At 39.4% G+C, this 71,533-nt stretch overlaps 5 protein-coding genes and 1 long non-coding RNA gene across 9 annotated transcripts in view; 5 read left to right on the forward strand and 1 right to left on the reverse strand.

Annotated features, from left to right (window-relative positions):
- The first annotated feature begins 3,974 nt into the window (after positions 1-3,974).
- Positions 3,975-33,961, forward strand: LOC134813609 (guanine nucleotide-binding protein subunit beta-1-like). Of its 2 annotated transcripts, none has more exons than XM_063821472.1 (7): positions 3,975-4,186; positions 29,549-29,740; positions 29,866-30,019; positions 30,382-30,464; positions 30,721-30,802; positions 31,677-31,796; positions 32,383-33,961. In XM_063821472.1, exons 1-7 carry the CDS (start codon positions 4,064-4,066, stop codon positions 32,799-32,801), a joined length of 1,173 nt encoding a protein of 390 aa, XP_063677542.1. In that variant the 5' UTR covers positions 3,975-4,063; the 3' UTR covers positions 32,802-33,961. The 2 variants fall into 2 exon arrangements, with proteins under 2 accessions (XP_063677542.1, XP_063677543.1); XM_063821473.1 differs by lacking the exon at positions 3,975-4,186 and adding an exon at positions 22,725-24,114.
- A 3,619-nt stretch (positions 33,962-37,580) lies between these two features.
- On the forward strand, positions 37,581-39,767 carry LOC134813052 (uncharacterized). The gene is made up of 4 exons (XR_010159991.1): positions 37,581-37,712; positions 37,963-38,061; positions 38,379-38,431; positions 38,705-39,767. It is a non-coding gene; the product is annotated as an uncharacterized LOC134813052 (long non-coding RNA).
- An 11,749-nt stretch (positions 39,768-51,516) lies between these two features.
- LOC134813048 (uncharacterized) overlaps positions 51,517-71,533 on the forward strand; it is a 57,946-nt gene continuing 37,929 nt past the window's right edge. Inside the window, exon 1 of the mRNA XM_063820723.1 lies at positions 51,517-51,520. The gene's annotated coding sequence lies outside the window, so the exon portion shown is untranslated. The remainder of the gene's footprint in view (positions 51,521-71,533) is intronic.
- On the forward strand, positions 52,549-55,340 carry LOC134812832 (uncharacterized). The gene is made up of 5 exons (XM_063820409.1): positions 52,549-52,668; positions 52,804-52,922; positions 53,921-54,053; positions 54,382-54,514; positions 54,750-55,340. The coding sequence occupies exons 1-5, from the start codon at positions 52,559-52,561 to the stop codon at positions 54,816-54,818; spliced, it is 564 nt and encodes a 187-aa protein (XP_063676479.1). The 5' UTR covers positions 52,549-52,558; the 3' UTR covers positions 54,819-55,340.
- On the forward strand, positions 55,548-68,273 carry LOC134813047 (myosin-11-like). Its single transcript, XM_063820722.1, has 22 exons — positions 55,548-55,640; positions 55,828-56,070; positions 56,235-56,498; positions 56,654-56,712; positions 57,088-57,201; positions 57,444-57,564; positions 57,748-57,879; positions 59,063-59,233; positions 59,430-59,590; positions 59,833-60,004; positions 60,265-60,445; positions 62,467-62,611; positions 62,769-62,892; positions 63,077-63,182; positions 63,304-63,443; positions 65,679-65,869; positions 66,103-66,202; positions 66,337-66,461; positions 66,569-66,800; positions 67,141-67,304; positions 67,419-67,497; positions 67,669-68,273. The coding sequence occupies exons 1-22, from the start codon at positions 55,575-55,577 to the stop codon at positions 67,978-67,980; spliced, it is 3,402 nt and encodes a 1,133-aa protein (XP_063676792.1). The 5' UTR covers positions 55,548-55,574; the 3' UTR covers positions 67,981-68,273.
- Positions 68,367-71,533, reverse strand: part of LOC134813051 (cystatin-B-like) — a 73,567-nt gene continuing 70,400 nt past the window's right edge. The window contains exons 1-4 of one of the 3 annotated variants that reach the window (XM_063820727.1): positions 71,238-71,339; positions 70,536-70,603; positions 70,294-70,395; positions 68,367-68,631 (exon numbers count right to left, since the gene is read on the reverse strand). In XM_063820727.1, coding sequence (XP_063676797.1) covers positions 68,461-68,631; positions 70,294-70,395; positions 70,536-70,603; positions 71,238-71,289 — 393 coding nt within the window. In that variant the 5' untranslated portion in view covers positions 71,290-71,339 and the 3' untranslated portion in view covers positions 68,367-68,460. Of the gene's footprint in view, positions 68,632-69,289; positions 69,626-70,293; positions 70,396-70,535; positions 70,604-71,237; positions 71,340-71,533 lie in introns of those variants that run through there. The other 2 variants (XM_063820728.1, XM_063820729.1) reach the window with 2 other exon arrangements.

Raw genomic sequence — 71,533 nt, forward strand, 5'->3', positions numbered from 1 at the left:
TTCTTCATCCTGGTCGAGCAATCTAGATTGAGCCAGCTTCCTCACATGCCAATGTTTTCTTCATCCTGGTCGAGCAATCTAGATTGAGCCAGCTTCCTCACATGCCAATGTTTTCTTCATCCTGCTCGAGCAATTTAGATTGAGCCAGCTTCCCCACATGCCAATGTTTTCTTCATCCTGGTCAAGCAATCTAGATTGAGCCAGCTTCCTCACATGCCAATATTTTCTTCATCCTGGTCAGTGGTCGAGCAATCTAAATTGAGCCAGCTTCCTCACATGCCAATGTTTTCTTCATCCTGGCCGAGCAATCTACTTCTAGATTGAGCCAGCTTCCTCACATGCCAATATTTTCGTCATCCTGGTCGAGCAATCTAGATTGAGCCAGCTTCCTCACATGCCAATGTTTTCTTCATCCTGGTCGAGCAATCTAGATTGAGCCAGCTTCCTCATATGCCAATGTTTTCCTGATCGTCGTCAAATGAACTGCTCTGACGTTTCTACACGACCTGCGTCAGAAAACTTTGAATATGAGATTTGGTATTACTATTGACAAAGACAAGGATGAGGTGAATCGCACTTAACAACAGGGTTGACTAATAAGGCGATGCTAGCCCCTCACTAAAATTCAAACTAATGAATTATTCTTTTGTCCTGTACTATGCTGACGCAGCTCCGAAAATATATAATAGCTAAAGCAAGTTAGCTTGATACCAGAAAGAATATATTTTAAACAATATGATACAATAATTGCGGAAGCAGGAGCGCCTTATTTGTTATTGTCCAAGCTGCACAACCAATGGCAATAGTTGGCAGCTGCCTGCGCAAGCAGCAACTCAAAAATGCTGCAAGCCACGCCAGATCATCTTTTCAATGATACGGTGCCGGAAATGCCCGATTTGCTATATTAACTACTTTGCATACCTGTGCAAATACTACAGCTTACAGTTGCGCGTGTATTTGTTACGCTGCCTTGCCGCTCTCTCCCCAGATGATCAATATACGAAGTTACTCATGCTTGTCGAGTATGCAGACTAAAGGACTAAGCCTGTGAACCACTGTTCTGCCTAAGTGGCTGCTCCGGCTTGTCATGATTTGCTAGTTTTATTTCATGTTTCCAGTCGTCCAGTGGTTGCTGGTTCAAAATCAGTAGTGCCAGTGGACATTTTAATTCAGGAATCTCGAAACACACTTCATAACTTTACCGTCAATATTTTTTGCGAAAGTTTCCAGTTCAATGTACATTACAAATGATCATACACCAAGGGTAATGCAGATTTTCGGTCACATTCCTCCTAGTCCTTACAGTATGCTAGTATGTGACGGTACCAATACCATACAAAACTAACATCTAGGAACGCAGCCACAGAGTAGTAGCTTTCAGATTGTTCTGCCTCGTGTAGAAATATTGGTGAGTGTGTTTAGTAATAGTATTGCCCCCCCCCCCCCCCCCCCCCCCCATTTAGCTCGACAATTTAATGATTGAGCTCGGCAAGAATCAAACTTCATACATTCATAACTGCAATTAACGTAATTTCGTAAAATCAAAACCAAAAACAATACAATTGATTTAGAAAGAACAAGTGAACAAGAAAGTTTTTAGTTTAGTTTTATTTAGACAGAAGAGCTTTTTTGCGTTTTGATGACAGGATTGAGGATGATGATGAAGCATTAGCAGGTGATTTAACTTTAAACGAAACTTATGAACTGTCTGTGTCACAAACACACAGTATTGCAGTAGCCACCTTCGGCACACGTTAACATCAAACAATGACCGAAGTTGGTTGAATTGTTGGTCACAGTAAGTGGTAAGGGATCTTTCAAAACTAACATAACATCTTTCAAAACTTAGCAAGTTAAATCAATATAACTGCAACCTGTGATGTTTAAATATATCTGCTATTTTTAGATTAAGTTTACCTTATCCCTTAATTGAGAGTTATCCCGTTTAATATCCCTTCATCTTATGTCTCTGAACTCCAAGGCTGTTATAGTACCCTTGTAATCATCAATATGTCAAATTCGTGGCCGGTGGCCACGTATAGTGTATCAGTATAGTAAGCCTAATTTTTACTTTTTGGCCGGATACCAACAATTCCGACTACCGACTAAGATGTGTTCACTGTTCAGAAGTCAGTGATGAGTGTACAGTTACTGTGTACCTAACCGGTGGTCAGTGTATAAAAGATATAAATAACAACATCCGTGATTTGAAGTGTGACTAGTAATAACACGTGACGTCACGTCCTAGTGAGGCGCGCACCTTACACGCGCACGTGTAGTATAGCGTTATCATTAATTTTATTAAAGTTCAATTTTTCTGGTTGACGTCCATCAGCAGGGGGAAATGTATACAGAATACATTTGCTAAGTACGCTACAGTTCCAATTATCAGTTTGCTTCGGTGTTTGTTCCTTGTCTTTTGCCAATCGGCGTTGTCCTCTTGAAGTTGAACTTTCAGATTTTCATGCAAATGCCATGATAAATGATTATCTTGTAAACGCTTTTTTGTCGAGTAAGAAAGTAAAATATTGAATAAAACGCGTATCAACTTATAAAACGAGGTCGCACTGCAAAGAGGAACCATCTTTTATTCTAAGCACGTTTATACTGACGTACCCCTTTTTATATAAAATGTAAGTTACATCATGCGGATTTTATCTCCAACTTTGAACTTTCCCATCTCTACTAGAACAAGTTGGTACTATAACTCTCATTACAGGATATAGAATAGGGGGGGGGGGCCAACCATATTAAAGTATATTAAAGTATATCCCCGGGTCAAAATCGGAAAAAATCCTACATTTTAATATACTTTAATATACCTACAATTAGAAGATTTATATTCTTCGTTAAGATTTACATGATGAACTATATTTTTCACTCAGATTCGCAAGATAAGCCTGTTTTAGGACTAGTACATGAATTTCCATCAAGATTGGTCAAAAATTGGCTGAGCTATGAGCTTAAAAAAATATGCCCATATTTGGGCATACGCTTTTGCCCAAATTCGCTTTTGCCCAAATTCGATAAAATTTCAATATTTTTTAATGAGACTAACTCTATGTGAAAGATATAACTCAGTGTTTGTTGAATATAGTGGATACTAAGTAAAAAGACCTCCATGAACAAAATTGGGAAAATTGCACATAATATCTCGGTTCGGAATACTAGCCAAAATGACTTCATTAAAATTGAAATAACTCCATCAGTTTTCAATATTTTTTCAAGAACTTTTTGGAATCGATAAAGAATTGCATTTCAAGCTTATTTTGGGCAACAATTTTTGATGTAGGCCTCCAAGGAGATAGGGATATATTAAAGTATATTAAAGTATATTAAAGTATATTAAAGTATATCCCCGGGTCAAAATCGGGAAAAATCCTACATTTTAATATACTTTAATATGGTTGGCCCCCCCCCCCAGAATATGACTGCGATATATATTATTATATTTCAATACGTACAAGAGATCAGTTCTTGTAGTTATTGATGCATTTCTTCAACCCTCATACAGTGCAATTTATAGCTATATTGCTGCATCGTTAAGCCATATTCATTGATTATATAACTAGTACATAGTAGTAGTGCTACCTTATCGGATATAATTTGCACGGCAATATAATGATTTGCACGGCAATAATTTACACAAACGATCAAAGCGTGCACAATCTTAGCTATGCGTAATTTATTGTGACCGCACTGAATTTTCAAATTTTAAAGATGTATCCGCCAGTTGCATCAATAACGCTCAAAAATTTCCAGACGTAACTCACTAAATTGAATTCTTATCAAAAATTGACATAGCCGGTTTGGTCTACACCATCCGACAGCTCACACTCGAATTATACTCCTGTATTGTGTCCTTATAGTTATATTAGCCTTTTCTTTGTTTTATTAATTTGACCTATTGCTCTTCATCTTTTGTCCGAGTGGGCTACATCAGATACACATTTAGCTAGCAGGTCACATTGTCTTTCTCCTGACCTAGTGTTGTCACGTCGAATGCTATTTCGTTGAGATCCGCGTATATTTCTCATATTTCTCATAATTTTCTGTGCTCATCATGGAAGAGGGGTTGTTGCAGAATGAGAATGATTTGGGTCTGCCTGATGGAGATGAGAATGATTACGGAGCATCTCAATTTGCTAACACACTTCTTGGCAATATGGACCCCGGATGGGATGAGGTTTTTGAGTGTGTAACTGTTTTTGAGTGTGTCACTGAGTGTGTATAAACTGTTTTTTTGAGTGTGCCACTGCCCAGTGCAGATTGGATCTAGTTTTGATTATCATACTTCGAGCCTATTAACTAAATATTTTTATCCTTATTCGAGTGTGCTGTAAGCATCACTGTGTGTTCGAGCCCATTTCTTCACTTCAAATTTATTTTACTAACACTAAAGTAGCGAGTGCCGTATAATTTATATTTTGAACGCATTGAAAATATGTGAAATCATCACTGTTATTTGAAATAACAGGTGCAGACTTAACTCTGTCACAGACTCCGGCAAACTTTAATAGATCCTGCCGCAGACTTGACAGATTTCAGCAGACTTGTCAGTAGCTGCCAGGTAGACTCTGCCACAAAGTACTTCAGAAGGATTTCTCTATCTGTTTATGGTTACTGTGCCAACATTTTTGAAGTTCTGGTGCGGCTTTCAGTATTTTACCCTTTTTATTTCATGAAAATGGGTTATACTGGCTACTTGTGATTGTTAATATTTAAAACAATTAATAAAAGTAATTTAAAGTGATGCGTAGCATTATTTATCATAATTTCTATGAATTCTGATGTTGTCATACCTATAGTAGAAATTAAAAATACAGCTACATACAAATACAATCATAATCTTGCTCCCGACCTCAAACCACCCTTTTACGTGAAATTTATCACGATGCCGCCACCCGATGTTGCTGATTCATGCAGTAGCCAGTGGCTCGCTCGACGCTCACCTTAACATCAAGTGACGCATTAGATACCGTCTAGCTAGCGTCTAGCGATTGCACTCTTTGGGAATTGTGAAATGAGACAAATGATGGCCATTCAATGACGGCGCTAATTAGTTTAAATACGTCACGATTACGTTATGTTTAAATAATCATGTCTTGCTCAACATAACAACCATAACTTTAATAATAGACCATAAACGCATCATAGATGAGCCAGAAAAACATATTAGTAGGATTGACGACGTATTCAATTATTCATTGTTGTGATTTAAATATAGCTAGCTGCTAGATGCAAATCTAAATATTAAGGTATCTTCACACAGTCAGTCGGCAAAGTGGCCAAAACTTGGTCTGTGGTCACTCCGAGTTTTAATCCACCATTCATTATAAACTTTAACTATTATATGATTACGAAGCCCGAATTGTTATTTTTAATACTTGTGTAATATTGGTCGCCCTGGCCCTCTTTATGGACCATTTGTATCCTTACTCTTTAGTAAGAAAATTATTTGCATTGAGTTTAATCAAATTAATGCAGATGGCTTATATCCAATCTCACATCACGACATACTAGAATGACTAACAGTACCGGCCTAATTGTTCTAGAATTGACTCGATTACTCTGGAGTGAGTGCTTAATAATCTGCGAACAATGTTCCCTCGAGTTCCACGGTATATAACATTAATCAGAAATTCAGATTTTTAACTCAATAAGAAACTGCAATCACATCCAATGAAACCCGCTTTCTTAGCAGTATGATTAAATCAATCTGCCCTAAATTGGGTTTAAGAATATCACATATTAATGATGGGATAAATTCGATATTGCAGCTCCATGCATTATTCTCAGGTTCGCTAATTTTGTGGCTAAATTTGGTGTTCCTTTATAAAATCTCCTCTGTTCAGTGTTCATCGATTCTCAGCGTAACATTTTCATTTAAAATTCGTACGCTATTTTCATTGTCAGCAGTTAACTCGCCATGTCATAATACGGGATCCAGAACTCACTTCTATCATTTACAGTAACTTACCAACCGTCAATTTTATAACATTACAACGGTCTGGAAAGTTTCCCTACTGTACATTGTATTCTCAAGAGTTTGACGGATTATTTTAACAGCCTTATTAACATTACATTGTTACAGAACTTAGAGTAGGCTAATATGGAGGCAGCACACCGCACAAGTATTATAATATTATATACTAGCCGGTATTATTATTATGTGCAGAAACATAATATGCAGGCGCACATTTTGTAAATATACGAAAATGTGTGTGTGTGTGTGTGTGTGTGTGTGTGTGTGTGTGTGTGTGTGTGTGTGTGTGTGTGTGTGTGTGTGTGTGTGTGTGTGTGTGTGTGTGTGTGTGTGTGTGTGTGTGTGTGTGTGTGTGTGTGTGTGTGTGTGTGTGTGTGTGTGTGTGTGTGTGTGTGTGTGTGTGTGTGTGTGTGTGTGTGTGTGTGTGTGTGTGTGTGTGTGTGTGTGTGTGTGTGTGTGTGTGTGTGTGTGTGTGTGTGTGTGTGTGTGTGTGTGTGTGTGTGTGTGTGTGTGTGTGTGTGTGTGTGTGTGTGTGTGTGTGTGTGTGTGTGTGTGTGTGTGTGTGTGTGTGTGTGTGTGTGTGTGTGTGTGTGTGTGTGTGTGTGTGTGTGTGTGTGTGTGCGTGTGTGTGTGTGTGTGTGCTTGGTGTGTGTGTGTGTGTGTGTGTGTGTGTGTGTGTGTGTGTGTGTGTGTGTGTGTGTGTGCTTGGTATGACAAGTGTACCTACAATAAAACGTGCAGCAGCAGGAGCAGCAGGAGAAGGAGAGAGAGAGAGAGAGATGCAGAGAGAGAGAGAGAGAGCTGAGAGAGAGAGCGAGAGCGAGAGAGAGAAAGTTAGCGTGTATTATATCGAGGTTTATTTTGTCGTTAACAAGGCCGTGTTGTGGTGGTAATTATCGGACCTGGCGTGGAATGAGAGAGGAGGAGAGAAGAGAATTTGTAGTGTCCTGTTTGTGTGTAGGGTGAGATGTTGTTTGATTGTGTCTGTCGTGTGTGGGATTTGAGATGTTTTTGTTGTTATACTTACTTACTTTTACTTTTGTTATTTTTGTTGGTAAGAGCTTTTGCTTTTGTGGAAGTTGACGTTTTGTTGGGCTGGTTTCTGTTGTGTAAATTACTTTTCAACGCTTCGTTTTAAATAAAGTTCGGCTCTTGTATATGTAATACATCACTGAAGTTATATAGATCATGTTCGTTTCCTCGCTCTGAATGTGTATTATTTGAACAGCACTCAGCAGGGAACAAAAGCTAGTCAATTACCGTAGTCAGTATTTTTAATTCTCGGCTCAACCGCCACTTAAGACTTGGACTGAAAAACCTGCTTAAATAATACAACAACCAGTACCACCATGCCAGTACCACCTTCAAGTAAACGTGATAAGTTGCTCTGAACAAGCGTTCAGAAAACAGCATGCGCGCTTCCCAGTACTGGGTGGTTAGTGGTTGTAAACGATGACGTCACTTTGTAAACGATGACGTCACTTTGTAAACGATGACGTCACTTTGTAAACGATGACGTCACTTTTTAAACAATGACGTCACTTTGTAAACGATGTCGTCACTTTGCTATGACGTCACTTTGCTGCTTTAGTTAAATAGTTTTAATCGTTACAAGACCGAAACACAATGTCTTTACTTAGGATCTCCATCAATCATAAATTCCTCTCAGATTCCCAGGCTGCATATAAAGCGCTTAACAGCACCACTTTTAACTCCATGTTCGTTCTGAACATCTCAGACCAACTCAACTCACTAGGTATTTTCATCGAGTAGAACTTCGTTCCAGGACATGAAGGAGTATGTGGTAAAGAACTAGCGGACGAATTCGCAAGGGACGATCAATCCAACAACATCCCCATAGGACCAGAACCCTTCCTCCCAATTAGGCCACACTCAGTGACAAAGGAACATTCCACTTGAGATGTTCCTCCACCTATTATATAAATACAGGATCTTTAATTTTTTGGAACTCACATTAGATGGCTAACATGGTCGCTTTCAGGATAGGTCACAGCCCACTAGTTTATTTTCAGAACGTGGCAAACAACGTCAACTTCGAGACGCAAGATTGTGAACACTTTTCAGGAGAAGCAGAAACATCCCAGCACCTACTCTGCAAGTGCATCCACATCATGACATTCAGAATGAGGATAATTGGTAAACTCTACCTTAACAACAGTAAACTACAATAATATCTTCAAATTTGTGGAACAGTCGACAAGACTGGATAGGGAAAACCCTTTTGGGTAACCTTCTAGGATTCTTCACCAGGAACTTTCGCTAAATCCCATACTAGGAACTCAACATATCTCCCAGGCTTTGACCTTGCTCGGAAGTCCCTTGTCTGCCTGCAGAAGTACTACAACGGAAGTGGGTTTGCTCTGAGACAGGTAGTGACAGCTTCAAGACTCCAGGGGTCTGTTGCATTGATATTTATTATTTTATGATTTCGTATATACTTTGGGAGTCCTGGCGTGCAGCTAGCAGGAGTTGCATTCTGTGGGCACGGTGATAAGACCTCCCTCTTATAGTAGGAGGCCAGAAACCGTTGACCAGAACAGAAGAGAGAGAGAGAGAGAGAGAGAGAGAGAGAGAGAGAGAGAGAGAGAGAGAGAGAGAGAGAGAGAGAGAGAGAGAGAGAGAGAGAGAGAGAGAGAGAGAGAGAGAGAGAGAGAGAGAGAGAGAGAGAGAGAGAGAGAGAGAGAGAGAGAGAGAGAGAGAGAGAGAGAGAGAGAGAGAGAGAGAGAGAGAGAGAGAGAGAGAGAGAGAGAGAGAGAGAGAGAGAGAGAGAGAGAGAGAGAGAGAGAGAGAGAGAGAGAGAGAGAGAGAGAGAGAGAGAGAGAGAGAGAGAGAGAGAGAGAGAGAGAGAGAGAGAGAGAGAGAGTCTTTATTTGACCGATATTCACCCTGTCTATCAAGTTTTGAGATTAAGCAGATTTCTCAGGTTGCAATTTATGCTGCAGTAATATAAACTGTATTCTCGCGTTGATGACATTTATATTTCGCTATAAATAAGTGTGGTTAGTAATGGATGTATTATACAGGTGAACAAAAGATCGGAGCCATAGGTATAAACTTGTCCTTAACAGCAACTTTCATCGGCAAGAAGTCTATTAAAAATTAACCAAGACTTTTCGATTAAGTGATAAGTCATTAGTTCGTGTTTTTGATCCATTAAAAACTGGGATGTTATAGTACACATCATCTCTATTCTCCAAAATAAAAGGTGCTATCATGTAACACAATTGACAATTGACCCATTACTGGAGTGTTTTAATTATGTATGTTTAATTAACCTGACATATTATGTAATAATTCCTTGGGAGAGACTCATGATGCTTGTTATATAAATTATTAAGTTTCGCGTGTTATAGCCGCTAATTAAACATGATAACGATGAGTTAACTTTCCATCAAATCCTTGTTTTGTCCTTAGTCTCAGTTTTGTCTCGACTTGATGACGGAAATATTATAGTTTGTCCCACTATAAGGATGACACGTTTGCTGGAATCGACCGGGTCACCCTTCTTTCAGCCGGACCGGTTATCAATTTTGGATCCAGAGCTGGTTCTGTTCAACATTTTTTCTTGTTTTAATAAGATTAATCTTCGCCGCATTCTCAAGAAACAAATTTCATTACTGCATGACGAAGATCTATATATAAATTAAAACGAGTGTTTTAGCTCAATATTCTCAAGAATAAATGAGGGAATGGTTCTATCATCTCAGAGGCGGCTATTTAGGGCGTTCAGGCGTCCGTGGACGCCCTAAAATTATTATCTGGTGGCTGGTGCTTGAAAATAGAAATAGTGATTAGTAATGGTATTCGGAAATATCTAACCGCAATATAAAGCTCTCTATTCATTCAAACGTTCGAATGTAAGCGCAGGCATGATCTTTGTGAAATTTTGTGTTGTTGGGTTCCAATCCTCGTTTGGACAACTTAGACGCGCAGTTTTAACGCATAGTTAATTGTAAACGGTACAAAGCACATCAAGCGCATCTCACTACAGGTAATCTATGATTTGGTTGTCCAGGACACCTTGCAATCTGAACTGTTATGATACTGCGCGGCTGAGATCGTACACGTGTGTGTCCTGTTTCACTCATGTTATAAGTTTTTGTTTATTTGCTGTCGCCTGTGACACATTACATATACATGAGGCACTGTGGCCTGTGTGTAACTGTAAAGTGTAATGTACGTTGGATTAATTTAATTAATTAATTAACTCTCTGCTATGGGTATGGTATTGTATGCAGTCATCGTGAATAGACATCGGCAGTTTGTCGGTCGGACACCCAACAAAACTGCCAGCCAGCTCCCACGAGCCGCCTCTGTATCATCTACATTTACATCTGATTTACTTCATGGAAGAACCTTAGAACAAGCAATTCGAGGCTGATTGGTTTGAATCCCCTCCATTTGATACCATTGTTGCTCACTTGCATCGGTCACTGTCCCCGGATGTCAGATTTGTTGGTCACAGACCTTGGGTGGCAAGTTTGCTGGTCACAGCCCCAGGATATTAACCAAATTAAAATTTAACTAGTGACATTCCCCAATTAGTGATACACGTCGAGTCACAATGACCACACTTTCATCTTGTCTACTGAATCTGATCCTTCATCATGCCAAAAGTATGCGGAGAATGCTGGAGCAATATCTCTCTCTCTCTCTCTCTCTCTCTCTCTCTCTCTCTCTCTCTCTCTCTCTCTCTCTCTCTCTCTCTCTCTCTCTCTCTCTCTCTCTCTCTCTCTCTCTCTCTCTCTCTCTCTCTCTCTCTCTCTCTCTCTCTCTCTCTCTCTCTCTCTCTCTCTCTCTCTCTCTCTCTCTCTCTCTCTCTCGCGATCCCCTCATGAACTCTTCAATTAATTACTGTTACATTCCATCCCTACCACAGTGTTAATTTACACGTTAGTACACATCTTTTACAAAGTGTGCTGCTGCCCGGTAAATATACAAGAATACACGTTATTATTATTAAGCTTACATTCACACCGCTCACACACACATACACACACACACACACACACACACACACACAACACTGATGTAATTCTCCCAGACATCCTGTGTGGTCGACTACAAATTTGGTGGCTAAATAGTTCGTTTGTTACACTGGGTAAGAGTCGCCACTTGTTCACAGTAGACCCCAGTGCGCGCGGTGTGTTCTGTGCTTAGAATACTAATAAAATCAAGCATTATACACTTATTTTACTTTGCTGAGTTTCGTTTGGCGTATCTATTACCTGTGCTGCTTTGCTTAGTTAAATGTATTTGCACTTTTCTCTCTCTCTCTCTCTCTCTCTCTCTCTCTCTCTCTCTCTCACTTGCTCTCTCTCTCTCACTTGCTCTCTCTTCTAATGTTGTCTTGTTACAATCCTTGTTACAGAGCACAAAGTGTAGCTCACCACTGTCATTAGTATCATGCTGGCAATCACAAACCTATAATCACATTTTATGCAGAGCTGCTTGGTGTCATATATCATTTCTAAACTGCGTTCTGAGTAGTGCCCGTTATATTGTCGTCCTCCCTCCCCGCATTTTTACTTTTCTCTTACTTTTCATACATATAATTCCCGTTGTATTGCCACAAAACTTATCGAAGTAATTAAAATTTTGATAATTTGGTCATCTTTAGTAGAGCTCGGTGTAATTATCTGATTAGCTGTTTCCAGTTTTTTGTACACACTCACACTCACACGTGTTTGTTGCATGATAAGGTGAGCGAGTCACGGTAGCCCTACTCCCGGTACTCATACCTTCTGTTGTCAGCTGTGCTCTTCTCCTCCACCTTCTTCTTCTCTTCAACCTAGCTTTGTTGTGCGACGTGTTACTAATGTGTAGATTGTAACACTACACTCTTCTAAATATAGTCTTTATTGTGTTGTTCAGTTTTCGTTGGTTCAGGTGCAACTTGAGAGTGCCCATCTGTGAAACTCTGGTGAGAACTTGTGATCAGTACAAATTACAAATTACAATGGTGAGCGCATTTTATACTCACCCAACAAGTTGAGGTTCCCGGAATATACACTAACTTCTACCTTCTAACCTTGTACCCGTTGTAACCCAGTATTCTATTAATCAATGCTGTGTACCTGTACTATGACTCGCCGTTTAAGCACATGGTTCCGCGCTACTGTTCAGTGCACAGACTTCTCTAACTACACACTCTAACAAACTGGACAAATCATTCCTTATTCGATCCCAACCTCTGTAACCACTAATCACTAGAAATAATTCTTGAATTATCTCTGTTTACAACTACCATAATATCACAATTTGAACTCCCGTCCGGCATCTTATTTCCGGACAAAATTCTCGTCAAACCAGCTTATTAAGACAGTCCTGGTGCTGGTCCCTGTATTCAGGAGACGTATTAAGATAGTCCTGGTGCTGGTCCCTGTATTCAGGAGACGTATTAAGATAGTCCTGGTGCTGGTCCCTGTATTCAGGAGACGTATTAAGATAGTCCTGGTGCTGGTCCCTGTATTCAGGAGACGTATTAAGATAGTCCTGGTGCTGGTCCCTGTATTCAGGAGACGTATTAATACAGTCCTGGTGCTGGTCCCTGTATTCAGGAGACGTATTAAGATAGTCCTGGTGCTGGTCCCTGTATTCAGGAGACGTATTAAGATAGTCCTGGTGCTGGTCCCTTTATTCAGGAGACGTATTAAGATAGTCCTGGTGCTGGTCCCTGTATTCAGGAGACGTATTAAGATAGTCCTGGTGCTGGTCCCTGTATTCAGGAGACGTATTAATACAGTCCTGGTGCTGGTCCCTGTATTCAGGAGACGTATTAAGATAGTCCTGGTGCTGGTCCCTGTATTCAGGAGACGTATTAAGATAGTCCTGGTGCTGGTCCCTGTATTCAGGAGACGTATTAAGATAGTCCTGGTGCTGGTCCCTGTATTCAGGAGACGTATTAAGATAGTCCTGGTGCTGGTCCCTGTATTCAGGAGACGTATTAAGATAGTCCTGGTGCTGGTCCCTGTATTCAGGAGATGTATTAAGATAGTCCTGGTGCTGGTCCCTGTATTCAGGAGACGTATTAAGATAGTCCTGGTGCTGGTCCCTGTATTCAGGAGACGTATTAAGATAGTCCTGGTGCTGGTCCCTGTATTCAGGAGACGCATTAAGATAGTTCTGGTGCTGGTCCCTGTATTCAGGAGACGTATTAAGATAGTTCTGGTGCTGGTCCCTGTATTCAGGAGACGTATTAAGATAGTCCTGGTGCTGGTCCCTGTATTCAGGAGATGTATTAAGATAGTCCTGGTGCTGGTCCCTGTATTCAGGAGACGTATTAAGATAGTCCTGGTGCTGGTCCCTGTATTCAGGAGACTTATTAATATAGTCCTGGTGCTAGTCCCTGTATTCAGGAGACGTATTAAGATAGTCCTGGTGCTAGTCCCTGTATTCAGGAGACGTATTAAGATAGTCCTGGTGCTGGTCCCTGTATTCAGGAGACGTATTAAGATAGTCCTGGTGCTGGTCCCTGTATTCAGGAGACGTATTAAGATAGTCCTGGTGCTGGTCCCTGTATTCAGGAGACGTATTAAGATAGTCCTGGTGCTGGTCCCTGTATTCAGGAGACGTATTAAGATAGTTCTGGTGCTGGTCCCTGTATTCAGGAGACGTATTAATATAGTCCTGGTGCTGGTCCCTGTATTCAGGATACGTATTAAGATAGTCCTGGTGCTGGTCCCTGTATTCAGGAGACGTATTAATATAGTCCTGGTGCTGGTCCCTGTATTCAGGAGATGTATTAAGATAGTCCTGGTGCTGGTCCCTGTATTCAGGAGACGTATTAAGATAGTCCTGGTGCTGGTCCCTGTATTCAGGAGACGTATTAAGATAGTTCTGGTGCTGGTCCCTGTATTCAGGAGACGTATTAATATAGTCCTGGTGCTGGTCCCTGTATTCAGGATACGTATTAAGATAGTCCTGGTGCTGGTCCCTGTATTCAGGAGACGTATTAAGATAGTCCTGGTGCTGGTCCCTGTATTCAGGAGATGTATTAAGATAGTCCTGGTGCTGGTCCCTGTATTCAGGAGACGTATTGAGATAGTCCTGATGCTGATCCCTGTATTCAGGAGACGTATTAATATAGTCCTGGTGCTGGTCCCTGTATTCAGGAGACGTATTAAGATAGTCCTGGTGCTGGTCCCTGTATTCAGGAGATGTATTAAGATAGTCCTGGTGCTGGTCCCTGTATTCAGGATACGTATTAAGATAGTCCTGGTGCTGGTCCCTGTATTCAGGAGACGTATTAAGATAGTCCTGGTGCTGGTCCCTGTATTCAGGAGACGTATTAAGATAGTCCTGGTTCTGGTCCCTGTATTCAGGAGACGTATTAAGATAGTCCTGGTTCTGGTCCCTGTATTCAGGAAACGTATTAAGATAGTCCTGGTGCTGGTCCCTGTATTCAGGAGACGTATTAAGATAGTCCTGGTGCTGGTCCCTGTATTCAGGAGACGTATTAAGATAGTTCTGGTGCTGGTCCCTGTATTCAGGAGACGTATTAATATAGTCCTGGTGCTGGTCCCTGTATTCAGGATACGTATTAAGATAGTCCTGGTGCTGGTCCCTGTATTCAGGAGACGTATTAAGATAGTCCTGGTGCTGATCCCTGTATTCAGGATACGTATTAAGATAGTCCTGGTGCTGGTCCCTGTATTCAGGAGACGTATTAATATAGTCCTGGTGCTGGTCCCTGTATTCAGGAGATGTATTAAGATAGTCCTGGTGCTGGTCCCTGTATTCAGGAGACGTATTAAGATAGTCCTGGTGCTGGTCCCTGTATTCAGGAGACGTATTAAGATAGTTCTGGTGCTGGTCCCTGTATTCAGGAGACGTATTAATATAGTCCTGGTGCTGGTCCCTGTATTCAGGATACGTATTAAGATAGTCCTGGTGCTGGTCCCTGTATTCAGGAGACGTATTAAGATAGTCCTGGTGCTGGTCCCTGTATTCAGGAGATGTATTAAGATAGTCCTGGTGCTGGTCCCTGTATTCAGGAGACGTATTGAGATAGTCCTGATGCTGATCCCTGTATTCAGGAGACGTATTAATATAGTCCTGGTGCTGGTCCCTGTATTCAGGAGACGTATTAAGATAGTCCTGGTGCTGGTCCCTGTATTCAGGAGATGTATTAAGATAGTCCTGGTGCTGGTCCCTGTATTCAGGATACGTATTAAGATAGTCCTGGTGCTGGTCCCTGTATTCAGGAGACGTATTAAGATAGTCCTGGTGCTGGTCCCTGTATTCAGGAGACGTATTAAGATAGTCCTGGTTCTGGTCCCTGTATTCAGGAGACGTATTAAGATAGTCCTGGTTCTGGTCCCTGTATTCAGGAAACGTATTAAGATAGTCCTGGTGCTGGTCCCTTTATTCAGGAGACGTATTAATACAGTCCTGGTGCTGGTCCCTGTATTCAGGAGACGTATTAAGATAGTCCTGGTGCTGGTCCCTGTATTCAGGAGACGTATTAAGATAGTCCTGGTGCTGGTCCCTGTATTCAGGAGACGTATTAAGATAGTCCTGGTGCTGGTCCCTGTATTCAGGAGATGTATTAAGATAGTCCTGGTGCTGGTCCCTGTATTCAGGAGACGTATTAAGATAGTCCTGGTGCTGGTCCCTGTATTCAGGAGACGTATTAAGATAGTCCTGGTGCTGGTCCCTGTATTCAGGAGACGTATTAAGATAGTCCTGGTGCTGGTCCCTGTATTCAGGAGACGCATTAAGATAGTTCTGGTGCTGGTCCCTGTATTCAGGAGACGTATTAAGATAGTTCTGGTGCTGGTCCCTGTATTCAGGAGACGTATTAAGATAGTCCTGGTGCTGGTCCCTGTATTCAGGAGATGTATTAAGATAGTCCTGGTGCTGGTCCCTGTATTCAGGAGACGTATTAAGATAGTCCTGGTGCTGGTCCCTGTATTCAGGAGACTTATTAATATAGTCCTGGTGCTAGTCCCTGTATTCAGGAGACGTATTAAGATAGTCCTGGTGCTAGTCCCTGTATTCAGGAGACGTATTAAGATAGTCCTGGTGCTGGTCCCTGTATTCAGGAGACGTATTAAGATAGTCCTGGTGCTGGTCCCTGTATTGATGGGAGTTGGGTGAGACACAATGCCTGCCCTGTCCTTCGTCCCGGGCCGTGCAATGTCAGGGTTTACTACCTCACAAAAAGAGGACTTCTTTCTTGGGCCCGCCAGGTGCTGCACTGTACATACCATGTCCCTATCATGGCGACCGGTCTCGTTCACTCATCAAATCGACCAATTAGCTCATGTCAGATCCAAGTTCAGATCCAGCCCGGCTAATATTTTACACCGATCGTATACGCCAACTTACTACAGTTATATTTGTGAAGGAGCACCTTTTAGCCCACAATTTCTTAGCCGCGCAATTACACGACTAAGTCATATACATACGCAACTCCGGGCTGCGTCTCGCAAAGCAACGCATACTCAAATTATATGCCTGATTTTCTGACAGCTTGCTGTTCTTTGTGTAGCAGGAGGGTATTATACTATGTTATCGACTTTTAATGACCGCCTGTACTGCTACTACAATTTAACCGGTGTCAATGCTGGCTATACTTAGTAATATAAGCAATATAAGTCTTGCTCGCGCTTTTTGGGGGCGCTCACAGGAAGGTTAAATAACGGGGAGAGAAGGTCGCTATAATAGTATAATAGCAATCATTTGTGTTCTAACCTTCTCATTGGACATTGTATTAGATTTCCCAAATGTACGATCTATTTCTACCGTTACGGGTGCATATTATGGTAAGCGCATTCCCAAATCATTTAGACATAAAAGTGGAACTAAATCTCTAAAACATCTGATGGTATTTTGCTCCGGTTTTCTTGACGTAGTGCGTTTAGTATTGTGACAGTTATTGTGTGAAGTATTTTGTGAAGTGAAATGTTGAGTTACTGTGAAGCATTACCTGAAGTACAATGAAATGGGAGCCAGGGAGTGGTTCGGTTATATGGCGTGTGTTTATTTAAAGCAGCTCCAACTTCCCATGTAATGTAAGATTCAGTTGTTGTAGGGTCGTCATAAAGCTGAGCACTTTCTTTTTTTCTCTCTCTCTCTCTCTCTCTCTCTCCACCTGTTCACACAGTGTGTTGTGTTAATTGGTTGATGAGATGTGCTTGTCTTGCGTTTTAATAATCATGCATTCGAATCAATTTAACGATTTATTGAATGTTACGTTTTCTTTTAGTCATCCATCTTCGCTCTGCGGCTCAAAACGTGTAAACTAAGATTTGAGCAAGGTTTAAAATTATGAAATTCCACAGAAATTCGCCGTTGATTTCTCTAACATGTAGTAGATAGTGGTATTTTATCCGCATGGCAGTAATGATGATCTAATTAACAGATGATTAAGTTCAGAGACCGCTACTTTCTAAAAGTGGATCGGTTTATCAGGTACACCAGCTGCTTCCAGCTCCTTTCATTCTTTTAACATGTATTAATATATCCTGCGATAAGTCTCTCTATCTCCCTTTGTATTATTGCACTAAACAGTTACAAAGACCATGATAATGAGAGCTTTTCTCTCTTTCTTACTTTTTTTTCTAGAATCCGAGGGAAAACTGAACATTCAACACTACCTTTACTCCATCGTGTACCGTTTAATTATTAAAGCTTATACGCGAACATGTCAGAAAACAGTCTGCCTTTTTCAAACCCTGCTGACATTACTGCGACACTCCCGTTAAACGAACCAATTTGATTATTACACTGGGGTGATGTGTGTCGGGGCCCCACCATTATTACACTGGGGTGATGTGTGTCGGGTCCCCACCATTATTACACTGGGGTGATGTGTGTCGGGTCCCCACCATTATTACACAGGGGTGATGTGTGTCGGGTCCCCACCATTATTACACTGGGGTGATGTGTGTCGGGTCCCCACCATTATTACACTGGGGTGATGTGTGTCGGGTCCCCACCATTATTACACTGGGGTGATGTGTGTCGGGTCCCCACCATTATTACGACTGGGGTAATGTGTGTCGGGTCCCCACCATTATTACACTGGGGTGATGTGTGTCGGGTCCCCACCATTATTACACTGGGGTGATGTGTGTCGGGTCCCCACCATTATTACACTGGGGTGATGTGTGTCGGGTCCCCACCATTATTACACTGGGGTGATGTGTGTCGGGTCCCCACCATTATTACACTGGGGTGATGTGTGTCGGGTCCCCACCATTATTACACTGGGGTGATGTGTGTCGGGTCCCCACCATTATTACACTGGGGTGATGTGTGTCGGGTCCCCACCATTATTACACTGGGGTGATGTGTGTCGGGTCCCCACCATTATTACACTGGGGTGATGTGTGTCGGGTCCCCACCATTATTACACTGGGGTGATGTGTGTCGGGTCCCCACCATTATTACACTGGGGTGATGTGTGTCGGGTCCCCACCATTATTACACTGGGGTGATGTGTGTCGGGTCCCCACCATTATTACACTGGGGTGATGTGTGTCGGGTCCCCACCATTATTACACTGGGGTGATGTGTGTCGGGTCCCCACCATTATTACACTGGGGTGATGTGTGTCGGGTCCCCACCATTATTACACTGGGGTGATGTGTGTCGGGTCCCCACCATTATTACACTGGGGTGATGTGTGTCGGGTCCCCACCATTATTACACTGGGGTGATGTGTGTCGGGTCCCCACCATTATTACACTGGGGTGATGTGTGTCGGGTCCCCACCATTATTACACTGGGGTGATGTGTGTCGGGTCCCCACCATTATTACACAGGGGTGATGTGTGTCGGGTCCCCACCATTATTACACTGGGGTGATGTGTGTCGGGTCCCCACCATTATTACACTGGGGTGATGTGTGTCGGGTCCCCACCATTATTACACAGGGGTGATGTGTGTCGGGTCCCCACCATTATTACACTGGGGTGATGTGTGTCGGGTCCCCACCATTATTACACTGGGCTGATGTGTGTCGGGTCCCCACCATTATTACACTGGGGTGATGTGTGTCGGGGCCCCACCATTATAACACTGGGGTGATGTGTGTCGGGTCCCCACCATTATTACACTGGGGTGATGTGTGTCGGGGCCCCACCATTATTACACTGGGGTGATGTGTGTCGGGTCCCCACCATTATTACACTGGGGTGATGTGTGTCGGGTCCCCACCATTATTACACTGGGGTGATGTGTGTCGGGGCCCCACCATTATTACACTGGGGTGATGTGTGTCGGATCCCCACCAGTGCCACTTCATGCCATTTAACTGTGACTGCTGGCTTCTATATTGTATATAAGTATATAGTTTCAATCGAGCTGATTTGATAACCCATCAAATGTGTTGCGTTGCAAAATTGAGATTTTGGTGGTTTACGACTGAATATGTGTCTTGGCAGGTTGCAGGTTGCAGGTTGATGTCAAAATTTGATTGCATCAAGTGAAGGTTGTATCGTTTTGGAAATTGTTATTTAATTGAATTTCTTCATTCCTTGAGTTAGGGGCAGTCATTGCGAAATAACTAAACCTCTTATCTAGTATCTTGTAGTTTGCGCCCTTATATATTATCATGTTGTCGATAAGAAATAATCGTTTACCATCTATTCGAGTGATTGTTTTTCTCGCAAGTGTTTTTACTAAAAGTATTTCAATGTTGATATGATTCAGTGTAGCAAGGTATTCTGCTAATTAGCGCAGAATTTGTTAGAGGTTGGATAAAGACTGTTAGCCTTAACAGGCTTAATTACCGAACTTTATCACTAGTGCCCCTATGTTAACTGCAACTAATAGAACAGCCTGCCAGTTTCCAAGGAACACTTTTTGATCTCCAGTAATTGCAATGATTGGGGAGCCTTTTACACCAATTTACTCACTTGCCCTGCTTGAACGCCTATATCCCTTGAGTTATAAATTATTTGGTTTCTCATACTTACAGAATACAGAGCCAGGTTCAGAATTACTACACTCGGCTCGCCGTTCTATCCAGTATTTTATTCCCAGGGTCGGAAAATAGATTACATCCAACTGCAGTCTGTGTATATAACCATATTATTGATAGGTTTAACTAATTTCAGTGTAGCAGTAGTATACACCAATATTGATAGGATTGTGGTCGGACTGAAGTCTGCACAAATACCGCAATGCTGTGCAGCTCTTAATTAGGCTGGAACGGAAATGGGAAACATGAAACGCTGGCTGTTTCAACTTTCAACTCCATTATCGGTATTATAAACTGCGGATAATTGCGACTCTAAGCCTCCAAGCAGATAAAAAGCTGATTGAGGACGGCTTTGTAATTATATTCTTCCCTGACAAAAGACAGGTTACTCTACCCCGAACATATGTATACACATTGTCTCCCCCGTAGTAGTAGTAGGTATAGTACACACATTTCCTGAGTTCGGTGCGGTGGCCAGCCTTCTGTGTGTACAATGTAGATCATGTGTACAATGTAGATGTGTAGGTTTTTTGGTTTGTGTGTATGTGTGTCTGTTTGTTTGCCTGATTGTGTATTTGTTTGCATGTAAGTGTGCATGTGTGTACCTCCAGTATGTACACACACTAACTGTGCACACACTAACTGTGCACACACTAACTGTGCACGCACTAACTGTGCACACACTAACTGTGCACACACTAACTGTGCACACACTAACTGTGCACACACTAACTGTGCACACACTAACTGTACACACACTAACTGTGCACGCACTAACTGTGCACACACTTATTGTGCACACACTAACTGTGCACGCAATAACTGTGCACGCACTAACTGTGCACTCAAACAAGCACACACTCACTGTGCACTAACTGTGCACACACTCCCTCGTCCATCCTCCGCACAGCAAATAAGGAGGACGATTTGTCATGCAAGAATTATCATTACATAAAGTGAACGGGATTGTTAAACATGGCTTGTTACGGAGAATGAGCAGTTTGCAAACATCGGTTAAACTGGTCAGCTGCATTTGTTGTACGTGAATGTGTGTGTGTACTTGTGTTTAGCTCTATTTCCCCTGTCTAGTTTATTCTACCCTGTATTGTTGTGTTTTCAGTGCGGTTTTTAACAAGCTTTCTCTTGTGCAGATCTCGTTCTGTTGTTCGTTATTCAATATCAAATTTCGCCTGTTTAGTACATTAGTGTTTAGTGCACACTACTGTTAGTGCTTCTCTGCTGAGATGCTGCGAAGGCGGTGGAATTTTTGTGGGAAGTACTTAGACACAACATCTGAAGTTGAAATGTAGATTGTATACAAAGGTTGTAACCCACGTGACTTAGTCACATGTCCCACGTGCCAAACCCACACATTATAACACACACTTCACACTCATTTCATCTACATCACACAGTTTACATTTCTCTGCCACACTGCACACAAGTAAGTACACTGTATTATTATTGTACCGAACATCTAGCTAGCTATATACTTATATAAGACACTTGTCAGGCTTTCCTCCATCCAGCTACTACTCTGCCAGTTGTTACCCACCAATACGACATATGTATCATACGTTCTCAACATGACACGTTGTTTAGGCTGTAGTGTTGCTATGGTAACGGTGCACAGGGTATGTAATCGGATGAGTTGTGAGCCAGTAGCTTAAATCAATCAACCAGTGACCCCCCGTGTCCCATCTTGCTCCAGATTAAATAGAGTTTGGTTTTTTATTTTCTCATTCCGTTATTGCTCCCTATATTTACTCTTCTTTCCTCCCGATTTGTATGCTGTGTAATGTGTATGCAGTTATAAGTTGTATGTGACTGTAACATTCCTCATCGTTTAATGCCGGATTTCACGGTTATCACATTATTACCAAACGTAAATATTGCTTACGCTGAGTGTATTTACTGTTTTACTAATCGTATTGTACTCGCTCAACAATACGCCCTGGCCCCTCAATCTCCTCAGCGATAGACTTTCTTTTCTCTTTTTCTCACAGAACGATGTGTGTCACAGCTCTGACAATGTTTTGGCTGTTTTGCAACAAACAGTGTGTAATATAGTTGCGAGCAGTAGAGTCATCATCATACTGTCTCAGTGTAATATATTGTCCTGCTGTATATCACTATAAATAATAACACGCTAATATTAAACCAGTAATCTGCCTACTCTTCTTACATTTCACTTTTCACGTTGTGCTTCCTCGAGAGAGTGAGTGTGAGTGAGTGTGAGTGAGTGTGAGTGTGAGTGAGTGAGTGTGAGTGTGAGTGTGAGTGTGAGTGTGAGTGTGAGTGTGAGTGAGTGTGAGTGAGTGAGTGTGAGTGAGTGTGAGTGTGAGTGTGAGTGTGAGTGTGAGTGTGAGTGTGAGTGTGAGTGTGAGTGTGAGTGAGTGAATGTGACTGAGTGAGTGTGAGTGAGTGTGAGTGTGAGTGTGAGTGTGAGTGTGAGTGTGAGTGTGAGTGAGTGTGAGTGTGAGTGAGTGTGAGTGTGAGTGTGAGTGTGAGTGTGAGTGTGAGTGTGAGTGAGTGTGAGTGTGAGTTAAACGAGTAATCTGCCTACTCTTCTTACATTTCACTTTTCACGTTGTGCTTCCTCGAGAGAGTGAGTGAGCTGCATTATTATTGATACATCGCGCTATCAGTACATTTGTATTTCTCTCTCGCTGTGTAAATCTAATTATTTCTCTCCAATAATATCTTTGTGATTTGCCTTGATCGGTAGCTTGGGGGTATTATGTAGTGTTTGGTATGTTACACGAGCGTGATTTGTTTGACAGTTCATCCAATTTTAATCCAATTAGATCCAATTTCAATGTGCACTTCTGTTTAACCTACAGTTTTCTTAAATTAAGCAGGTGTCGGAGTTGTTGTGAATGACTGAGATTTGAATATCAGGTGCACTTTATTTGGAAACACTAGACCCCCTGCTAGGTGACCTAGAAAATCGCTGAAAATATTCAAAAACTAGAGAGCAGTGTAACTAGATACTGTGAGTCATATTATTATTACTTCCTTCTGTTGTATGAGTGAGTGAGTGAGTGAGTGAGTGAGTGAGTGAGTGAGTGAGTGAGTGAGTGAGTGAGTGAGTGAGTGAGTGAGTGAGTGAGTGAGTGAGTGAGTGAGTGAGTGAGTGAGTGAGTGAGTGAGTGTAAGTGTGAATGTGAGTGAGTGTGAATGTCAGTGAATGTCAGTGAGTGAGTGAGTGTGTTAGTGAGTCAGTGAGTGAGTGAGTCAGTGAGTCAGTGAGTCAGTGAGTCAGTGAGTCAGTGCGTCAGTGAGTCAGTGAGTGAGTCAGTGAGTCAGTGAGTCAGTGAGTCAGTGAGTGAGTCAGTGAGTCAGTGAGTCAGTGAGTCAGTGAGTCAGTGAGTCAGTGAGTCAGTGAGTCAGTGAGTGAGTGAGTCAGTGAGTCAGTGAGTGAGTGAGTGAGTGAGTGAGTGAGTGAGTGAGTGAGTGAGTGAGTGAGTGAGTGAGTGAGTGAGTGAGTGAGGGAGTGTGAGGGAGTGTGAGGGAGTGTGAGGGAGTGAGTGATTGACTGAGTGAGTGTGAGTGAGAGTGAGTGAGTGAGTGAGTGTGTGTGAGTGAGTGAGTTTGAGTGTGTGAGTTTGAGTGTGAGTGAGTGAGTGAGTGAGTGAGTGAGTGAGTGAGTGAGTGAGTGAGTGAGTAAGTGAGTGAGTGAGTGAGTGAGTGAGTGAGTGAGTGAGTGAGTGAGTGAGTGAGTGAGTGTGAGTGTGAGTGTGAGTGTGAGTGTGAGTGTGAGTGTGAGTGTGAGTGTGAGTCTCTGTTGGTGGTGCGCAAGTGTGAAACATGCGATGTCTATGTTAAAAGTTAATTTAACTTTGTTTACACTCTTTATCATTAGTCGCAGTGAATTCATACCTGGTTATTGTTATTGCAACAACAAAAACATTCCACATGTACACACGAGGTTTAAATGACAACAAGCTGTGTTCTTTGTTTACATTCGTCGGTAAATTAATCTAATTATTCATCAAATTAACCACCATCGACTTCCTACATTTCCTACATTTTTTGATTTGTCTCCGTTGCGTTTCTTCCCTTCTTCTCCCCCCGGCGCTCCCGGGACCACATTGCCGAATGTTTATATCTGGGAACAATGATGTACGTACTGCAGCCGTTCCCACGGAGTAATCAAGCTACCCTCGCTCAGGCAAGTCACGTGATGCCCATATAAGGGAGCAGCTCAGGCAAGGCATTTTTGCTAGATCTCGGTTGAGAACTATTTCTCTAATTCTCTATCCGTGAGATTATAAAATCGGGGGGGGGGGGGGGGGGGGGTGTAACCCAAAAAAAACCCAACTCCTACCCAAGAAAAGGTAATACTGGGATTGGGTTTTTTTGTGTTTTTTTGGGTTTTTTAAACAAAATTTAAACAAAATTCTAGCCATTTCATTAATTGTATTGAATGTGAATTATTTCCCACTGAGTCTTACCTACGTGTTGTCCTCATGTCTTAACTTAATAGATAGTTTACATAGTATATAAGTGTGTTTATAATTATATTGATAGTATGTTATAACGATAGCAAACATGATGTCTCGTTCATCGAGATATAATCCATATGAATGCACAAAGTGGAAATGTGCCAAACGTGGCAAATGTGTTCCCCTGTCATGGAAGGAGGCTATGACGAAGGTCAAGGGCAAGTCAAAGCACATGACTTAAATTACTTGACGGCTTCAGAGTCCGAGTCTCGATGATGTGTCTCCAAAGCTTTCTGTCCACCATAAGCTCCTTAATCTCCCCAGTGTTCTTGAATCCAGTGTCACTTATTAGGTTATCGACGAAGGTGAGCGGTGGTCTACCCCTCCCTGGTTCCCAAAGGAGAAGTTGGTGTGCTGCCAGGTCATCATGTCGCTGGATGTGCCCAGCCAACCTCATTCTTCTGGCCTGTATCTTCGAAATAACTCTTGGGAGTGATCCAAAGACCTCCTTGTTGGTGCGATGTCCTCTCCAGTCCACGTTTAGGGCCATCCGAAGCATTCTACTGTAACATCCGTCTATTCTTTTCTTCAACGATTCTGTTATTGTCCACGTTTTCGTTCCATACAGGAAGATTGATTCAACCGTAGCTTGAACAGACGGATCTTTAAATCTCGGCGCAAATTGGACCTCCACATAGCCTACATTTTGTGGTAGGCAGCCCATGCCTTGGCCTTGCGTAACTTAAAGTCGTGCTCCGTTGTACTAAAATCCTCAACTTTTTCTAAGGCATGTCCGTCCTTAGAAACTATTGTGTGTGGCTCCTCTCCTACTAAATTAACTGTAAGATGCTTGGTTTTAGACAAAAAAGATTTCATGCCTCCTCATCAGATGAGGCTTTTGTAGGACTGTAGCATGTGATGACAAATGACAATGAGCCTGGGCTCTCCATTAAGAGACATGGTGAGGATCCTTGCGCTGTAAGATTTTATAACTTTATAAGACTTATAGCCTCATTTGCGCTGCTGTCCTCGTCAAGATGATTTCTACTCTCCCATTAGAAGCGCCAGCTGCGTTTCTCCACGCAGATGAGATCACTGGATGAATCCCTTTGTTCATCTTTTCTATTCTGGTATTCTCAGCAATCAGCATGCACTACCCGATGTTCGATTCTTGCAGGGCAAGGATGTGCAGCTTGCTTCGAGAAAATAGTTCTGCAAGTTCGATGCGTTTGTGCTGTTCTCTGGCTGTTCTTATGTTAAATGTGCTAACCTTAGCAGTCCTTTTACATGATACAATACAATTGATGTTCATATTTTTTTGATGTTTTCTTGTTTGACTTTCTGTAGAAATAGGTTGTCGTGTTGTGGAGACCGAGTCATCAGCTTCTGTAATAGCAGCGTAATTACCCCGGCAACCACTTCCACTAGAAAAATAAGGGGCTTTAACCCTTAAGCTGTTGATAAACTTCATCTTGACTTTTCAGTTGGCTCACAATCCTGTGCAGTGCCCTGCACATTGGCAGTGGATTGTGTTCTTAACTCTTGCGCCACTAAAAGGTTAAGGGCATCCGCTTGAACAATAGCCATCTTTAACTCTCACCATAATATCTTGGGTATCTTGAGCATGTAATTGCACGAACATATGCTATACAAGACAAATGTGACACTTCCTTTTTCTACCCAACAGTATCAGTTGTAATCCTTACCCAATCGTCACCTGCTCCAGTGTGGGACTTTCCGATTTTATCCCAAAGCATAAGGAGGTTAGATAAGAGTGAGAACAGAGCTACACTTTAGCGGGGACTAACCCTTCCCTTGACTACCTCGTTACCCGGTACCCCGGGCATAGGGATTAGGGAGCCGTATCCTGACTACCAGAGTGTGGTCCAGTCTAGCTGGGTCATAGTAGACTAGGTTGAACAGGGTAACAGCCAACACCTCTTTAGCTACTGTGCAATCCACAGTAAAGATTTACGAGTCTCAAAGCCTCTTGTAGACCAAGAGTTAAGGAGTCAATAGATCAAATTATTGAACTTCCGGGGTTCGATGTCTCCCGTCGACTGTCCTGCCTTTAGCCTGGACCCCCTGTCCAGTATCCAGTCTTCACCACGCGGAGGTAGTGGCTTTCATCATGCTGTCCGATGAGTGTCTGGAAGAGGGCACCAGCAGGATATCCCTTTTCAAAGTTCTGGGAGCCTCACATCAGACCAGGGCTTCCACCCAGCTTCTATCCAGCGGTGACGCCTTGGGCCACCTAAGCTTCACACAACCATTGAAAGACCACCTGCCTACTTGTAAACATTTTGACGATGCGAATATTACAGTCGAGGGTCTGATGCTGTACATTCTCAGTGTACAGCATCATACCCAAATGAAAAATTTGTAAAAAACCCAAAAAAAACCCAACTCCTACCCTGAAAAAGGTCATACTGGGATTGGGTTTTTTTGGGTTTTTTTGGGTTACACAGCCCCCCCCCCCCCCCCCCCCCCCCCCCCAAAATCCTGGTGTTGTAATTCTGTTGGTGGCGTAGCTTTAATATATTCCAAATTGTCTCTTCGGTTTTCACAATTTGCATGACCATCCCTCCTCAAATTTAAAACTCTGGTCAGTGAGAAAGTTTGGTACTGCAGCTTTTTAATAACTTAACTTTCAAAGCTAATTTTTTCGGTCATGAAATTTACGAAAACCAATATTTTTCAAGGAAAGAAGTCAGTTTTTCGTTATCGACTAATTTTCTATCAAAGGACAACAAAAAATGTCACGGTACGTCGTGAGCCAAAATGACACAATATGTTGGGTTGCTATTAACAGGCAATTATTTCAGTATTTCTAGCCCAGTCAGGTTGACAGATGATTTATCTGCATTGTTAGTCTTATTGTAGAAATCTTTTAGTAGTTATTTGAGACCATTTTAGGGGTAAAGATGCACTAAAACTCATAATTCATCACTTCATCCACTTTAACAGGTGTAATGAATATCCAAGCAACCCAAATAGGAATAATGTGAATGCATTGTAAAATATGGCAAACCATTTACTCTTTAAGCCTCAAGTTTACTGCAGGTTGGGTAGAAGACATTTCCACTTACTTCGCTCGACAGTTATTTTCTTACATTATAGTATATTTAATTCGCCATAATATGTTGTCAATTTGATCGCGTATTTACTCCACTGCTTATTAAAATTTTGACTTTAAGAGTTTAAGTATTGATTGAGGGATTATATAACATGTTGACTTTATTCTGATGAAAAGGCAAACTGTGACTACTTACCACAAACATGCTTATACTTTCTGTGCTGGTTTTTAAGTTTTCAAGGTTTTGATATTTCGTCTTTCGCTCTCTTGTTACCAGGTAATGAGATAAATGCCAATCTAGTCTTCCTCGGTTTAACCATTAACTTAGTCCCATTTTAATGTGGTGTTCATCTATAAATACACTCTGAACGTAATAATTTCCTTAAAAGGTATGTTTTATAAGCAGTTAACAACGTTATGTGATGCTAAGTCTATTAATCCATAACTGATATGGAACTAATAATAAATCTTTAATAGTTAGGTTGTTAGAACAGTTACAGTTCTTAAAACTCATCCTGAAAGTTGATTTCCAGAATATTTATTAACAGCTAGGTTACTTCTGTAACTAAGCAAGGATCGCTTACTGTTCTTCTTCCCAAAATACTAATCGGTGGATTTATGGCAGCAGTTTAGTGTCAGTCAGAGTGCCAATAAAGACAACCAACAATTACTGATTGAACTCATTATTGGTTGCAAATCATAGTTTTATCACGGCAGCACGAACTTTCTTGAACAAACTCTAGTCATAGAATATAGGCAACATAGTAAGTTATTATTAGTAATTATTGGCATTAGACTTCACCAGCGTAGCCGTATATATATATATATATTATATATTATATTAAATTTGACGTTATTATCCGATTATAGCTGTGTAGACCGTGGCCCACTGATGTACATCCTTATTTCATAATTAAATGCATCCCCCTCTCTCCTCATGTCTGAATTGATGTTTGTATTTTCTGTGTAGTAATAATATTTTCCTTTCAGATTGAGCTCCATGAGTGGTTTATATTTGAAAACAGTTTTTCCTCCCGTACATTATTGTCAAGTAACTTATGCTTTAAATTAAACATCGCAATACTGTATGCATACAAAGTAAAAGCTTATCACGCACTAATGCTCCTATCTTACGGAGTAAGCTTGTGGCATTTTGTTTCTGCTTTCCAGCGGTTCATCTCAATTGTGATGGTGTCGTCTATTGTTGGTTTGTGAACGATTCTGTTGAATAGGAAAGTTTGGATCTTTGCCTGAAGCCATTCTGCTCTAGCGTTGGATTAAAAGTTAACGCATCTTTGCTGTTATAACCATATCACTTTAATCTCCAAACAGGGATCTTTGATGCTTATATTTATTATTGATTTTCAAGATATATCTCGACCAAACTGTAAGCACCTGTCAAAGTGCCCACAACTTGACGACATAACTTTATCAATTAAGTTGTCAGGCATTTTGACTTCATATTTTTACTCTTTGCCACTTTGTTGTGAGATTGTGCTATTCTCCTAGAGTTGAAACTATCTTGCAATTTACAAGCTCTTTAAGTTTAGGATCCGTTTATTCTGCTGTTATAGTGTTACTTATATTTCCCTTCCTTCCCTTCCTTCCCTTCCTTCCCTTCCTTCCCTTCCTTCCCTTCCTTCCCTTCCTTCCCTTCCTTCCCTTCCTTCCCTTCCTTCCCTTCCTTCCCTTCCTTCCCTTCCTTCCCTTCCTTCCCTTCCTTCCCTTTCTTCCCTTTCTTCCCTTTCTTCCCTTCCTTCCCTTCCTTCCCTTCCTTCCCTTCCCTTCCCTTCCCTTCCCTTCCCTTCCCTTCCCTCCCCTTCCTTCCCTTCCTTCCCTCCCCTCCCTTCCCTTCCCTTCATTCCCTTTTTTCTTCATCCCTTCCCTTCCCTTCCCTTCCCTTCCCTTCCCTTCCCTTCCTTCCCTTCCCTTCCTTCCCTTCCCTTCCCTTCCCTTCCCTTCCCTTCCCTTCCCTTCCCTTCCCTTCCCTTCCCTTCCCTTCCCTTCCTTCCCTTCTCACCTCCTGACTCCTATCTCCTGTCCATTACCTCTTTCCCCTATCTTACCAGATCATTTAATTTTAGGAGATGGAGGATCCAGGAGTAAACCTGGCTGACCTGACTCCCGAGGAGAGGGAGGCTTACGAACTGAAACTGCAGTTACAAGAAAAGAGGCAAGAAGTCCGCGATACGTCGCTCTTTGATGAGGCTCAAACTGCAGAACATGTTAATGTCAAGATAAGGAGGAGACGAGATCTCAAGGGTCATCTTACCAAGGTTTGGGTTAAGTACTTGTTTTAGGACACCAACTTTCAACTTTTTCCAACTTTTTCCAACTTGAAGTTTCGTGATCTTGCATTTACATCCTGTCAGGTTCATTTTAATCAGCTGTGTGTCTGCAGGTTTACGCGATGGACTGGAGCGCAGACGCGCGACACGTGCTGAGCGCTAGCCAAGACTCCAGGCTCCTCGTCTGGGATACCTACAGTGGTAACAAGATCCACGCTATTGAGCTGAAGTGCTCCTGGGTCATGTGCTGCTCATACGCACCCTCCGGTAAGTCTGCAGTCATCTAGCCATTGGCATTACCAAGTCATTTACCAGTCACAATTCAGTCATCTAGCCAGCTCCCACAATCTACATAAATCGGACATATTTCATTGCAGCGCTGCTTGATGCTTACTCTCGCGGGCTTGTGCAATAAAATGTTCTAACTGTAACTTCTAGTCCAGCATATTTACAAGTACATTCTCATGCGTACACTGTAATTCTACCTTCAAGCCTTACAGACCAGAATCGTACAAGTAAAATGTTAAACTCATAATGGTAGAGAATTCCCATTAAAAAGCCACTAATAGCTGTCTTTTGTTGCGGCGTCTGTTGTCGCTTCTGTAATTACACGTGCAATGCTATTTCAGGAAATTTGGTCGCATCCGGCGGACTTGATAACGTGTGTTCGGTGTATGATCTGAACGATGAAGACGCAAATCTAAGCGGAAAGGTAAACTAACAATAACGCTGTCGGTATTTCCTTTATTATTCTGTGCAGCTCTGTGCCAATAACTGCAAAATACTCTGCAGATAATGACGATGATTTGTTAGGGCTTATGGAAACCATAAGTAGTGCGATAGTGACTCTCAAGAGATTTAAACGCAATTAATGATTTACCCGATGGTTACCCCGTGTGTGTGCTCTCTCCTGGTACCTAATGCATAATCTTATATATTAGTGATAATAAATCGAATCTTTTCCTTAGGCTATCAAAGTGCTGACGGGCCACGACGGATACCTTGGAGAATGCCAGTTTCTCTCTGACAAACAGATACTGACAAGTTCAGGTAGTTATACTTCTCTTTATACTTAACATGCACAACTCTCTCTATCTCTCTCTCTCTCTGCACAACTCATGCTGCAGCTCAGCGACCGCGGCGTCAAAGTATAGTACTCTAACAGCTGCAGTTGTCAAAGTCATGTTGCTATTGTTCTTGGTGTAACAGGACTTCAGCACATATTCCGACCGGGTACCGAACAAAATTGTCATAATGCAAAGGGAAACCTGACAAGTTCAGAATGCTGATATACTTATATTGTGATTTGTGAAGCAGTAAAGTTGGGAAGCAGCCGCTTTTAGTTTTAGAGACAATATCATTTTGCAGTTTAACATTCTAATATCGAATGTTGGGGGCCAAAGGTGTAGGTCACTACCCTAGTGTTCAAGTCACCCCCGTCGATTAAATTAATATTACTCATGATAAGTTATAAATATGTAATTTTATAATATGTAATATTATAAAGGGAACTATGAATTAAGTTCACATTAAGCTTGTCACATTAGATGTTAATAGCCCTTAGATCCAGTACGCCAACGTTTTGAAATTTTTCTGGGATTGAAACGATTTACAAAAACATCAAAAAGTTTCTACTTTCAAATAGCTAAGTCGCAAAGCAGTTTAAATTGAACGGTTCTGTAGAAATTCACACCAAATATTTAATAACATGCTTCATGACGTCAGTACCAAAATCTTCGCACGATTACAGCAAAGTCAGTAAAACATTAAATAGGTGACTGGTCAAAGACATTAAAACCAATTCATGATGACGTCACAGTTGAACGATCCATAAAACGTCGAAGAACTAAGTGAGAAATCTGATAAATGTTTGTTTAAATTGGGGAATGTTTTACAGTTGTTTAAAATGGCTAATATTTTACAGGCGATCACATGTGTATTTTGTGGGACATTGCAACTGGACAACAAATCACAACCCTCAAAGATCATCTGGGAGAGGTTGACTGTCTGAGTATCCTGCCCGATAACAACACTTTCCTCTCAGGTAACCCACCTTTATATTAATTTTATATTTCCTTGTGTTTTGAATCAACAAGTTTGCCTCCAGTGGTGGTATATAATCTTCATAATTCACTCCTTTGTCACAAGGATAACAACTCCTAACTAGAGTACTTGAGATGAACGTGACCGGATCTTAACTGAATTATTGGATTTAAAATATACATGCTACGTCTGTAGTCTGGTCTGCAAGTTACCATGAAAGTCCATGATATCTAATACCTCGGCAGCTCTATGTAATGAAATTAAGTAGTTGCCCCGTTCCACTTCCACCTCACAACTAAATGGTGAACTGGAACTACAAAAATGACTGTTCTAAACACTCTCGACTAGTCGTCGTAACAGAGCAGAATTTATGACAGTATATTGTTCTAAAATGTTTAACCCTCTCATTATTTAGTGGATTTGTAGAATGAGTTATCCAGTTACAAAACATAATCGGTAACAAAGACCCCCAACCACTTAATTAGCGACACACCTTCAGTTTTAAGGTTTCGAGGGCAAAATTGGCAAATTAACAAGAATTTAAAATTAAAAAATAAATGTTTGCGTAACTGTAATGTCTCCTTCAGGATCAACGGACGCTACAGTGAAGTTGTGGGATCTGAGAGAAGGAATGTGCAAGCAAACCCTTGTGGGCCATTTGTCGGACGTCGTGGACTGCAAATGGCTGGCCAACGGATTAAACTTCGTGACAGCTAGTGATGATGGAATCGTACGATTATTTGACATAAGATCCGACCAAGAAATCGCACAGTATAGTTACGAATACCCACAAGCGGGTGTCTCCTGTGTCGATACCTCGCTCAGCGGGAGGATCATATTCGCGGGTTACGACGATTTTAATGTAATATTGTGGGACACGCTGCTCGGAGACCTGTTGTATGTGCTCAGTGAACACGGAGCCAAAGTCAGCTGTTTGGGTGTCGATAGAGATGGCGTGGCGCTGTGTACAGGTTCCTGGGACAATTTACTCAAGATTTGGAACTAGGATATTATCATTATACTATCATTACATGATGTCTGTACGATGGATTTTTCGGAAATTAGAGTTTCATCAGTGAGAAGAGAAGGGTCAGTCAGCAGTATAACCGTAATATTATCCTTCCTTAATTTCTGGTAATTTTGAGAGTTTTATACGAAATTACCGGCCACTAACTAAACACTTGTCACGTTACCTGTGCGGTAATATGCTTAGATTTGGTTCCACGAACAAGGGAATCTTCCTTTATCTTGTCAGATACTCAGAGCAAGAATACGTTCCTGGTAGAAAGCTGACAGAACCAGGCAACTGATCAAAACGACAGACTAAAATCTCCATCAACCTGATTCATGGATAAAAGTCCACTTTTTACAGAAAAGGCCGTCATTCTCTGACCGCTCTATTTAAAGAACTGTTCCAAATGTGAAAATAAAGCTTGTAGCAATGAAACAAGCTTCACACACTCTTCATTTATAAGACTGAGTCACATTAACATCTCAAACCGCATTTAAATCTCTTTGTACAAGTTCACCAAAACATTAGACAAATAAATAGCGAATATTTACTTTTAGCTCAGTAGTTCCATTCAGTCCAATTTCTAGTTTTTTGCCTGTTTGCACATTTTGCACACTAGTTAGTTTTGCACATATTGATATCATGTATTAATTAAAGCTTGGTTTTTTTGCCGCTCTGTTGCAGTAGTAGTAGGTAGGTTTTTTTTGGAGAAAGCGAAATTATTTTCAGTGATGAGTTTTCAAAATATCATCATCTTTTGTGCACGTTCTGTGTCAAGTATAATGCAATCATTAAGTTAAAATAATACACAGTATGATCCAACTCCGCTTTAATAAGATTTATGAAAAGTTTAACCTCTTTTTTAGTATTAAATTTAAAATAATTTAGTACAATGTAATCACGGAAACAATTTAAAGGCGTTTTCACTCATTTGAAACTAATGATGGAGAATCTTTATATCAAGTTAAGATATAAGATATTTAATGAAGGAGCATTAAACTGAGAAACTGGTTATGTGGTTAAAGAAATTCTTATCTTTAACGACCGAGTTTTTATGAATTTTTGATCGCGTATAATAGACTTTTGGTTTGTGTTATTATGTCTCAATATTATATTTGTAATTGAATCTGAGTTTAATGTTTTGAACAAAATCCAATTTGTTTGTTTCTTCTGATTATAGGAGGTTTCTTGTCCAACTCTATACTAATACAGTTTAGGCCGAACACCATAATATAAGCATTAGTAACCTAGGTTGTAGGTCTAGAAACATAGGGTTGACAAAATGTGAATACATGAATTATCCTGTTTCAATTCTACAAAACAACCAAATTAGCAGCGCAAACTCAGCATTTGTTTTTTTAAAACCATTCAAAATTTGTGATTGAGAATAAAAGATTTTCCGGGGTGCGGAATCACTAAATTCGAATGTCTAATGATATAGCCTCCAGGTTAATGGTTAAGAGACGATCGAAGTATCTCCAAATCACCCCACAATACAGACCTATCTATGTACTATGACTAGCAAACCTGTAATATATATTATAATATTTGGTTTGTCGTTAAGGTCGACTCAGATACAACAAATACACCGAAGACTCCTGGCTAGGTGAACCACGTGACCGCCGAAGACTCATGGCTAGGTGAACCACGTGATATACTATCAACCAATTACGACGTCAGAATTTCATCATCTGAGATGATGGATATGTCATATGGTATATTTAAGGACGCGCTGCATAGATTTTATCAAATTTTGGTAAATTCGCAATATGTCTAGGGGGTGCACGATAAAAATAACAAATAAACTTGCTCGGATTTTAAAATTTTTGTACCACTGTTTTCTAGAGACTGTGAGAATTTTCACAATACCAAATTTGTTATACCTTTTTGGAAAGATCAGTGAGTGTCGCCTACTCGCCTAGGTGCCATATTTGATGGTGCGCGGCTTTTGGAGCAAAAGTCGCGTAATTTGATCAAAATTGATCAAATTCGTTGATTTTTGTCGTATTATTCGGATATATCTTCAGTTCCTTGAATGGGATCATTCTGAAAATTGGCGACGACCTTCCAATAGGGCTTTCACAGCTGTCTGAAAAATTTGGTGGATATCGGAGTTGATATAGTGATCAAAATGAGGCAAAATACGCTGCTTTTAGCTGTAAGATATTGTCTGATGGTTTGATATGCTTTAAATTTTTTGGACACTTTCCTTGTAAGTCTATGAGTATTGGTAACCTTACTCGAGTAAGGTTACCAATTTTTGTTGCAATCGGAGGTCGGGAAAAATGCTTAATATATATTTGTTTGAAGAAAATTGTGCTGGCCGAAATTAGCGCTAAAGAACTATCCTACAGTCGGCACGCGCGGCTCACTGTCGATGGCGCACTACCTAATCTGTCCCATTGACATTAGTTCAATTTTAATTGACGATGTCAATTCATCACAGCTCGGTGAGGCTCCTGGCTCAGTAGCACATCGCGCTACAAGTTCAATTATTCACATAGCCATGTGCCTCACAGGGGGAGCTGAAACCAGGTTTTCGATCCAACGCTGCCATGTGTAGTCAAACGTCGTCAAAAGTTGCTCTCGTCCAATGAAATCGCTGCATTATGTAAGCCAAGCTCCGCATATGAATATATGTAATTCAATTATGCATACTAACTTGCAAAATGCAGCGATTTCATTGGACGAGAGCAACTGTTGGCGACGTTTGACTACAAATGGCAGCATTTGATCGAAAACCTGGTTTCAGACCCCCCTGTGGCCTACGCGTACTGCGTGACGCGCTTGTTTCACGGTCGCGCGCTACTGCAAGCGAGAGGGCTCTGGTTAGAGCAACGGGTCATACAACGTATGACAAAGTGAAACGACCGTGGGGGTCACAACGTGATACGTACAAGTCATTCCGCCGAATCTCTATTTATGACAGGCTGAGCGCGGCCAGCAGTTGTAGCGTGATGCACTACTGGACTGCGCCTTAACGTTCACATAGCCATGTGTCTACGCGTACTACGTGACGCGCGCTACTGCAAGCGAGAGGGCTCTGGTTAGAGCAAGCCTTAACGGGTGATACTCGTAAAATATCTGTCATGTTCCATATATTGGACCGTCGACGAGTCCAACTTGGCGCGCGTCCTGGTAGGTTGTAAACCTACAAGGTCGCGCCGCGCATCAAATAATTCTTCTCGCAACCCTTCGGTAGATCGGCGAGATGCACCACTGTGCCTCACCGGGAATCTCCCCTTACCTGGGATCATTTCGTCCGTAAAATTTTACACAATATAAAAGCTACAATAAGTTTGCTCTAACCAGAGCTCTCTCGCTTGCAGTAGTTGTGAAACAAGCGCGTCACGCAGTACGCGTATACACATGGCTATGTAAACATGTATACTGTATACGTCTAATAATATTTATATGTTTTATTCTCTAGCAAGCATTCTGTAAATGGGAGTTTCGCATTTATTATAATACAATAATACCTTGGCCGCTTCGGGCCGCTCGAAATAATTCCCGACAGCTTGCTAGAGGGAATTTGCGGCCCGAAGCAGCCAAGGTATTATTTTTTATAATACGTTCCGGTTCCGATAGGAAGGGGTGTAATGTGATACGTGCCCTTACCTGAGGACCCCAGGCTATTATGTTCATTAACAAACGAATAAAGATTTGGCGGAATGACAGGCTGAGCGCGGCCCAGTAATACGTGCCCATGATACAATATAGTGTATAATATATAAAACGCCAGTGTTATTTGTTTTGAAACTTGCCGCCAGTTTCCGAGTTTTAGTGGATATAATTCCCGGAAGGTATTATAAAACAACCAGCCAGCCTCCGCATTACAATCTTTTTGTATCACGTTGTGACCCCCACGGTCATTTCACTATGGTGGAGTTTCTACGATACAGGGGAGCCGCGCACTGCACTTGTGCGCAGCGGGTCATACAACGTGTGACAACGTGATACATGTTTCGTATCCCAATATCGGCGGCGCGCGCTTCGCGTGCGAAAAGTGGCATGCAACGTATGTCAAGTGACAACAATCTTTCGGGTGCCAAGTTCGTTTATAAAATCTAATCATATAATAAAATTGATCCAATACTTTAAGATGAACGGTATATCGTTGACCATTGTTAATGATCTGGCCCGGCGCGCGCTACTTCGTAGCACTTGCCGGCAAGTACTATAACATTTCGAGAAGAAAGCGGCGCGCGCTACTTCGAAGAAAATTAGACGAGTAACATCCGTCAAATATTATGTTATTGACACAATCTGTTATTTTTTGTTATTTACCCAGAATGTAGAGGAGTAACTGTTCATACAGTTGTACTTATATAGTTTTGCATGGTTTAGTTGCATAGTAGTGTCCGAATTGCACTGATTCTAGCCCGAGTAGTGTTCGAAAGGGCGCCCTGTTTTGACATACCTCCTGAGCCGGTACTCATTTCCTCTCTGAGCTAGCTAGTGTATATCAGTTTCTTGTTGGTGTTTTGTCTGTGTTTGTTTGTCCGTAGTAGTGAGTAGGAATTTACTGTAACTTTGGAGACTGGGCGCAGTAATGTCCCAGAGGGTTTGTAACATCATGGATGCTGACTAAGCTTACCTGATCCTCTCCAACTTGTATTAGTACACTACTTTATTCACACCAGTCATTTCACTACATTAAACTGATTGAGGTTATGCCCTTTGTACATGCTGAAGCGATATGCTATGATGGGTGGAATATGAGTTAGGATCAGTTTGGTCCGTTTCATGGCAAAAACATTTATTGAACTGTTCATACAATGGTATAACAAAAATCAACTTTTTTTCCCCTTGAAATAAGGTTTAATGTGGAGTGGACATGTAATAACAGAAATGATGAATGATGTCATATCAGAGCGAAAATAGATGAGAGCAACAAAATAATCGGTAATATAAAAACAGATCGAAGAATTTAATTTTTTGTCATGTTTATTTAACTTTAAAGATGTTATGTGTGTGCTGTTATTGTTTTGCTAATTTTACTAGCATCTTGTCCCCTAAAAATATACCATTAAAGTTTACTAAACTTAAACAGTTTATATTGTGCCCAATTTATTAAATTTAATTATAATTATAATTATAATTCTAATATCATACCTGATAACGATGATAACTCTGTAACACACTGTTTTTACAGAAAAATCACAGAAAGATTACCAAAAAGCCATCGCGATGGATATTTATGAACACGCAGCAACAGTCCTTTGTCAGTTATTAGACGCTCGTTACAAAGATGGTAGTAAGCTCATGAATTTTATTATTAATTGAGGGATTTTTTGCATACAATGTCAGCAAGAATATGTAGATGTATGCCTCTACACCCCTCAGCGAGTTTACTTTCGGTATTAAAGGGTGGGGACAGACATTGTATGTGAACAATCACTAATGGGGCAAGGGGTCTTCATGTGATAATTCACGGAATTTGATGACCTTAATCTCATCTTAAGCTTAAGTTATAGCTGGTCGAAAGTTTCACAACGGAATAGAATAAGGCATCAACAACATTGTTTGAAATGGAGTTTAAATGCAGAGAATGACTTCTTTATCTTTCAGACTGGCTGAAGAAAACTGAAGTGCTTGGGAGGTTACTGATTGATTTTCATTGTGTAAGTTGTGGACAAGAACAATGGTATTAACCATCTCGAATTTAAGATTTGGAACGGTTGTATTTGAAAACTAGAACATATAGAATAAAGATTATAAGTTGATTATATTGTATAATATATATGTCAAAAATATGTCAAAACCGCTTTATTGTGTAGAAGTTCAGCAATGAAATATGTATATATATTTTTATATCTCCTTATTATAATTCCATTGCCTGTGCTTGCTCGCTCACATGCAATCTTTTAATGGTAAGTTTATAAATGATCTTTCAGAGGATCACAGAACTGAAACTGAAGAAGAGTGTTTCAAACAGCGAGACAACTCTGACACCCTCCACCTTGATGTCGAAAAAAAGAAGCTTAGAGGATATTTCATAGATTATTATTTGAACAATGACTTGTATCAAGTTTGTTGTGTTTTTAAAACCTATTTATACTTTGGCCCGACTCAAGCGAACATTTTATTTTGTTTGATTTTATTTCCTGGCTCGTCTTTATCACAATCAGTGGAGTAACGTTGCCTGTTGGCGCCTCTGCTGAAAAAGCGCCCCTAGCCTGTTGGTGCCCCCTTCCCTTTTGGCGCCCCTCCCTAAAATTGAACAGATTATATTATTTTAGAGGATACGCCGGTAAAATCTCTAAAAAGAGCAAAACGCGCAGTTTTGCTAGTACCGTAGTTGTCCCACATTTAAACAACAATTTGGCGCCCCCCCCCCTAAGATTGCACAGCGGGGTCGGTTGGCCCTTCGTTATGCCACTGATCACAATTGTTTTTATTTATTATTATTTTTATTCTTATCAAATTATGTTCATATGGTTATTCAGTCTGATAATTTAATTTGGAAATTGTACTGAATCTGTTTGTCAAATTAAACAAGTACAGATGCAGCAACACATTTTAGTGTATTGCTTAGACTTTAGACGGACTCAACTTAAACGTATTTTGAAAAAGTCTACCGTTGTTGGAATTCATTTTTGGGGTGCTGAACTTTGATATTAAATTATTTTGAAACACTAGCAAAAGATAGAATGCAAAATGTTTTAGCAAGCAACTATTAAGTAAAACAAAATTTAAGTAAAACAAAATTTAAATTTTATTGCCATTACAATGAATAATGATATCATAATAAATATAAGTAGACATCCGATAATAAACTTGTTACATCCAGTACAACCCAAGATGTCAGCCGACGCGACTTACAAAAATAAAGAAAGCTAGCATGTTATGTTCATTGTTCATAGTTTTTCTAACGAGCATGCTTAGCACTTAGGCTGTACTACGGAAATAGCTTTAATTCTACGTCATATTAAAAACTTTACATCATTTTTGAGATACAAAAATAAATTTTAAAATAAATAACTCTTTTGCTGTTTAGGCGCGGCACCGCGCTTGACCCACATGCTATACAGTGTGTAGCAACACAGCGCTGAAAACAGAAGCTGAATGAGCTATAACATATAAGCGGTGCGTGCGCCGCGCCTAAACCTAAAACCATAAACTTTAAATATTGTCAAGATATTAAACGAGTTTTGCAAAATAATATAGCATGCTGACTTCGTAGGATATTACAATTATACCAGTGCCAGTTCCAAATGTGAGTCAGCGCTTAAACCAAAAGCAGTTGGCAAAAGGAGCCAGTTGCCTGCAAGAGCTTTACTAGCACCCGATTTACCACTTTTGGAGCACAAACTCAAACCTAAAACCGGCCAAGCACAAAAATATGTTATCGCCACGATTGGGTGGATTGATTCCCAGGATATTTATCAGCATGCTGATAAATATTCTGCTGCAGCACGCGGCACTAATAGTATATGAAGTTCATTATCGAATTTTAGATATGCCCTGGATCGTTTAACACATATGTAAAAGGTTATTAAAGAATAATTAATGTTTGGTTCGTATATAAATCGATATTAATCAATTATTTAAAATAGTATTTGTGTTTGTTATTATTAACTATTGAGTTGCGTTCGATTTAAATATTAAAACACTACTACAATACATTTCACAAAACAAAACGACGGGGACACAGAAAGGAGAAGGACAACACATCACACGTAAGGAAACTGCTGCTGTTGACGAGTATCTGATTATATTAATTATGGGTCTTTTGTTCATTAAAATAAGTGTGATCATACTTCTAGAGTATATTGGGCTGACACAGTTGCTGCAAGGTTAACATTGGGGTCCAAAACCGGGAGTGTGATACAACTTAATTTCGCGTTACGTAGTAATAATATAAGAGATACAAAATATAAAATATAAGTCACTGTAGGTTCACGGATATAGCGCGGCTTCATTTCATTATTCTGGCGCGGTAAATCACGCTGGGTAATGAAATGATAGAGTTATACAATATTTAAGTTTCGCGCGCTACGTTTACACAATATATTTGTGAGTCCGTCCCACGTTCCAGACGAACACTCCAGACAAGTCCAGACACCAGTGTAAAGCGGATGATCAGTGTTCTGTGTTATATGTGTGAATATATAGTTTCTATGTTTGACTGTGGTGTGTATTGTGTGTGTTATTTTGTGTGTGTAGTATGAAATCTATATGGACTAGTTTGTGTGTTCTTAATTATAGGCACATGTCATTTCCATCAAAGTTGAGTTCTGACCATTCATCAGTGTTTCCAGCTTTTTGAGCATTGAGTAGCATAGATTTAATGCGACCTTTAACAAGTGCAATTGGGGACGAGAAGTCAATCTTACTAGAAGGTTTAAGGAATTTATTCCACATATTCGAGGTTTTATATACAAACAAATTGGTTGCAGCGGGGTTAATAAAGTAGTTATCACGTCGGGGTGACTTTTGAAATAAATTGTACATCGGTATTGGAGTGTGAAGTTTGATTATTTTAAACATTTCAAGTAGACAGTGGTACTTATACAAATTATGCACGCAGAGTATTTTGTTTCTGCTGAGAAGGGGTTTACTTGATTCTCGTTTATAGAAGTCGGCTCCAAGTTTTTGGGATCCAATTGGGCGGGTTCTAGCACATGTTTTGAACTTATTACTGTATGCCTCTTGATCACCAAATAGAATACAAGTGCACTTTTTTTGAATTTTAAATATTGGTTCAAGCCTATTGTTCGATATGCCTCCCCACACTGAGATCCCATATCCTAGATGAGATTCGAAGAGGGTGTGGTAGAGGTCATTATACAGCTCTTTAGGTATAAATCTTCTCATACGGCAGAGTTTACCGACTTCACACTTTAATTTAGAACTAAGATATGCAGTATGAGGTTTCCAGTTAAGGTTTTTATCTATAATAACGCCGAGGAATTTAGTTTCATCAACACGTTTAATGACTGTGTTATTCAACGTTAAAATAAGATCATTACTATTACTACTACTACTAGTTACATCCTTCTTTCCTGGTGTAAAGTGAATGTAACAGCATTTCTTGATGTTAATGTGGAGAAGATTGCATTTCATATAATTGTAAACAGAATTCATTATAGTATTAGCTTTTTGGTAGAGATTCTGGACAGATTTGTCGACTACAAATATATTGGTGTCATCAGCGAAAAGTATAAATTTTCCTAGGTCTGATGAGTTATAGATATCGTTTATGTAAATTATAAACAGTAGCGGTCCTAAAACACTACCTTGTGGTACTCCACAAATAACAGGGAGTTTATCAGATTCCTCACCTATAACTGAAACGTACTGCTGTCTGTTCGATAGGTAACTTCCAATAAGCTCGTTTGCGTTACCTCTTATACCATATTTGTCAAGTTTTATGAGAAGTTTATCGTGACTGATAGTGTCAAATGCCTTTGATAAGTCGATAAAGATACCTAATACATGTTGCTTTTCCTTTATATGGGAGTTTACATAGTCAACTGAGTAATTAAGGGCGTGGTTAGTTGAGTGACTCTTCCTAAAACCAAACTGGTTCTCAAACAAAACGTTCTGCGACACAAGAAAACTGTACAAACGGGAGTAGATTACTTTCTCAAATAACTTTCCGAACACAGCTAGGGTAGATACTGGCCTATAGTTTTCGAGATATTCTGTACCGTCTTTTTTGTATATAGGGCTAATTTTACCAATTTTCAGTCGGTCTGGAAAAGTTCCATTTCTCATGTGTTCATTAAATAATACTGACAGGAGTGGGCTTATAATCTTAGACGTTCGTTTGATGACGTGAATAGGGATGTCACTAGCTTTTCCATTCTTGAGTTCGCTAATGATTTTCTCTATTTCTTCTGGTGTACAATCGCTGAGAAATATACTTGAGGTATTTGGCCTTGGTAAGTAGTCCGTAAAGCATTGAATTGGACTTAGTCTAATTTGACCGGTTGTACTGTATGATTCATTCAACTTAGGGGCAAGAGATACAAAGTAATTGTTAAATTCGTTAGCTATAATTCTACGGTTCATTATTTTCTCATTATTAATAACAAACGGGGGTTTAATTTCTCGTTTCCCTTTGCCGCGTATCTTATTGATTAGTTGCCATGTTTTCTTACTGTCACCTTGAACTTCATTAAATTTACCCATATTGTACGAAGTTTGAGCCTTTTCACGTATAACTTTGAGTTCTTTTCTATAATATTTATAAGTTAAGTACTCACTGCGCTTTTTGTTACATACTGCGCAGTGACAGAAGCCACCTTTTGTGTCAGTATCTCCTAGATTACACTTGACTTTGCGAGCTTTGACCCAGTTTTCGTATAGTTCGTGACAGTGATTTATTGATGTTATAATTGCTGGTGTAATCCATGGATTGTTTTGCATAGTGCGTTTTGTACATTTCGGGGTTTCTAACTTGAAACATTCGTCAAAAGCAACGTTAAATGTGTCAGCAAAGGTATCAAAACAATTTATTACAGTGTTATCAAGACTATTTGATAGTTTGTCGGTGAACTTATCTACGTTAGAGTTACAGTAGTCATAGAACTGTTCATACTTAATCTTGCAATCGTTCTGGTCAAGGTGTGTGTTGAGTGCTAAGAATATGGGGTGATGATGTGTGATTTTGTCTTTGAATGTGCCAGATGTTATAATGTTGTCTAAATCATTGGTAATGATGTTATCGATGCATGAAGGAATACAGCCGGGTTTTTCATGGGTCATTACAGATATGAGAGGATAGAAGCCTCGACTGTAAAGAACGTGTTCATATTTAGCAACCTTGTTGCTGTCGCCGTGAAGATTGATGTTAAAGTCACCAGCTATATACGAGTGTCTGGGGACTTTGTCCAGAGTGTCGGCTAGTTCACTTAGCGCTAAGTCAAAATTGCCACTCGGAGGGCGGTATAAAACTCCAACAAAGGTGCTTGAGTTACCATTGTTGAATCTTAAAAATAGGATTTCTAGGTTTTCACTTACATAGGAGAGGGTATTATCGATTGTTGCATTTAGTGACTGGTGGATATAAATTGCAACTCCGGTGCCCTTCTTTTTCTCTCGAAAGGTTGCTTGGTAAAAACTATTGTATTCGGTTAATTGATACAAGCTACTTAATTCAGGTCCTACATTTGTTTCAGCAAGTGCAATTATGGAAAACTTTTTGTTATATCGGCGAAGATCTATACACATAGTATCAAAGTTACTTTTGTTACCGTCTATGTTTTGAAACATCATTGACATTTGACCTTCGGTTAAAGTTTCTAGAGTTTGATTAATTTGACTTCTGTTAAGCTGAGAACAGCAGTTTAAAATTTGCGAGAGCTTAGTTATCGTATCGTCTAGATCGATTTCTTCGTCGGAGATATCATATTTGAACGGGTTGTATCGTTTAACAGCAAGATTTACACATGTATTGCAGAGAAAGTTACCGCATAAATCGGTATTGACAATATTGTAGCATTTATGATGAGTTGCATGGTTACATTCGGAACACTCGACTATGGCTTGGCCCACATAGATACCCTTGCAGCAGTGTTTACATACCTCTTTAGTTAGAGTAGTCATGACGGTTGGTAGCCGTCAGGATCACCAGATACTCGTTTATCAGCAGGAAGAGAGCGTGCAGTTATGTCACGAAATGATGTGGAGTCCACCTGATTCCCCCCTCGTCCAGCTCTGCGTCTGTCTCGACCACCATTAACTCTAAGAAGAATAGTATTTTTAATGATTGCTGCTAACTTTGCAACCCCCCTCCAATTGAGGTGTAAGTAATCAGGTTTCTGGAACTTCGTCAACCTTTTTGACAAGTGTTGGCTTAATAGCCCGTTCTCATCAGCAAAGCTTGGAAACCCTTCTACCAGTCTCACACCAAAGTTGAAAGGGAGAAGCTGGGTTTGAATCAGATAGTTAAAGAAATTGACTCTTCTATTTAAATCAATACATTTAGTTGGCAGCAGCGGACATATATAAACATTAGTTTTTTTATTGACAGCTTGAATTTCAGCAATTTTACTAGTAAATTTATTGAACACTTGTTTGATGTCAGATGGAGTTTTGACATTATCCTGCCTAATATCATTGAGTCCGCAGAGAATGACAGTGTTTTTGTAGCCGCAGGATTCGTATGGGTCAATGTGGTCTACAGTAGGTGCGAAGACTTGTTTTCCAGGAAGGAACTTTCCAAAGGATCTCTTAGGATCAAGTCCAAATTTAAGTCCACCAGTGTTCGAATCTCCCATGATGCATGTAGAAGCACGGTTTAGAGCACTAACAGATCTGAGGGTCACAGAGTATCGGACACCGGAGTCGACAGATCCTGGTTCAATTCTGTGTTCGTACAAATCCTGACTTGCCCTGGTCATAGTGTATAGTGATCGTGGTGGACAAGACTGGTTGTGATAGGGTTCTGTGGTGCCAGTCTTGCTGAAAGTGACTGTGCAATGGTGACCTAGTGAAAGTGTATGTACTGATGAGTCAGGGTGAATGAGGGGTTCGTTGTCTGAGTGTTGTGGAAGGAAGCTTAAGTGACCATCATACCGATTGATGAGAATGCTGTTGACAGGTGGAGAGTTTGGATGATCATTGTTCAGTTGTGTTATGAGTGATTGGAGTTGGTCTGGCAGTTGGTCGGATGAGGGTGATGATTTTGTGCCAGTGTAGTGATATCTTTCTCCAAAAGCCAGAACAGATCGTCCATTCTCATTCTTGAACTCAGATGTGCGAGAATCAAGCAGTTCTATGAGATCCTTCTCTGTCTCCTCATCAATAAAATCGAGAGTGTGTTTAGAGACAGGCGGGCGACTGTGTGGGGGCAGCTGGGTTACAACCTGGGTGTTGAGCTCTTGTAATCCAGGGATGGTCAGTGGATGCTCTGAGGAATGCTGCAGATTTGCTGTTGATTGCTTCAGCTCCTGCTTGCATACCTCTCTGAGCTCTTGTGACACCCGTTCAAGGAGCTTGTCAGATTGATCTGATGTTGGTGAGGTGGTCATGTCTGATGATAGGGATGTGACTTGCTGTTTGAGTTCATTTAGTTGGTTGGTGAGTGAGTGGAAAGTCTTGTCATGAGTTTGTAAGGCAGTTGTGAGGTTTTCAATTGTGGTGTTGAGTGGTGGTGTGGGTGATTTATCCAGGGTAGTGGCCAACTGGTCTGAAAGGAGCTTTATATCTGAGTCTAAGGATTTCCAGGGCTGGTCTTTTAGGAGGAGGTGCTTAAGGCGTTGGTCAAATTGGCCAAGTGTGTCAATTCTGTTACTGAATTGAACAAAGTCAATATCCTTAATGAGCTTGCAACAATTGGCTAAGGGTTCTAGTTGTGATGAAATGAGTGCTGTTTCTGCTTCCAGGTTTGTCTGCTGTAGTGATAAAGTGTTTCTGCAGACGTGACAGACGTCAACTTGGGTGGATATAGTAGTAATAGGTGATACAAAACAAAAGGGACAGGGCCATTGTGTGAGATCATTGAGCATCTTACTATTTAGTCCATTAAGGCCTACGCAGTTCGCATGCCAGTACTGTCCACACTTGGCACTATGGAATGGTTTTAAAGTCTCAGCTTTTCTATTATATTTGTTGTTTATTAATGAATTATTAGTCATTCAATTCAATTAGTGGTGTACAATTTGATCTTATTATAGTTATAGTCTGAATAAGGTAGGAATGTGGACTGGTAATTGCTCGATGATAGGTTTTGATTGAAATAAATTTTCGTGCACATACAGAATGAATGGTTAATAATTTAATATATATGTAGACCAAGGTCTGTGCACGGGATGCTTCCTGGAAGAATCCAGTTCTTTTAGCGGGGCACCCTACCTAAAGCCAAATTGAGATATAATAATCATATTCCTAGAGAAATAATCAGAAATCGAATACCAATCAAATAATATGATATATAGGAGTAGTAACCATATTTACTATGCAAAATGCCCCAACCACATAGTGTAAATTTATATATAGAATTCAAATTCCATATCATCATTAAACCTCAATAGTCAATATAATAGCCCAAGCAAAATTAAATAACTTCTTATATACCTTACTGTCATACTACAAATTAATTAAACATTTGAAATCTGTTAACCAGAGAATACATTTCTAAACCTAATGCAAGTGAAATAATTTAGATGCAATAATGAATGCCTAATGTGAGTATCATCTGTCAATGCCTTGTAAAAAAGTCTGTAAAAGAGATATGAGTAACTAATATAGAAGAAAAAACAGGAAGTTGTCGTCTGTTGAAAAATAAATAAAATATCTAGAATATAAATTAGAATATAAAATAACATTCAGTCAATGTGTCGTCAATAAACTGTACAATTATCAAATGTTAAAACTGGGTGATACAGTCACCAAAAATAAATACTAAGTATGATAAGTTAATAGATTAAATGTGGTCTATAAAACTACCACTAGGTATAATAGGTCAATAAATTAAAAGTGGTTTATAAAACTACCACTGTGCGAATCCTTTCTCCAGTTAAAACATGTCAGTCATGTGCAAAATCAATCAAAATGGTAAGGTGGTAAAAAAGGGAAAATCCTTTCGATACATCAATTATATATGCCTCAGATTTAAAAGAATTAAAAGAATTAGAAGATACTTAGTTATCGTCGACTATGATTGCAGTGTAAAATTTGTCATATGAATTGTCAACGGTATAATTAGGGTCTGTTGTTATAGATGAGAGTAGCTGTTTCTTATACGAATCACTAAAGCTTTTAACATCGGGCAGATTTCGTAGATCTGTTGGAACATTATTCCAACATTTTGCCCCCAAGTATTGAAAGTTTTTATGTGATGTTGATCTATTAACATATAGGTTGCAGCTTTCGCCGCTCCTACTACCTCCTGATATGTAACTAAATTTGTTCATAAAGTTTGTAGGACAATTGTCATGGATGATTCTAAACATATAATTTGACAGATGGAGTTGTCGTCTAAGATGGAGTGGTAACCATTTCATGTCTCTATAAACATTAAGGCTGCTCTCTGTTTGTGGAACGTTGAGAGCTATTTTGGCTACCTTTTTGTACAGAGTGTCAAGTTCAGCAAGTTTTGTCTTGCCAGCTCTAGTTGTGGACACAACAAGAAAATTGAGAATAATCTTGTGCGAGGGTAGGGACCCAGATGTCGTTTCTAACCCAAATAAACTTTAAGGAGGCTTCTCATCAGTAGCCGCACCTCCTTACTCGGTTTCTGAACTGGAATTCTATGGGCTTCCAGACGGCCAGACCGAGTATTACCATCCCATCCTTCTAGAGTTCATCACAAGTAGCACCCACCTTGAAGATCTTTGACACCCAGACACACCCCATTGGCGAACAAACTTTGGATATAATCTTACATGCTCCCGAAGGAATCCCTGGTTTATGGTCTTTCTCATCGTCACCAGCACTTTCACTAGGTCACCAGCTCTTAGATCGTGTCTAAGTAATCGAATTGTGGCAACATGAGTGCATTGGCAAACATTTTCCTATATTTAATGGGTAGCAGTGCTTTACTTCTATACATGGCACCAATTCTCTTCATGACCTTCTTAATAATATAATCTACATGGCTTTTGAAGTTTAATTTACTATCTAGAATTAGGCCAAGATATTTTGTCTCTTTGCACTCCTTGATTGTGAAAGTTACCTCATTACATTCAATGGTTAATTCATCATGTTGATCAACAGAATCAAACAATAGGAATTCAGTCTTCTTTTCATTGAGTGATAATTTATTTACACTGAGCCATTTAAAGATTGTCATAAGTTCTATTTTCATGTTTATAAATGTGCTTCTGCAGGTTTGATCAAAGAATAGTGCACCATCATCTGCAAATAGAAAGGGCTTAGATAGGTTGCAGGCATAAATGATGTCATTTATGAAGATACTAAATAATATAGGCCCAATGATGCTTCCTTGTGGTACACCACTCAGAACTCCTAAAAATGAACTTAGTTTGCCATTGATCCTAGTGCATTGATATCTACAAGATAAGAAGTTCTTAAACCAGGTTAAAGCAATGCCACCAATTCCTTAATATGCCAATTTTTGAAGCAATATTTCATGATTCACTGTGTCAAAGGCCTTCTTAAGATCAAGAAAGATGATTCCTGGTTTATAAGACTTAGATTTACTCATATATATTTTGTCCATCAGATCGTACATAATAATAATAATAATAAGTAGGAATTTATACATCGCTTTATAGCCATAAAGAACTCAAAACCCAAAGATTCAGTTCAAACCATCTAAAGCGACTCATGAGTAACATGTACATAAGAACTTATTTTTATGAAGTATGGATTTTATGAGAAAGGTAATACATGATACTTATACAAATACGTTTTCAAAGAGATGAGTTTTTAGTTTCTTTTTAAATAAGACGATATCGGTTAGTGTTCTCAATTGATAAGGAAGCTTATTCCAAACAGAGGGTCCGCAGTAGCTGAAACTTCTCTCGGTTTTACTATAGTTTGAAATAGGAGGAACATTTAGGAGGAAATAGTCTTCTTCAGTTCTTAGTACACGTACAGGTTGACTTTTGATGTCAATACATTTGATGATATACTCCGGCGCTATGTTGTTAACGCATTTGAACACGGTTAGAGCAATCTTATACTCTATTCGTTGTCGTATCGGAAGAAAATGGGCTTTTTTCAGGAATGGAGTGACACTGTCCCATTTTTTGATAGCTTTCCAACCAAACAAGAATCGAACACAGGAATTTTGTACCTTCTGGAGTTTCTTTATTAGAAGATCAGGTAAACCGTATAAGAGTCCATTGCAGTAGTCTAGTTTTGAAAAGATCAAGCAGTGAATGAGCTGTCTTTTTAGATCATAGTTAAGCTTTGAGCCTATAACTCGAAGGTTTCTCAGATGGATGTTGCAGCAACTGATAATTGAATTTATTTGGTCTTCAAATGTTAGGAATTGATCAAATAGGACACCTAAACTTTTCACTGTGCGGGATGCATCCACAGGGTCAGCTGCATTGTCAAGTTGTATTGAATCGACTGGACATGAAGAGTAACTGTTCTTGGTCTGTACTACAAGAGCTTCTGTTTTGTTTTGGTTCAGTTTGAGTTTATTTTGGGTCATCCAGGTCTTAATATCTTCAAAACAATTTGTTATTCTCTCTTCGATTGTTGAGAGATCTCGAAATAGTGGGTTAAACTCAATGTACAGTTGAGTGTCATCTGCGTACATGTGGATGTTAAATCCATGTCTCTTTGCGATCTGATTGAGCTCCTTTGTGTAAAGTATAAACAGAATTGGACCTAGAATTGAACCTTGCGGGACTCCAATTCTAAGGAAGCATCTCTTTGATCTTGATTTATCAATAGTTACTGTGAAGGATCTGTTATTAAGGTATGATGTAAACCATTCGAGAACAGTACCTTCAAAACCAAAGTCCTTTTTTAGTTTTTTTAGGAGCAAGTGATGATTTACAGTATCAAAAGCAGCACTGAGGTCCAAAAGGAGGAGGATAACCTTACTTTTCATGTCACTGATACAAAGAAGATCATTGTAGATGGTAAGGGTCGCAGTTTCGCAGCTATGATTTGACCTATAACCACTTTGATGCTCAGCATGAAGATTGTGATAGTCAAGATGTTTGGTCATCTGTTTCTGGACGCTCTTTTCAATGAGTTTCGAGAGGAAAGGTAAGTTACTAATCGGTCTATAGTTGTTGAAGCTGTTGACATCTCCTTTATCATCTTTGATGGCTGGTCTGACAAGAGCACTCTTTAGGACTGACGGAAATTTTCCAGTGACAAGTGAGTCATTGATAATAAATGACACAATTGGTTTAACTTCATTAAAACACTGCATTAGAAGTTTTAGAGGGATGGGATCCTCTTCACATTCTTTTTTGTTAAGGTCAGAAAGAATCTTTTTGAGATCATTGTCGCTTATGGTTTCAAATTGGCTCCAGGCTTCACCTTGAAATGGTTCAGAGTGGTCAAGAAGAATGTCAGCTGCAGTATACATCAAATAAGTTGTGGAGTGATTTTTCCGAAAGCCATATTGATGCCGGATAAAAAGTTTGTTCTCTTCCATGTAATCAGTGAGTTGCTTGCCGACAAAGTATTCTATAAGTTTTCCTACAAGTGGAAGGATGGATATTGGCCTGTAATTATTAGGATCATCTTTCATTCCTGCCTTATGGATGGGAGTTACTCTAGCTTTTTTACAAAGGGTTGGTACAACACCTGTATTAAGGCTCAAATTGACAATATGGGTCAGTGGCTCAACTATGTGTGGTACAGCTTGCTTAAGTAAGAATAGAGGCACATCGTCATATGAGGCCTTGTCATTCTTGATCGTTTCGACATACATTAGGATATCAGTTTCATTTATTTCTTGGAATCTATCAAATGAGATGTTAGAAGTTCTAGGAGGTAAAAAATCAGTAAAACTAACTCTTTCAATATTGGGGGCCTGATTTTGTAATCTTGATCCAACATTTGCAAAATGAAAGTTAAATAGCTCAGGATCATTCTCATTGATAGTTTGACAATTAGTTGTACCAGGGGTCATATTTGATGCCAGTTTGATAGTTTTCCATACCCCTTTAAGATCATTCTTGGCACTTTTAACTTGTAGATCATCGATTACATTAGCCTTTTTGCAGGTTTTAGCTAATTTATTTCTAATATTTCTCTGAATCTTGTAGCAATCCCAGGCCTCATTACACTTTATACATTTGCTACATGTACCACATTTATTGCAATTTCCATTGTCTCTCTTATCCTTCTTTTTACGGAATTTCTTTAGAAGAAAATGTGTATGATTAATGGCATTTAAAAGTTCAGTAGAAGGTTTATGTATGAACTTTTCATGCCTTTCTATGGTCTTGCAAGGGAAGAAGGTTGCATATGCCTGTTCAATATGATGACAAAGGCCAGCAGTGATAGCTTCAACATCTGTACTTTCCAATAGTGGACTGTAATCAGAACAGGTATCTAGATAGTCTAAGAATTGTTTAACATTACGTTTACAATGATTTCTAATTTCAACCTTTTCAAATTTAGGAGCTATAGGTACTTTACAATCTATATCACACATAATAGCTTGATGATCCCCAATACGTTCATCAAGAACAGAAGATTGAACAAAATCTGCATAACAGTTAGTGAATATTACATCAATAGTAGTCTGGGTAAAATTGTCTCCACGTTTAGCAACTCTAGTTATCCCTTGAATGGTTTGAACTAGATTGTAACATCTCAAGGTCATATCTAATTTTTTGTACTGGGTGGATGAGATATTATTCTGGTCAATGTTTATATCCCCAATCCAGATAACCTTTTTCCCGTTCAATTTTTTCATGCAAAAATGAATGTACTCAATAAAGTTATCAACACTGCAATAATTTCCAGAGCGATAGAAGCAGCAAACATTGATCTTGCTATTCTTAAGCTTCACCCATAATGCTTCAATGTTATCAAGCTTACTATCCATAACTAATTCTGTGTAAGCTAGTTTTTTTGGTTTATCATTAAGCCACAACCACCCCTAGAACTGTTTGGCCTGTCGCATGAACTACAAGATGGTGTCCGTGCCACAACAACTAAGGCTGTTCAAGAAGGATCCCTCCAAATGATGCATAATGTATACATAATGTTTACTGCTATAGGTTACTGAACAGAAGCTGGTTTATCCTTGTATCCTTGAATCCTTGTTTCCTTGTATCCTTGTATCCTAAACACTTACTTTTGAGTAATAAATAATCATGTGTTGTAACTAAAATAATCTATTTTAGCTTATGGATAAGACCATTACAGTAATTGGAAGCTATGGAGAAGTGGTTTCCACTGATCGAATTGTTTTCGCGATTTCATGCTCAAGCTCAAAACCAACAGCAGATGAGGCCAGGTATTTCTTTTGAGTCACATCATGTTCTCAAAACTACTACACAATAGTTTCACTGCTTCTTGCTTTGCTGAAATGCAGTTACATTGACGATTTCATTGAAAATTTGTATGATAACAATAACAATTCCGCTTTCAGGGACAGTGTAGATAAAAGACAAAAATATATCTCCCAATCCTGTATTAATGATGGTGGTAAAGATGTGCGGGAGAATTGTCTCATGGCAAAATCTGGTGACATGTTCACTTTTATCAAAGGTTCTACAGTTCCCACAACCCTTGTGACATTTATAATAATGCTCACAAAAATTTATATTACACAACACAATAACACATTTACAAGGGGACCTTTCATATATTACGTAGACCCCAGTGACATAAATTTAAAAAGGGACTAGGAATCCAGTCTGGAAAGAAAAAACGGCTACCATATATTTTTAAAACGACTACCATAAATTTTTCGGCCGCTCCGCGGCCGGATAACGATTTCATTTTACTTTGCTAGTTATATTACAGAGGTTTAGTTATTCATTTGTATAGTTATTAATTCATTAGTATAGTTATTCATAATTGCCAAAAGATTGTGAAAGAATTCCTTTCCGGGTTTCGAACTCGCGATCTGCTAATGTAGTAACGACGGACTAACCAACTAGGCTACGATTTCATGTACGCTTTTGTAATATTTACATATAGGTCTTCGCGCGTTCCTGCAACTACCATACTACCATACTACCAAACAGTCCATACTACCATACTGGTAGTAGGAAAATCTTGGATCCTGACAGAAATATCTTGGATTATTTGGTAACGCGCAAGTTAAGCGCAAGAACTAGGATCCTGACAGGAATCTGGCATTTGCGCTCGATTCGAACATCTTCTCGGATAAATATAGAATTAAAGTACAGTGCGCGGCGTTACAGTGTGTAACAACCGAGAGTGACTATTTTAAAGTTGATTTAATAATTTTGTTGACAAAAATTAGTCGGCGTGGCTATGTATTAATGGAAATTAATATGGCTAGGAATTAGATTCTTAGATTCCTCACTTTATGTCACTGGGACGTAGACTAGATTTTGACTTTTTCAGACCCCACCCTGTGCATAAATAACAGTTTCCCAATCCCGCCCACATTCTGGCTGACGTAATATGTGAACAATCCCATACTTATCTAATGTTAGATTCGATACCGAAAATACAGTATTTAAGACCTCATTTCAAAACAAAATGATTTCAAAACCTAATTGCTACATTTTCAGAAACTAGAGTTACTCTAAGCTCAACAGAAAAACTTGATACTCTTCGAAACAAATTTGTAGAGAAACTTGACAATAGTATTAAGCTACATGATACACTATACGGGTTTAAGGAAAAGACTTTAGCGGAGACAAGGTTAGATATACTTTGATAACTTTAGTGGAGACAAGGTTTGATATACTTTGATAACTTTAGCAGAGACAAGGTTTGATATACTTTGATAACTTTAGCGGAGACAAGGTTTGATATACTTTGATAACTTTAGCGGAGACAAGGTTTCATATACTTTGATAACTTTAGCGGAGACAAGGTTTCATATACTTTGATAACTTTAGCGGAGACAAGGTTTCATATACTATGATAACTTTGGCTGTCAATTTTCAAGTTATTTGATTATATCGGTTATATATCGACAAAAGCAAGATGTGGCTCAGGTATATTTATTTTCTAATCTTCTTTCCAGTAAAAGAACATTTACCAATGCCTGTAGAGTAGCAACAGATAAAGCAAACCATCTGTGTAACAATATGGATGTGAAGCTAGGCGAATGCATTAAGATAGAGGAGCTCAGTTCAGACTGGATACAGAATTCCGATGTAGGTTACTCAAAGTGTTTAACTGAATTATAACATGATTATTTGTGTCACACTTGAATGATTGACCTTCGAGCCTAAATCAACCTTTGATCTTTTCACCTAGCTTGGTTTCTTGAAAAATCTATATTTTTTATTAGAATTTTGTTTTTTAATTGAATTATAAAATTTCGTTTCACACTTAATCCATTCAAATGCATAAAGATAAGCCAACTTAACAACCAATCTTTTGTCGCAGTTAGCAAACAACTTTACAGAGAGGGAATACAGATGCAAAGTTCAAGCTCAGTATGGTATTATCCAATGAAACATTGATCAAACTTCTCAACAACTCTAATAAACATTATCTAAACAGTTCACATCTGTTGTCTCCATAGCAGTTGTCTTCCTTACTACAAGAGCTTAATTCATCAGCAGATTTGTAACTAATTCACTGCAGACATGCTTATCTAATTCAGTTAAAACCAACAAGTTTTGTACCATTTCCGTTGTAAAATGTGTTAATAAGTTTTAAGATATGTTTGTGCTTTAAATATATTTAATATCCAGAATTTGTACGTTATTTTTTGTTTTGTTTATTTGACATTATATTTGAATTAATTTTTACAGTTGCAGTGGCATGGTATAAGATGAAATATTGAAAAAATCTTTTCCTTATCGTTTTCTTATTTTGGTGATGCGATGGGAAGCTAACTTTTGTTCGCTATTGTCTGCAGATTGTACAGTTTAAACTGGGTTAAGTTTCATATTGTCATAGATAATTTCTTATAATAATGATATTCTGATTTCTGTGCTTCCATTAAAGTTGAATTAACTCCAAATCTTAAAGTAAATATCAGCGTTGTTATCAAGAAAACACCCGCAACACGGCTACAGGCCAAGTTTGCTCTGTTATTTGAAAAATATTGGATACTGTAATGTGCGAACGGAAACTATATCTGTTTATTTTCGGAAAACATATGTAATTACAGTAACAGAATAATTATTGATTAATTAATAATGAAATAAAATTATTCCCAAAAACCTTTAAAGGATGATTGAGAGCGAAGTATTTAACAGTAATATGTTTCAAAACACGACGACAATAGTTGACGACAACACAGAGGATGATAACCCTTGTGAAGACGAGGTCAGATATACTTGTAACATAAACATTATTAATATCCTATATTATATTGGAGAAGTCGATCTGAAATATCGTACATAATTATAGTTATTTCTTAAGCCGGTGTGGATATAGAATCTGATTTTGTGAATGGCTGAAGAGGAATATTAGTTTTCATCGTGCTATTTACTATTTATATCCACGTTTTCAGATAAGAGACGCTCTAAACAAAGCACTGGACGATGACATTGAAGATTATGATGATTGGGAGCCGGATGAGGAGAACATTCCTCCGAATAACAATAGTAACCACATAACTAACAACAACACAAGTCACGAAAACAACAGCAGTAGTCATAACAACGAGACTCATCATAACAACGAGACTCATCATAACAACTACAGCAACATGAGCAGTAAAAATGTGTTTAACAGTCATCTTAACACCCAAAGTGTAAGCAGTTTGATCATTATATAGAGTGTGTGTTGTGTTATATTATATGATTCACTACATTATTAATTAATTTAAGAGTTATTTAATTTTGACCAGTGTTTAATGGAGATTGGACTGACCAAAACTAAAATGATATCCAGAATATACACTCCTTTCTCTTTCAGAATCTGAAGCACACATTCCAACACAACGGAGGACAGTGGCCCGTGCCACAACCCCCACAACCTCTCCATCCATACCTTAAAGTGAACCCGTACGCAATGCCAGCACCGTACCACGCCCACAACCCCTACCACGGTCCTCCCTTCCCTCCTTACTCCTTCCACCCTGGTAACCCTGGTAACTTCCCGGGTCCAGGACCTGGATTTGAGAGCGGTACTTACGATAGTAGGGAGAGCAGCGAGGTTACTGGAAACAACACTGAACATGTGAGCACTACATAATATCATCACTCAATTCCACATACACAGTACTTGGTACTGTAATTAGTATTTGTTCATGATGTATCCATATCACTGAATGTTTGCTAAATGCTAATTACTAATACTACTTACTAATTACTAATTACTAACCTCTATTTCAGCTGAGCAGAGACGATTATTATCCAGTAGGGGCCGATAAAAGTGACTGGAACAGCCAATGGTGAGATTTTATTTCCAATAATTATGAAAGCCATTTTCTTGTACCAGGAAATTTTTGTTTTTGCTTTCAATTAACAGGTTGAGATGATCATTCATCATTGATGTATGATCGTCGATCATACATAATATCTAATATCTATGGAGAATTAATCAGTGTATATCATGCACTAATAATGGTAGTGTACGATATGAGAGAACACTGTAATATATCCTAAACGACAATTCAGCACAGCTAGCGTTTCTTAGATCTCGGCCATAAAGTCAGCATCTATATTGTATACAATGTTTAATGACGTCTATCACTCAACAAAATTTCGAGGTCCAGCGTTTATCATTGAACATAACCAAAACTGATTTTTAAAACTATATTTTACAGTGGAAGTCCAGATTGTGGAGTCAGTATACCGTTGGATAGTGAAGTGTTCAATGATGGATCTGATGTTGTGCACCAACCTGAACAACTCAACGCTTTATATAGAGCTAACCAGAGGTCATATCTAGTGCCTTCTCTATATTAGCCTTCTTTTCTTTGCTTCATCCCTCGCTCTCTGAGGCCCTGTTCTTTCTTATCATCAAAATGAAACTTTTATCCTTGAGTTTTCCAACTTGAATTTAAAAGATAAGGATCTAACACTCAACTCTATTCTTATATTTATTTATTATATAACTGATATTATTATTATTATGTAGCTAATAGCCTGTTAGCCGAATTAACACTTTGTTCATGTTTAGAAAACTGGATCAGATAACGACCCAGCTACAAGACACTCAGGACACCTACACTAAGCAAATACATCAGCTTCAGCACAAAGTTGGGCTTCTCCAGACCGAGAAAGACATTCTTGAATCACAGGTTAGTGTTTGGTGTTCAATTTTACGTCGGGGAACCAGCGATTTGTGGAAAACTAATCAAACTGTGAGAACTCCAGATCTAGAGTTCCCAGAGTTAATGGACGATATTTAAATTTTTCTATAATAACGGATTTTAGTTCAACTATTAAACTTTTGCCCTCTCCACTAACCTCCCAAATACCAGTTGTCACAGAGTGCACTGAGAGCTAAAGAATTAGAAGAAACAGTAGATAGAGAGAAGTACGATAAGGAGAACCACGAGACGAATAACAGCGAACTTAACGAGCATATCGTCACTCTGCAGCTACAACTTCAGGTGCAAAAACATATATAATATTCTTTATCCAAAGGAATTTATATTTGCGCATGTGAGCCAAGTTTTTGTTTTTACAATTCGCCGCGTTTTTTAGCTCAAACTTTGTTTAACACGCAACTTGACGGCAGAGTATTATTCACTGAGTTTGAAATGTAAAGAGGCTCTTACTCAAGACTTTACTCGAGCATACAGTTTAGTAACGTGTAATGTGTATGTGTATTTTGTCATGCACACCTTATAATCTCAATACATCATCAAGCTTGAGGGAGGCATTGGTGCATGGCAAAGTCTAATTTCACGCTTCAACGTATACTTATTTCTTACCAACTGCAGTGTTATGAACCATTTAAACGTCTCAAGTAAACGCAGCCAAGTTTTGCATCAAGGTGACTTTTAAAATGTTTACAGGTATACTCACAGGTGTGTCAACTGTCAGCCGTGTGTTTACCGTGAGTCAGCCGTGAGTTAAAGTTTGTGCGTCAACCGTGTGCTATTCAACCTTGTGCTAAGTAACCGTGTGCTTAGTAACCGTGTGCGAAGTAACTGTGTGTTAAGTAACCGTGTGCTAAGTAACCATGTGCTAAGTAACCGTGTGCTAAGTAACCGTGTGCTAAGTAACTTTGTGCTAATTAAAAGTGTGCTAAGTAACCGTGTGCTAAGTAACCTTGTCTAAGTAACCGTGTGCTAAGTAACCGTGTGCTTAGTAACCGTGTGCTAAGTAACCGTGTGCTAAGTAACCGTGTGCTAAGTAACCGTGTGCTAAGTAACTGTGTGCTAAGTAACTGTGTGCTAAGTAACCGTGTGCTAAGTAACTGTGTGCTAAGTAACCGTGTGCTAAGTAACCGTGTGCTAAGTAACTGTGTGCTAAGTAACTGTGTGCTAAGTAACCTTGTGCTAAGTAACCGTGTGCTAAGTAACTGTGTGCTAAGTAACTGTGTGCTAAGTAACATTGTGCTAAGTAACCGTGTGCTAAGTAGCCGTGTGCTAAGTAGCCGTGTGCTAAGTAACCGTGTGCTAAGTAACTGTGTGCTAAGTAACCGTGTGCTAAGTAACCGTGTGTTAAGTAACTGTGTGCTAAGTAACCGTATTCTAAGTTTGCTAACTAAACTGTGGTTTAATTTTAAATCGACAGATTACTGCCTTTAAAACATTATTAAACGATAACATTATTTTTTGAATTCAGGAGAGAAACAGTGAAATAGACCGGCTAAGTTATCAGCTAAAAGACAGCGTGTCTAAAAAAGATACTGAATTCTACGAAGAAATGCTTGCTAAAACTAACAAAATGAAAGAAAGGGAGATAACGGAGGGAAAGAAGAAACTTGATGGATGTAAACGTGACATCGTTCAAAAGGTTTCATTAATTTTAAAGAGATATTAGAGTCTTCAGTGTTTGGAATCCGATAGAGTTTAATGTTAACTTATATTAAATAACAACAAACTCGGGTCTCGGATGACGGATCTAACAATTTTATATCGCTGTATGGACAAAATTTACGATCTCAAAAGACTCTGTTTAGCATTGCTTCATTTTTCTGTCCGACTCTCAGGATTTGGAGATAGAGATGTTAAGGGTAGAATTACAGAACAGTGTGAAGAACAAGATGACATCCCTGGAACAGGACCTGAAGCAGAAGGAGGAGAATATCAAACACGGTCTGGAGGATCTTCTTATTACCCTTCCCAAGATGAACATTGTGGATGCTAATCTGTGAGTTAAAGGGTGGTGTTGTAGAGTTAATATCTACTGACTCTAGATGGCTTTGTGTTGTCAAATTGTTGTTTCATCTTAGCTGAATCAACGTAACCAATTTATGAATTTAATTTAAAGATGTGCAATACGTCATCTGTGCATCATCATTTTTGCTTACCAAGATTGGCTCCATCAATACCACATTACAAAATAAAGACGTAGACTTGTTACAATATCTCCTAATCATGGCTTTACCCCAGACCGCTGGTAACAGAAATACACAGCTGTGAAATAACAGAGCTGGTCACACATTTAAGTGTGATCACCCAGCGACTGTGTGAGAGTGAAGAGAGCCCGCGCACGCTCGCGTCACACATTACTGATCTGACGAGCGAGTGTGAGGTGCTCCGTCACACTGCAGCACAGCTTCAGGTTAGGAAGCTGTGACATTTTGTTAGTTTGTTTGTGGGCACCTGCTCTAACTCAATACCTGCTCTTACTCAATACCGTGGAACGTCTCATGGGCTGTGAAACATGATTTTTTAAACATCTGCTGTGCTTATTAATACAACTTGGGTCAATTGAATCAAAACGACTTTTATTTTAAAATTTACAGATAATATATTTTTGATAACAAATGTATTTGTAAAACATTACACTGGTTACACACCCCTGAACCCCACCCCCTGCAGGACCGAGTGGTAAACTCTGAGCGTTGTGAAGAAGAAGCTAAGAGCAGTGTAGACTCTAAAGACCGTACCATCTCATATCTTCAAACTGAGGTTGGGAGGCTACAGGGGCAGATGAAGGAGGTGCATGGCAGTATAAATGATAGTGAACATAGAGCTGACCAAGCTGTCTCCAGAGAACGAGGTACAGAAAACATTGAAAACATTGTAACTCGTGTGATTAACCTTAGTATTCTGGTTCCATTGGGAGTGTTTTTTTTTTCATCACAAAAACATTGAAATCGAAATTTTCAAAAAACACTAAAAAATTATTCAATATAAAAATTTGCTATCGAGCAATTAAAATCAGATACACTTATTTAAATCATGTCCGTATAATTATGAAACACGTGAGTCCTTTGCCTGGGTGTGGTGTCATCAAGCCTCCTCCTCAACTAGTTTCAGTGTACAGCATGCTATTCCTACATCCTCGTTTCCATCTCCCCCTCTTTTCCAAAGATCCTCTCTCCCTTGCAAGACAACAGCTTTTCCCACGATCGATTGCTTTCCCTCCAGAGCAAACTTGGCACTGTTTAATGTGAAAGTGTCACGGTTCCATACTGGTTGGTAGCAATCAGGTTCCTTCAGAACAATCGAATAAGTAGGTTTTCCTTTCTTTAATGCTCTTTTTCTCTTCTTTTCCGCCTTCTCCAGATCGACTATCCTCTCCTCGCGACCGTCCGGCCAGAGCATGAATGGTTCTGCTGCACACACGAAAAGACTTTCTATCATACCAGAACCTACTTCGTCCGCTAGTGGATCTACTGTTATTTTGTGGACTTGATTTACTTCTCCCCTCTCTCCAGCACGAACGTTTCCAATATCCCCCAAATGTCTCGAGTTTGATGGAAAATGCAGCCCTCCGTGGTCGCTTCCCTCGGGGTTGAAATGGCCACCAGTGGAGGCTGCGCTACAATCATTCCTTTTAACTGGGTTACTGTGAATGTGTAACCCGTGGTATCCCTTGGTGATTACATCGGGGTCTCCCTTCAGGTACGCTTCTATACGCTGTTTATTTCCATTGCTGGTGAAGATAACTGTACCTATCTTTGTACCATTTTTGTGAAGCTTCATGGTACACCTAGCTTGTAGGGCAGTGACAGAGTGAGCAGCCACTCCTAGCAGCAACAAACAGAGTAACATGGCGTAACGTAAGATAGCAAGGATAAGTGGAAATGAGATGTCTACTAGCCGCTACCCGGGAAAAATATTAATTAATTAATTGGTGGTACCTGTGTTTGTTCAGATAAGACATTCAAGGTGTCAAAGATAATTCCAATATTTATTTTAGAATACTGCCCAATCTTACTTTTATGGGCACTTCATGCAACCATGAGCTGATAACACAAATTGAGTCGATAAAGTTGTGGGATAATATAAGTCGCACGTGGGATAATATAAGTCGCACGACCATAACAATTTGAGTCATTAGTGGCCCAGAAGTTTCAGGCTGAGAAGTGCAAGATATTGAAGCGCAAAATTAGAAGGATACTTAGATGATTGTTTAGAACATTCTAGATTGAGAGCTCAGTTTGGCGGTATTTTTCAAAAGACTTTTTCATCAAAAATGCTTTGAATCTCAAAGAATACACTTGCTTTGAATTTCCCAATCAAAGTCAATTTGGTCAAATTATTGTACACGTTATTCTTTTAATAGCATACCCAATAAAAACACTAATTTGTTGTGTGGTAGTTGAGGTGAGATTACATATTGTTATCAAATATGTAAACCAAGTAAGGGTGTTTTACGAATATTTGTGCTTTTAATTTAGAATCAAAACAAGTCCTTCATATTATGAGTCAGGGTGTGACTGCATCTGGTTAAAGGACTTCCATCATATTACATAATAATACTCAAATTATTTGTTAAATATTTATATAATAAAATAGTTAAATATATATAGTTTACCTAAACACGTACAACGTGTAAAATGCAGCTATTTGTACAACACCATATAATACTGCCTGTTTATGCGTACAATAGCTCCATATTACATCGTGACTTTAAATCAAAAAACTGGCCAAAACAAAAATACTCTAAGGATCCAATAAACGAGAAAGATAAGTATCAAAAACTGATTTAATTGGCGGAACAAAACAGCATCATTGCCTCAAGATTGCGATGATATCATTTAACATGACCTCATTTAAACATTCCACTTTCAGAGACAATGGAGAAACTAGCTGCAGCTGAGAAGCGTTGTGAGCAAACACTAGTAGATCAGACCAATACACTGAAACGTATGAGAGCTATTGAAGAAACTTCTAGACTCGACAAACACGGTCTACAAAATAAAATCGAGGAGTACAGGTGGGATTTGTTGTTTAGTGTGATACGATTTATAATGTACTGTATAATGTATAATGTATATCTATTGATTTCCTGGACTTGTACATCCAAATCTAAATATAATCTTTCTAGGACTAGTGTGGTGTGGTAATGTTTTAATATTTTAACGATACTATAGATTGAAGTCAACAAGTCTGCAAGAAGAAGTTGACAAGAACAAGGAACTGTATGTTAGTTTGAGCAAAGAAAAGGAAGTATTAAAGACAGATTACGACAAGAGATTGGAAAACTTCCAACAAAGGGTTCGTCTTCAATTTCCTGTTTTTGGTTGTCGAAGCTTTCTATGTCATGCATTTGACAGAAACTGTTTGACAGAAAAATCTGACAGAAACTGTTTGACAAAAACGTTCGACAGAAACATTTGACAGAAACATTTGACAGAAACTGTTTCCCTTTCTCCTGGATAATGAAACTAAACCCGTGCAGGCATCAGATGAAGTGTTAACCCAGCTGAGAGAAGTTAAAGCTCGGTGTGATGAGGAGAGGGAACAAATGCTAATTCAAAAGGAGGAGGACATGCTCATGTCTTTTGGTATGTGTTTTAGCTGAGTTATTTAGGTAATCAGTACTGTGGCATTCTGATTTGTAGAATGTAGACAATTTGTATTAGAGATTAGTTATCTTGGAATGTTCCACTTCATGGCAAATTTCAGCCGAAGAGCGACTCCAGATAGAAACGAGAATACAGTCTCAACTCACACAAGATTTCGAGAAACGGTTGGAATCTGAGATAGAAAACTCTCAAAAACATTGGAGTGGAAGTACGAATGTGTCTACTCTTTGCATTCTAGAGGTTCGTTTGCTTAGAATTCTCTTCGAATTGTTATATACAATCAAACGTACAATGGTTATTGGAAGAGTATCAATTTTCATGTTGTGTTAATGTACAGCATGTACAAGATTATGGCGGTTAAATTTCGCGCTCAAAGCCTATTTTGCGTGGGCAGCGGCGACATTTTAACGTGCCAGGTAGATTGTGGTCGGGTGTTAGTGTAGTTTTTCGCTGCCGCCGCGCGCAGCAGCGATTTAATTCAACACCAACGGGCAATTTCGTAGGAAGCCACGACTTCACATTTAAAAGCTGCCCCTATTTTAAACCATTAATGTGAGGGGTACCGAAACTTCATGCCATGTGATCACTTAAACTGTTTCACAGCTCATCTTAACATAAATTGAGTTCAGTACTTATTGGGATACCGACATTTGACTTGCCCTGACATTTGTACGATGAATTTTGGACCTTCATCAAATTACTGTTTCTACGTACTAAAATAATCCTTATCAATCAAGCAGTTCATGTCCAATGACTCAATCACTGTGTGTGGCTATACAGGGATTAGATTATCTCACAGCATTAACGCCGGTCTGAGATTAACATCTGAAGTGCGAGGATGTTTAGGGTTAAGATTTGAATATGTGGGTAAAAAGAACAAGTGTTATGATAAGATAAGACGAGAGTTCAGGAAGTGGTCATACTCCTGGGATTCAACTTTGTTTTTTTGTGGCATAACTTTATTTGTTTGAACTTTGAGACCGGGAGGAAATATTGTGGCCGGATATCTGTCCTCAATATTTGTTTTGTAATTTGGTTCCAGTCCGGTTTAGAACGTGCTTGGCCTGATATCAACCGAAAATTTCAAGAAGTTTCAGGAAAAAATGTAATTTCTTAAAAATTTGATTTCGGGTAATTGAATTAAACATGCCGTGTCCTTATGTTTGGATCCCGGGGCTGAAAAAGATGTCTCGGGATCTGATGTCGGGTAATCTGGCTACATGCCGGGTCCTTAGCTTCAAATCCCATGGTCCAATAGCAGGTGCTCGAGATCGGAGATTTCGAAACTTACAAGACAAATTATAAATTTTCGGACATTAACCAGTGGTCGGAAGTTTCATAACATTTCAGAAAAATTGTATAACTATATAAAAATGTATAAAAAAAATTACATTACTATATAAAAATTGCATAAAAATTGATTAGGTAACATGTAAACGACCCCTAAAGTGGCTTCAATCCATCGCATATATCAACTACCAGTGTGAATTCATAAGAAATGAATCATAATTTGCCGGACTGATCTCAGGAAATTCATTTGATTTCTGAATTTTTCAACTATTAATGATTCAGCCAAGTTTTTCATTTTTTAAATGATACTTATACAGTTTTTTATAGAACATAATCTCGGAGTAGTTTTTATTGCCTCTCTTCTGTTGGGACAGTCTCCGCTTTTTGGTTGTCCGAATAATTAAAATTATAATCGTCTTTGGTTTGCGCCTGGGCGCCTCGACGGAAATTTCACCACTCTGCATCATCCCCTCTACAACTGCCTACTACTTAAATATAAAGATCAAATTAAGCCATTGTGATTTATTGAAATTTGTAGGATTACTCCTGTCCAACGGGTGTGCAGCAGTGCAGGCTGCAGCATTGGAACCTAGACCGCAGTTTAGTATGATACATTGTCACATCCTTCAGCTGAGGGTAGAATTACTTTAGACCATTAAGATCCTTAATTCTTCACATAAATCATGGCCTATCTTGTATTTTAATTATTTGCATTGTACATTTGTACATACTTGTGTGTAAAATTGCGACTTTGTTCGAACTCAGTATCCTATTTAATCAGCTGTTTTTTGCTCTATTTATTTGACAACATTATGGTTTCGTACGTTTACAAAATGGTAAGCTAAGTTTTTTTCTAACCTATTTCTATTAGAATACTTAGAAGCAAATCAGGAGTGAGGGGCTTATAATTTTAGATTATATCCTAATGAGTCGTGCAAATCGTATCCTAGTGAGTGCTATGAAACTGAGAAATGGGCCAATTATCTCCAGATAACAAAGGTTGTTATAGATTTAATTACCTTGTTGGCCGCTTTACAAGAAAACCCGCCGCTGTTCATCAAATTACAGTTTGTTTGATTTGACGAGACCTGCTTTGTTCTCAGTCGAAGAAAGACGCAAGATTCTTATTTACAAAATATTTATATAAGAATTACTGGCCACGTTCATTTCAACGATCACTTTCAGATGACCCATCGGGGATGCCAGACAGAACAAGTTTTAGACAGTATGCAAGAGGCTCACTTCCGTGATATCTGGCAGAAAGAGCGGGAGTCTGAGTTATCTTTGGCAAGAGATACTGCTGTGGCGCTTGCCAGGGCACATTGGGAGCGGGAGAGTGAGAAGACCGTGAGGAACAGAGTTGATATCATTGTCAAGTAAGTAATTAATTGTTACCGACTTGGCACCGAAGAGCTACTCGCTTTTCTGGACAGTCTGGATTGGATAGTTCTTTATCGATACAGTATTAAATTTCTTGATCTATTTACTGGTTTACACTTCAAGAAAGACTTTTATCAAAACCTGCTTTGTTGTTTATTCGATAAACTGTCTGATTGAGTAGGCCTGATTAAAAATTATGATACAGGACTGACCTCGACACTATTTTAAGGTCTAAGAAGGACGAATGGTTGAGAGAGGCTTCAAAATCGAGTGAAAAGCAAGTCGAGGACCTCAAATCACAATTAAAAGATACTGTCAGCAAAACTGAGGTTTTTATTTGCCAACAGTTGTCACAATATTTTATTCTGCCATACCTTAATAGCTCTGCGGCTCTGCCAGTTCAAGTGAAGTAATTTGTTCGTCAACATAGCAAACTGAATACTGAATGGTCCTGTTTGCCCAGGACATGCGGCGGAAAGTGGAGTTGGAATATAAAAAGAGTTTATCACGTACTAACGAAGAGTACAAGAACGAAATGAACAGACTTCTCAAAGCTGAGCGAGACAAATCCTCTAAATGTGAAAAGAGGTGAGAGCAACACAACAATACAATTTTAGATACATTTTTTAGGAAAGCAAAACCCTGACATTTGATCTATAAATATAAATCTCCTTACTCAACTCACCCCTCCCCAGGCTGACACAAGTACAACAGGACTTGGACCGTTGTAAGGATTCAATATCACGGTTACGCTCTGAGAACTCTACCTACATGCAGGGAGAACTTAAACAGAAACTAGAGCTGGACAAGCTCTCAGCCATGTTCGATCAGTTGAAGTGCTCTGAAGAGCTGCTGAGGGAGAAATCCGAGAATTCCAGCAACGAGATCGAGCGTTTGAAAGACAAGATGGAGAGGGGTAGTCAGAAGGTAACAGCCTTTTAATTTTTATTCAATTTACCGTTTCACGATTGTTGATAGAACGATAGAAGTTTCTTATCTTAATTTTCGAACTTAATCGACAAATGGATTATTTTTTCTTAGCGGCACCGTTAGAGTCTTTAAGTATAGATGTTTGATGGGTAGCACCTCGGTTATTTGCACGAAGTGTTATTTTCTAAACTGAGATTTGAGAGCCTCTACCAGTCACAACATAGTTTAGACAGTGACGGCTGTCCTTAAGCTTTGACATTAAGGCCCGGCTCGATATCTTAGCAAACATTACCCTGATCACTGTTGGACTCGAAACTTATGTAATAAAATCTCCCAGGAATCCGTTGTAAGATCACAATGTGAGTCAGTCATCAGTCAGATGAAAGAAGAGTTGCTAAGGTATGCAGAGAATGCCAACAGACAAGCTCTGGAATACGTCGAGAAAGCTGTGTCACAAAGCAAAGAGAGCACCGCTGCTAAATACAAGAAGTACTATCAGAGGTTAGTTTTAGTTTTCGTAATCAATCTCAAAATCTTTCTTTCCGCGTGGAGTAAATGATAATTGATGATTGGGTGATGATATCTGGCAACGTTCAATAATTTCCCCCATTTCAGGTTACTGTATTGTCTCATTGAGAAGCACCCAAATGTGAAGGGCACAGTGAAACACCTGCAACTCACCCTTCCTAAACAGGTTTCTATAATACCTACCAAGCCTTTAAGAAACTTGTGATGCAAATTGCAATGGTCACACCAAGAAGTTTGATAAGCTTTTTTCAGTGGAGCGGAAGTAATCTATCGAGGACAACTTCGTAACTTACTTACTATCTATTCCAACTATTTGTTCTCAACTATTTGTTTTCAGGTGCCCAGAACCCCGATATCCACCATGTCCCCTCGTTCCCGTACCAAACCAGTTATAGACATGGATCGGCTCACACAAAACTCCAACGACAGTGGTCTACCTGCCACCCAGGAATCATTGTTCAGTTCCCAAACTCAGTCCCCCTACCGGCACTCCCCGTACCGCCAGCAATCTCCCCTCAGGAGTTCGCCTCGTCAGCAACATTCGCCCTGCCGGCACTCGCCAAGCCGAACTTGCGCGCGATTTAATTGCAATTTAGGACAGGGTGATTCCAGTGTTAGACGGAAGTTAAACTTAGGAAATAAAGTTTAGATATGATAGTATTTATGAATATAGAATGTAATATTTATGTGAAACTGTACCATACTTGATTGTAATTATAATGACTTCCCGTTTGTTGGAAGCCTCAGGGGTTGGATCCTGTGTTTTATCTATTTTTATCGTGATTCTATGAGTTCTTTTGCATTGGATGCTTGTTAGCGTTTGACTAAATTATGACATTACAGTTACATTTTTTTGCTGATTCATGCTTATTACTTAATATGACATAAACATTAAATGGATAAGTAATCGTATCACTGAGTCTCCAGCAACCCGTAGGCAGTATAACCGATTTTCATTTAGTAGTAAAACAAATTTAATGTTTGATAAAAATGAAATAGTATCGACGGTTGAAATATTCTTTAACCATAATATGGTAAAGGGTCCCTACATTTATAATCTACAATCTAACATCTATCTAACATCACAATCTCTGACTAAATGAAGTTATATGACCCTAAATCGTGTATCCTAATCCCACTGGGGTTCGTCAAAGTTCATGTTCTGGTCGAAGTAGTCCACCGCACTATCCCCGACCTCGTGGTGTTGCAGAACTCCGTGAAGGTACACGCCTCCTCCGTAGCAGGGCAGATGCTCGAATATTCTCAAATGTACGAATTCCCCGTGAGCTGCCGTCTTAACCTGGACATAAGTTATTTACGGCACGAGGTATCCCTAATCCCTGATGGTGGTTTTAAAACGCTGGAGACCATACTTAATGATTAAACTTAGCAATTAGAATTTATTGTGGAGATAGACCGTTCACCTTGTCTTGACTCACGGTACACTGGCTAGAGAGTCCCTCTGCCGACAGTTTTCTGTCAGATGACTGGATGACATGATTAATTTGATTCTTATTATAATATGTACTGTACTGTAGTGTCACGCGCGCGTCGCGTTGGTTAATTAGATTTCAGCGCAGATAAGTCTGCAAAATTACATTCGGCGCCGCGCTCAGCCGCCTAACACAATCTCAAAATTACACCAGATTGCATTTAGCGATTGAGTTTCACCCTATATTCCACTTTCCAGCAGGTGGTATTGCTTTACATTGCGAATGAAATATTTTGTGTATGGTTCCACAGCTGGCTCATCTTATTGCATTAGGCACACCGAAGAATCTCCTAGATTGTGTGATAAATCAATTATGTTATGTAGATCATGCTACAGCTGTTGATTCAGAACTAAGACACATTATTTCCATATTCCGAATGCAAATTTGAAATTACAAAAATGTTAAACATGCAATGTATTCGTCAGCATTAAAGATCAACGATCGATAATTCCCCAAAAGAAATAGTTTTTATGAAAACAATGCAAGCAAATTATGCAAGAAGTAAGCAATCTATGAAGGAAAACATTTGAAACATTTAGTACACTCTAAATTCTACCAACACTCAATGAAAAGAATATACTGTCTGAGAAAAATATTTCAAAACAATCACATGTTTCAATGTAACATAACAATAGTTCTAATAAGTTGTAGACATCTATGTAGAAGAGTCTAGAAATGCTCGATTGGGCACGCCTCCGTCTTGGAATGCTGAATAGAGTGTAGAGAAAGTTCTCCACCGGCATGAGGTAAACTCTTGTGTACTCTTAGGTGCACGTGCTCCCCATCATCAGCAACTTTAACCTGGTTAATATACACAGCTACAGCTAAAAATCAATGAGATCATACATATACCGTGCTTGTAATCATGTTTGTACGGTCAGCTGATTTTGCGATAGAATCACGTTTTACGTCAAAAATCTGATGAAAGTTCTCTAAATTTACATTTTGAATAACTGCCGCAATCAATTTTTTATATTTTTATAAGCGTAACAAAGTAAAGGATGTTATAGCCCGACTAAAAGTTTCATGTGGATGTGTGAACAACAATCTTAGGGACATATTTTCATGTAGATAAGAAATGCAATATCTTTTGGCCTTTGGGTATTATATAACTTGTTCCTTATTGCTTTAGCCGAGACGGTAAATACGCCGCAATAAGGGAAGTGGAAGTGCTATGTTCGAACCTTATCTTGAGTAGCTGTTACTCAACTGGGTGGGGTAGGAACAAGAATGTGTCAAGTTCTGCCGCATTTTTGAAAGAATGACCTAAAATATTTGGTAAGGGGTCGTTCACATATTACGTAATCACTTTTTGGACAATTTTTACCCCCCCCCCCCCCTCCGTAATCAGTTTTACACATAGCTATTGTATCAAAATAACACTACCGTAATCATTTGGAAACCCCCCGGCCCCCCCCCCTCGGCTGATTACGTAATATGTGAACGACCCCTAAGAAAAAGAAAGTTACCTTGACAAAGTAGTTAGTTCCAGCAACCACTTGAGTTGTGTAGGAATGTGGCTCAAACACCGAGTAGGATTTCTTAGCATGATCTTCAACCGCACCCTTTACCTATGGAGAAACAGTTAATTGGTTTTCAGTACTGTTTGCATTATATATATATTATACAGGTAGGTATATAAGAGTGAGGCACCCTATTGAAAACTATCCAAAATAATTAGAATTGGATAAAAACTGTGCAAATGTTTTACCTGAGTGACGATAGCCCGAATCTCGTCATTTGCAGGTTTAGCGTCACTAGTTCCACCGCACTTCATGTCTAAATGGGGAACATTTTAGTTGGTTCATTTTAAAACCTTCTGCTTAGATCATTTTATATAATAACTTGAGTAAAAAAAAAATTATATATTTGATTTAAAATGTCCTTGTTCAAAACATAAAATCACATATTTTGGGCAAATTAACATTAAGTTCTGTTAACTATGACGTATGCCTGGCTTATGAGCAAAAAGATTTTTATATTGCCATATGAATAAATGTTGATTTGTGTGTCAGATGATTTATCTGTGAGAAGTATTTTGACAAATTACCAGTAGCACGTGATATTTACAGAACACACAAGGCAGGAGGAGATCGGGTAGATCGTTTTAAGACTTGCCCTTTACGATCATTCTAGAGTCTAGCAAGTAACGTGACAAGCTATTTAGGGGAAATCAAAAACGCAATCTACCATCACTAAAGTGTACACTGTAAGGCATTTGTAACTTTATATTTCTTTTGTTCAAACTTTTACAATTAACATACGTGCTCATTGTTCTGGTATTAATAGAGCAAGGGGCAATGGAAGCGACTGAATGTACATATTGTATTTGTACAATGTACACATCTTTAAACAGTAAACTACATAGAGAATTTAGGGAAACTGATAAATAGTTAAGATAATCTATACTCACAAGCCACAGTAAGGAGTCCGCACAGTATTAAGCAGAAAGAAAGTGACTTCATAATAGGAGAGGACAGTGACAAAACAAACTAGATAAACTGGTGAAATGACTTAATACAAACGTGAAATTGTATATCCTTTGTTCTGGAAGTTGCAAGATAAGATACCAGGTGCACTACCTGGACACGTCTCATCATAAAACAAATAGGCTTGCAGTATTGTGTTCAGCAGGCACACTACCTGTTCCGTTTATATGAGCACCAGAGGCAATATATTAGTGCGGTGTGTGCAGAATTGCACTATTGA

Source organism: Bolinopsis microptera, chromosome 3 (assembly GCF_026151205.1).
Source record: "Bolinopsis microptera isolate Bmic1 chromosome 3, MBARI_Bmic_1.0, whole genome shotgun sequence".
Taxonomy (NCBI): Eukaryota; Metazoa; Ctenophora; class Tentaculata; order Lobata; family Bolinopsidae; genus Bolinopsis; species Bolinopsis microptera.

What these genes read in the sequence shown, in the direction of transcription:
- LOC134813047 (XM_063820722.1), top strand. Translation starts at nt 55,575, where the DNA reads ATGTTTCAAAACACGACGACAATAGTTGACGACAACACAGAGGATGAT. An exon ending in GTCATCTTAACACCCAAAGT is followed by an intron (nt 56,071 to 56,234) that starts GTAAGCAGTTTG and finishes TTTCTCTTTCAG; the next exon opens with AATCTGAAGCACACATTCCA. An exon ending in TGGAAAACTTCCAACAAAGG is followed by an intron (nt 62,893 to 63,076) that starts GTTCGTCTTCAA and finishes AAACCCGTGCAG; the next exon opens with GCATCAGATGAAGTGTTAAC.
- LOC134813609 (XM_063821472.1), top strand. Translation starts at nt 4,064, where the DNA reads ATGGAAGAGGGGTTGTTGCAGAATGAGAATGATTTGGGTCTGCCTGAT. An exon ending in TGGACCCCGGATGGGATGAG is followed by an intron (nt 4,187 to 29,548) that starts GTTTTTGAGTGT and finishes ATTTAATTTTAG; the next exon opens with GAGATGGAGGATCCAGGAGT. An exon ending in TAACAACACTTTCCTCTCAG is followed by an intron (nt 31,797 to 32,382) that starts GTAACCCACCTT and finishes TGTCTCCTTCAG; the next exon opens with GATCAACGGACGCTACAGTG.
- LOC134812832 (XM_063820409.1), top strand. Translation starts at nt 52,559, where the DNA reads ATGGATAAGACCATTACAGTAATTGGAAGCTATGGAGAAGTGGTTTCC. An exon ending in CATGTTCACTTTTATCAAAG is followed by an intron (nt 52,923 to 53,920) that starts GTTCTACAGTTC and finishes CTACATTTTCAG; the next exon opens with AAACTAGAGTTACTCTAAGC. An exon ending in AAGACTTTAGCGGAGACAAG is followed by an intron (nt 54,054 to 54,381) that starts GTTAGATATACT and finishes TCTTCTTTCCAG; the next exon opens with TAAAAGAACATTTACCAATG.